The following is a 72,089-nucleotide window of genomic DNA, read 5'->3' as shown; positions in this document are numbered from 1 at the left end:
GTAGCTGGAGACAAGAGGTTCTTAACCTACAAATGTAGAAATATAAGGTTGGCAGAGGACTTATCAACAGAGACCTGGCAGGCCAGAAAACACTAGCATGATATATTCAGGGTACTAAATGAGAAAAAAATCCAGCCAAGAATACACTATCCAGCAAGACTGTCATTCGGAATGGAAGGAGAGATAAAGAGCTTCCAGGAAAAACAGAAACTAAAAGAATTTGTGATCACTAAACCAGCCCTGCAAGATATATTAAAGGGGATCCTTTAAGCAAAGAGAGAGCCCAAAAGTAACATAGACCAAAAAGAGAGACAATATACATAAACAGGGACTTTACAGGTAATACAATGGCAACAATTTATATCTTTCAATAGTTAGTCTGAATGTAAATAGGCTAAATGCTTTAATCAAAGACACAGGGTATTAGAGTGGATAAACAGTGAGACCCATCAATATACTGTCTGTAAGAGACTCATTTTAGACCCAAAGACACCTCCATATTGAGAGTGAGGGGATGGAGAACCATATATCATGCTAATGGACTTCAGAAGAAAACTGGGGTAGCAATCCTCATACATCCAAATTAGATTTTAAACCAAAGACTGTACTAAGACATGAAGAGGCACACTGTATCATACTTAAAGGGTCTATCCAGCAAGAATTTCTAACAATTATTAATATTTATGCTCCTAACTTAGGAGCAGCCAATTATATGAACCAATTAATAACCAAATTTAAGAAACATCTTGATAATAATTCAATAATAGTAGGGAACCTTAACACCCCACCCACAACAATGGACAGATATTCTAAGCAGAAGATTAACAAGGAAGCAAGGGCTTTGAATGGCACACTGGACCAGAGGGCTTCACAGATATATTCAGAGCATTTCATCCTAAAGCAACAGAATACATTCTTCTTGAGTGCCCATGGAACATTCTCCAGAATAGATCACATACTGGGTCACAAATCTGGTGTCAACTGGTACCAAAAAATTGGAATTATTCCCTGCATATATTCAGACCACAATGCTTTGAAACTTGAACTCAAACGCAAGAGGAAATTTGGAAGGAATTCAAACTCTTGTAGGTTAAAGAGCATAAGTGGGTCAAGTAGGAAATTAAAGAAGAATTTTAAAAATTCATGGAAACAATTGAAAATGAAAACACAACTGTTCAAAATCTTTGGAATGCAGCAAAGGCAGTCCTAAATGGGAAATATATAGCAATATAGACCTTTCTCAAGAAACAAGAAAAGTCTCAAATACACAAGCTAACCATACACATAAAGGAACGGGAGAAAAAACAGCAACTAAAGCCAAAACCAAGCAAGAGAAGAGAAATAATAAAGACTGGAGCAGAAATCATTGAATAATACAAGAAGAGCAGAAAAGATCAATGAAACTAGGAGCTGGTTGTTTCACAGAATTAAAAAAAAAATTGTCAAACTTGTCAGTGAGACTTATCAAACAGAAAAGAGAAAGGGCTCAAATAAATAGAATATGAATGAAAGAGGATAGATCACAACCAACACTGAAGAAGTACAAACAATTATAAGAACATATTATGAGCAACTATATACCAACAAATTAGACAATCTGGAAGCAATGGATGCATTCCCAGAAAATATATAAACTACCAAAACTGAACGAGGAAGAAATAGAAAACCTGAACAGACTCATAACCAGCAAGGGACTTGAAGCAGTAATCAAAAATCTCCCAACACACAAGAGTCCAGAGCCAGATGAATTCCCAGGGGAATTCTACTGACCATTTAGAGAAGAATTAATACCTATTCTTCTGAAGCTGTTTCAAAATATAGAAAGGGAAGGAAAACTTCCAAACTTGTTCTATGAGGCCAGCATTACCTTGATCCCTAAACCAACAAAGACGTAATCAAAAAGGAGAATTACAGACCAATATCCCTGATGAACATGGAGGCCAAAATTCTCACCAAAATTCTAGCCAATAGGATCCAACAGTACATTAAAAGGATTATTCACCACGACCAAGTAGGATTTATTCCTGGCCTACAAGGGTGGTTCAACATTCACAAATCAATCAATGTGATACATCACATTAATAAAAGACAGGTCAAGAATCATATGATCCTGTCAATTGATGTAGAAAAAGCATTTGACAAAGTACAGCATCCTTTCTTGATTAAAACTCTCCACAGTGTAGGCATAGAGGGAACATACCTCAATATCATAAAAGCAATATATGGAAAGCCCACAGCAAATATCATTCTCAATATGGAAAACTAAGAGCTTTCCCCTAGGGTCAGGAACACGACAGAGATGTCCACTCTCACCACTGTTGTTCAACATAGTACTGGAAGTCCTAGCCTCAGCAATCAGACAACACAAAGAAAGAAAAGCTTTCAAATTGGCAAAGAAGTCAAACTCTCACTCTTTGCAGATGACATGACACTCTATGTGGAAAACCCAAAGGACTCCACTCCAAAATTGCTAGAATCATACAGCAATTCAGCAATGTGGTACAATATAAAATCAATGCACATAAATCAGTTGCATTTCTACACACAAACAATGAAACAGAAGAAAGAGAAATTAAGGATTTATCCCATTCACAATTGCACTCAAAACTACTTGATACCTAGGAATAAACCTAACCAAAGAGTTATAGGATTTGTACTCCCAAAACTACAGAACACTTTTGAAAGAAATTGAGGAGACACAAATACATGGAAAAATATTCCATACTCATGGATTGGAAGAACAAATATTTTTAAAATGTGTATGCTACCCAGAGCAATCTACACATTCAATGCAATCCCTATCAAAATACCATCAACCTTTTCCACAGAGCTGGAACAAATAAACCTAAAATTTCTATGGAACCACAAAAGACCCTGAATAGCCAGAGAAATGTTGCAAAAGAAAGCCAATGCTGGCAGAATCACAGTGCCTGTCTTCAAACTATATTACAAAGCTGTGATCATCAAGACAGTATGGTATTGGCAAAAAAACATACACATAGATCAATGGAACCAGAATAGAGAACCCAGAAATGGACCCTCAATTCACTCTGTGGTCAACTAATATTTGAACAGTTGAATATGAAAGAATATCCAATGGAAAAAAAGATAGTCTCTTCAACAAATGGTTTTAGGAAAATTGGTCCCCACATATAGAAGAATGAAACTGGACCATTTTCTTACACCACACACACACACACACACACACACACACACACACACACACACACCTACCTCTAAACGGATGAAAGAAACACCTAAATGTGAGACAAATCCATCAAAATCCTGGAGCAGCCTCTTCGACCAGCTACAGAAGCCTCTTGCTAGACATGGGCAAGGAAAACAAAAGCAAAAATGAACTATTGGGACTTCATCAAGATAAAAAGCTTTTGCACAGTAAAGGAAACAGTTACCAAAATGAAAGGACAATCTACAGAATGGGAGAAGATATTTGCAAATGTCTTATCAGAAAAGGGCTGGTATCCAAGATCTATAAAGAACTTTTCAAACTCAACACCCAAAGAACGAATAATCCAGTCAAGAAATGGGCAGAAGACATGAACAGACATTTCTCCAAAGAAGATATACTAATGGCCAACAAGCACATGAAAAAAAGCTTATCATTTGGCATCAGAAAAATACAAATCAAAACCACAATGAGATACCACCTCACACCAGTCAGAATGGCTACAATTAGTAAGACAGGAAACAACAAATGTTGGTGAGGATTTGGAGAAAGGGGAACCCTCTTACACTCTTGGTGGGAATGTAAGCTGATATATCCACTCTGGAAAACAGTATGGAAGTTCCTCAAGAAGTTAAAAATAGAGCTACCCCATGACCCAGCAATTGCACTACTATGTATTTACCCCAAATATAGAAATTCGGTGGTTTGAATAGGCACCTGCACTCCAATGTTCATAGCAGCAATGTCCACAATAACTAAACTGTGGAGGGAGCCCAGATGACTTTTGACAGATGAATGAATAAAGAAATGTGGTATAGATATACAATGGAATATTACTCAGCTATTAATAAGGTTGAAATTTTACAATTTACACTGATGTGGATGGAACTAGAGGGTATTATGCTGAATGAAATAAGTCAATCAGAGGAAGACAATTATCATGTTTTCACCCATGTGGTGGAATTTAAGAAACAAAACTGAGGATCATAGGGGAAGGGAGAGAAAACTAAAATAAGATGAAATCAGAGTGGGAGACAAAACTTATGTGACTTTTAACTATAGGAAACAAACAGGGTTGCTGGAGGGGATGTGGGGGGCTTAGGGGAACTGGTTGATGACCATTAAGGAGGGTACATGATGTAATGAGCACTCGGTGTTATATTCAACTGATGAATTACTGACTCTACATCTGAAACTAATGATACACTATAAGTTAACTAATTGAATTTAAATAAAATAGTAAAGAGGGGGAAAAAAAGGAATTGAGGGAATGGAGAACCATCTGTCATGGTAATGGATGCCAAAAGAAAGCCAGAGTAGCCATACTTATATCAGACAGCCTAGATTTTAAAATAAAAACCATAAAAAGAGATGAAGAAGGGTATTATATCATAATTAAGGTTCTATCCATTAAGAAGATCTAACAATTATAAATATTTATGCCCCCAACATGCAAGCACCCAAATAGATAAATCAATTAATAATAAACATAAAGAAATGCATTGATAAAAATACAATAATAGTAGGGAATTTTAACACCCTTCTCATAGCAATGGACAGATCATCTAAGCAGATCAACAAAGAAAGTAGTGGCTTTGAATGACACACTGGACCAGATGCATTTCACAGATACATTCAGAGTGTTTCATCCTAAAAACAAGGAATACACAATCTTCTCCAGTGCGCATGGAACATTCTCCAGAATAGATTGCATACTGGGTCACAAATCTGGTTTCAATGGGTACAAAATGATTGAGATCATACCATGCATATTTTCAGACCACAAGACTATGAAACTTGAAGTCAACTACAAGAAAAAAATTGGAAAGGCCACAAATACATAGAGATTAAAGAACATCCTACTAAAGAATGAAAAGGGTTAACCAGGAATTAAAGAAGAAGAGGGGAGGAGTGTGGGGGGTGGGGGTAACAGGATGATGGGTATTGAGAAGGGCACGTGCTGTGATGAGCACTGGGTGTTATACTTAACTAATGAATCATTGAACACTGCATCAAGGACTAATTATGTACTATACAGTAGCTAACTGAACATAATAAAAAAAGAAATAAAAAAAAAAATGGAAGCAAATGAAAATGAAAAAGCTACAGTCCAAAACCTTTGGGTTTCAGCAAAGGGAATCCTAAGAAGGAAGTATATTGTAATACAGGCCTACCTCACAAAGCAAAAAAAGTCCCAAATACACACCCAACCTTACACCCAAAGGAACTAGAAAAGAAATAGCAAATAAACCTTATAGCCTGTGGAAGAAGGGAAATAATAAAGATTAGAGCAGAAATAAATGATATAGAAGCAAACAAACAAGCAAACAAACAAAAAACCCCCACAGTAGAACAGATCAATGAAACTGTTCTTTGACAGAATTAATAAAATTGGTAAACCCCTAGCCAAACTTACCAAAAAGAAAAGAATGAAAGAGCTCAAATAAATAAAATCATGAATGAAAAAAAAAATCCTAAAATTTGTATAGAACCACAAAGGCCTCAAATAGCCAAAACAATTCTGAAAAAGAATAGCAAAGTGTGAGGCACCACGATTTTTGACTTCAAGCTACATTACAAAGTTGTAGTCATCAAGACACTATGGTACTGTCACAAAAACAGACACATAGATCAATGGAACAGAATAGAAAACCTAGAAATGGACCCACAAGTATATGTCAACTAATCTTCAACAAAGTAGGAAAGAATATCCAATGGGAGAAAGACAGTGTCTTCAACAAATAGTCTTGGGAAAACTGGACAATAACTTGTACAGGAATGGAACTGGACCACTTATTTACACCATAATTTCAAAATGGATGAAAGATCTAAATATGGGACAGGAAACCATCAAGATCCTAGAGAAGAACAGGCAGCAACCTCTTTGACCTCACCGATAGCAATGTCTTACTAGACAAGTCACTGGAGGCAAGGGAAACAAAAGCAAAAATAACTATTGGGACTTCATCAAGTTAAAAAACTTGCACAGTGAAGGAATGAAGAGATTTTTTTTTTCCAAAGAAGACATCCAGATGGCTAACAGACACATGAAAAGATACTCAACATCACTCATCATCAGGGATATACAAATCAATTCCACAATGAGATATCACCTCATACCTGTCAGAATGGCTAAAATTAACTCAGGAAACAACAGATGTTGGCAAGGATGAGGAGAAAGGGGAACCCTCTTACACTGTTGGTGGGAATGCAAAATGGTGCAGCTACTCTGGAAAACAGTGTGAAGGTTCCTCAGAAAGTTAAAAATAGAACTACCTTATGATCCAGCAATTGCACTACTAAGTATTTACCTGAGATACAAAAATACAGATTTGAAGAGAAACATGCACCCCATGTTTATAGCAGCGTTATCAACAATAGCCAAACTATGGAGAGCCCACATGTCCATTGACTGATGAATGGATAAAGGAGAGGTGGTATATATAAATGCAATGGAATATTACTAAGCCATCAAAAAAATGAAATCTTGCCATTTGCAAAGACTTGGATGGAGCTAGAGTATGGTATGGTAAGCAAAATAAGTCAGTCAGAGAAAGACAAATATCATATTTTTTCACTCATATGTGGAATTTAGGAAACAAAACAGATGAATGTATGGAAAGGGGGAAAAAAAGAGAGAGAGAAGGAGGCAAACCATAAGAGACTCTTAATGATAGAGAACAAACTGAGGATTGATGGAGGGAGGTGGGTGAGGAATGGGATAAATGGGTGATAGGTATTAAGGAGGGAACTTGTGGGGCACCTGAGTGCCTCAGTTGGTTGGGCACTTGACTCTTGATTTCTGCTCAGGTCATGATCTCGGGGTCTGGGATTGAGCCCTGCATCAGGCTCCATGCTCAGTAGGGAGTCTGCTTGAGGATTCTCTCTCTCCCTTTGCCCCTATTCCTGCTCATACTCTCTGTCTCTGAAATAAATAAGTAAATAAATAAATAAATAATAAATCTTTAAAAGAAAATAGGACACTTGTTGTGATGATCACTGGGCATCATATGTAAGTGATGAATCACTAAATTCTACTCTTAAAACTAATATTATACTCTATGTTAACTAACTAGTATTTAAATAAAAATTTGGAAAAAAAAACGTAGAGGAGAACACAGGCAGTAAGGTTTCTAATATCGGCTATTGTGTCATTTTTCTAGATGTCTCCTGAAGCAAAGGAAATAAAATAAAAAAATAAACTACTGAGACTACATCAAAATAAAATCTTCTGCATTGTGAAGGAAACAATCAACAAAGCTAATCTACTGAATGGGAGAAGATATTTGCAAATGACATATCAAATGAAGTGTTAGTGTTCAAAATTTATAAAGAAACCAGGCATTCTTAACGTTCTGTAAAATAATTCTGTAATGTAATATAAGATGACCTAACCTTGTATCTCTCTTCTTGGAAGAAATAAGAAAGGAACTAGTGGGGAAAAAAGGTGCAACAATGATCCAAGGACTAGGAAAACCTGCCTCAGCTGTGACATCTGGAGATTCATGGAGTTACTGTGGTTATAACCAACATGGCTCTGAGATTATCTTTTCCTTTTTTAAAAATATTTATTTACTTAAATTCAATTAGCCAACTTATAGTACATAATTACTTTCAGAGGTATTGTTCATAATTTATCGGTTTGATATAACACCCAATACTAATCATATCACATGCTCTCCTTAATGCCCATCACCCAATTACCCCATCCTCCCACCCACTTCCCCTCAAGCAACCCTCAGTTTGTTTCCTATAGTTAAGAGTCTCTTATGGTTTTTCTCCCTCTCTGATGAGTTCCCATTCTGTTTTCCCTCATTTCCCCTACGATCCTCTGCCCCGTTTCTTTTGTTCCACATATGAGTGAAACCATATGATAATTGTCTTTCTCTGCTTTACTTATTTAGCTCAGCATAATACACTCCAGTTCCGTCCATCAATGTAAATGATAAGCATTCATCCTTTCTGATGGTTGACTAATACTCCATTGTATATATATACCACATCTTTATCCATTCATCTGTTGATGGACACATCAGCTCTTTCCACATTTTGGCTATGGTGGACATTGCTGCTATGAACATTGGGGTGCAGGTGTCCCTTCAGAACACTACCTTTGTATCTTTGGGGTAAATACCTAACAGTGCAATTACTGGGTCGTAAGGTAGCTCTATTTTTAACTTCTTGAGGAACCTCTTTACTGTTTTCCAGAGTAGCTGTACCAGCTTGCATTCCTACCAAGAGTGTAATAGGATTCCCCTTTCTCCACATCCTCACCAACATTTGTGTTTCCTGTCTTATTAATTGTGGCCATTCAGACTGGTGTGAGGTGGCATTTCATTGTGTTTTTGATTTGTATGTCATTGAGGCCAAGGGATGTGGAGCATTTTTTCATGTGTCAGTTGGCCATTGGTATGTCTTCTTTGGAAAATGGTCATGTCTTCTGCCCATGTCTTGACTGGATTATTTGTTTTTGGGGGGTCGATCTTTATAGATCTTGGATACTAGCCCTTTATCTGATAAGACATTTGCAAATATTTTCTCCCATTCTGTAGATTGTCTTTTGGTTTTGGCAACTGTTTCCTTTCCTGTGCAAAAGCTTTTTATCTTGATGAAATCCCAATAGTTCATTTTTGCCTTTGTTTCCCTTGCCTTTGGAGACATGACTAGAAAGAAGTTTCTCTGGCCAAGATTGAAGAGGTTGCTGCCTATGTTCTCCTCTAGGATTTTGATGGATTCCTGTCTGACATTGAGGTCTTCAGTCCATTTCATTTTATATTTGGGTACAGTGTAAGATAAAGGTCCAGTTTCATTCTTCTACATGTGGCAGACCAAATTTCCCATCACCATTTGTTGAAGAGACTGTCCTTTTAACATTGGATATTCTTTCCTGCTTTGTCAAAGATTAGTTCACCATAGAGTTGAGAGTTCTTTTCTGCATTCCCTATTCTGTTCCATTGATCCATGTGTCTGTTTTTGTGCCAATACCATACTGTCTTGATGATCACAGCTTTGTAATATAGCTTGAAGTCAGGCATTGTGATGTCACCATCTTTGGTTTTCTTTTGCAACATTCCTCTAGCTTATTCAGGGTCTTTTATGGTCCCATACAAATTTTAGGATTATTTGTTCCAGCTCTGTGGAAAAAGTCGATGGTATTTTGATAGGGATTGCACTGAATGTGTAAATTGCTCTGGGTAGCATAGACATTTTAATAATATTTGTTCTTCCAATCCATGAATATAAATGTTTTTCCATGTATTTGTGTCTTCCTCAATTTCTTTCAAAAGTGTTCTGTAGTTTTGGGAGTACAGATCCTCTACCTCTTTAGTTAGTTTTATTCCTAGTGGTTTTTGAGGCAATTGTGAATAGGACAGATCCTTAATTTCTCTTTCTTCTTTCTCATTGTTAGTGAATAGAAATGCAACTGATTTCTGTGCATTGATTTTATATCTTGCCACATTGATGAAATGCTGTATGAGTTCTAGCAATTTTGGAGTGGAGTCCTTTGGGTTTTCCACATAGAGTGTCATGTCATCTGCAAAGAGTGAGAGTTTGACTTCTTCTTTGCCAATTTGAAAACTTTTCTTTCTTTGTGTTGTCTGATTGTTGAGGCTAGGACTTCCAGTACTATGTTGAACAACAGTGGTGAGAGTGGACATCTCTGTCGTGTTCCTGACCTTAGGGGAAAGCTCTTAGTTTTCCATATTGAGAATGATATTTGCTGTGGGCTTTCCATATATTGCTTTTATGATATTGAGGTATGTTCCCTCTATGCCTACACTGTGGAGAGTTTTAATCAAGAAAGGATGCTGTACTTTGTCAAATGCTTTTTCTACATCAATTGACAGGATCATATGTTTCTTGTCCTGTCTTTTATTGATGTGATGTACCACATTGTTTGATTTGTGAATGTTGAACCCCCCTTGTAGGCCAGGAATAAATCCCACTTGGTCGTGGTGAATAATCCTTTTAATGTACTGTTGGATCCTATTGGCTAGAATCTTGGTGAGAATTTTGGCCTCCATGTTCATCAGGGATATTGGTCTGTAATTCTCCTTTTTGATTACGTCTTTGTTGGTTTAGGGATCAAGGTAATGCTGGCCTCATAGAACAAGTTTGGAAGTTTTCCTTCCCTTTCTATTTTTTGAAATAGCTTCAGAAGAATATGTATTAGTTCTTCCTTAAATGTTTCGTAGAATTCGCCTGGAAATTCATCTGGCTCTGTACTCTTGTGTGTTGGGAGATTTTTGATTACTGCTTTAATTTCCTTCCTGGTTATGGGTCTATTCAAGTTTTCTATTTCTTCCTGTTTCAGTTTTTGTAGGTATAAGTTTCCAGGAATGCATCCATTTCTTCCAGATAGTCTAATTTGTTGGCATATAGTTGCTCATAATATATTCTTAAGATTGTTTGTATATCCTTGGTTGTGGTCGTGATCTCTTTCATTCATGATTTTATTAATTTGGGTACTTTCTCTTTTCTTTTAGATAAGTCTGGCTAAGGGTTTATTGATCTTATTAATTCCTTCTAAAAACCAGCTTCTAGTCTCATTGATCTGTCCTACTGTTCTGCTGATTTGTATTTCATTCATTTCTGCTCTAATCTTTATTATTACTCTTCTCTTCCTTGAGTTTGGCTTTATTTCCTGTTCTTTCTCCTGCTCCTTCAGGTGTAAGATTAACTTGTGTATTTGAGACTTTTCTAATTTTTGAAAAAGGCTTGTATTACTATGTACTTCTCTCTTAGGACCACCTTTGCTGTGATCCCAAAGGTTTTGAACAGCTGTGTTTTCATTTTTATTTGTTTACATATTTTTAAAATTATTTAATTTCCTTCATTCATTTTTTTATGGATTTTATTTATTTATTTGACACAGAGAGATAGCGAGAGAGGGAGCAGAAGCAGGGGTAGTGGCAGGCAGAGGGAGAGGGAGAGGGAGAAGCAGACTTCCCGCTGAGCAGGGATCCTGACATGGGGCTCGATCCCAGGACACTGGGTTCATGACCTGAGCTGAAGGCAGACTCTTAACATACAGAGCCACCCGGCTGCCCCCCTTCATTCATTCTTTAGTCTCCATTCATTCTTTAGTCTCCAAGAGTTTGAGTTCCTTCCAAATCCTCTCTGTGATTGAGTTCAAGTTTAAAAGCATTGTCATCTGAAAATATGCAGGGAACAATTCTGATCTTTTTCTGTTGGTTGAGACCTGACAGCAACTTCTCTGCAATTTGTGACACAGTATGTGATCTATTCTAGAGAACATTCCATGTGCACTCGAGAAGAATATGTATTGTGTTGGTCTAGGATGGAATGCTCTGTATATATCTGTGAAGTCCATCTGGTCCAGTGTGTCATTCCCTTGTTTCCTTTTTAATCTTCTTCTTAGATGATCTGTCCATTACGGTGAGTGGGGTGTTAAAGTCCCCTAGTATTATTGTATTATCACTGTGTTTCTTTAATTTGATTATTAATTGGTTGATATAATTGGCTGCTCCCAAGTTAAGAGCACAAATATTTAGAATTGTTAGTTCTTGCTGGATAGACGCTTTAAGTGTGATATAATGTCCCTCTTCATCCCTTACTACCTTCTTTGGTTTAAAATCTAATTTGTCTAATATGAGGATTGCTACCCCAGTTTTCTTTGATATCCATTAGCATGATATATGGTTCTCTACCCCCTCACTTTCAATCTGTAAGTGGCTTTGGGTCCAAAATCAGTCTCTTATATAGCATATGTATGGGTCTTACTTTTTTTTTTATCCAATCTGATACAATGTGCCTTTTGTTTGGAGCATTTAGGCCATTTACATTTAGAGTAACTATTGAAAGATATGAATTTAGTGCCATTGTATTACCTGTAATGTCCCTGTTTCTGTATATTTTCTCTGTTCCATTCTATGTTACTTTTGGACTCTCTTCAGTTAGAGGATCCCCTTTAATAAATCTTGCATGGCTGATTTCATGGTCACATATTCTTTTAGCTTGTGCTTTTCCTGGAAGCTATTTATCTCTCCTTCCATTCTGAATGACAGGCTGGCTGGATAAAGTATTCTTGGCTGCATCTTTTTTTCTCATTTAGTATCCTGAATATATCATGCCAGCCCTTTCTGGCCAGTCAGATCTCTGTCGATAGATTTGCTGCCAATCTAATGTTCCTTCTCCCATAGGTTAAGAACCTCTTGTCTCCAGCTGCTTTCGGGATTTATTCTTTATCTCTGAAATTTGCAAGCTTCACTTTTATATGTCAGGGTGTTGATCTATTTGTATTGATTTTGAGAGGGGTCCTCTCTACTTCTTGGACTTGTTATCCTTTTTCCTTCCCCAGATTAGGGACGTTTTCAGCTATCATTTTCTCATATATTCCTTCTGGCCTTTTCTCTCTTTCTTCCCTCTGGTACCCCAGTGATTCTAATACAGTTTCCCTTTATGGTATCACTGATTTCTCAAAGTCTCCCCTCATGTTCCATTAGTTGTTTTTTTCCCCCTCTTTTCCTTAGCTTCCTTCCTTTCCTTTAACTTGTCTTCTATGTCACTTACTCTCTCTTCTGCCTTATTTACCCTAGCTGTTAGAACATCCCATTTAGACTGCATCTTAGTTAAAGCATTTTTAATTTCTGTCTGATTAGATTTTATTTCTGCAATAAGAGATTCTCTAGTGTCTTTTATGCTTTTTTTAAAGCCCAGCTAGTAACTTTATAATAATTATCCTGAATTCCAGCTCCAATAGTTTACTAATGTCCATATAAATTAGATCTGTGGCAGAGAGTATTCCTTCTGGTCCTTTCTTTTGTTGTGAATTCCTCCTTCTAATCATTTTCCCAGAAAAGAATGGATGTACAAGAGAGTAAAATAAAAAATATCAACCATGACCCAATCAAAATACCCAGTAGATAAATCCAAACAGGTTAGAATCCAAAATAGAAAGAAAAAGAAAAAAAAGGGGGGGAGGGGAGAATAAATCTCCCAGGTGGTCAAAACAGGGTGATCCAATTTGTCCTGGGTGTATTTTGGTCTCTTTGTTAGAAGACACTAAATCCCAAAATTGTAAAGAATGCAAAAGTTATAGAGGAGGAGCAACATGGCGGAGGAGTACAAGACCTAAATTTCATCTGGACCCAGGAATTCGGCTAGATAGGGATCAAACAATTATGACCTCAACAGGAGATCAAAGAAAAGAATAACAGCAACTCTCTGAACAGAAAAGCACCACTTTCTGGAAGGTAGGATGTGCAGAGAAGTGAATCTGAGGCGATATTTGGGAATATAGACAGCGGGGGAGGGGGCCTCCGTCAGCCACTACTGGCAAGTGATAGAGCAGCAGAGCACAAAATTGAAAATTTTAAAAGTGGGCTCTGCTGAGGGACATCGCTCCAGTGGCTAGGCAGGGGGTGGAACCCTCACTGGGATAGTGTGGTCACAAGATCCTCGGGGTCAGAGAAAGACCAGGGGTGCCTGAGTACAGCAGAGCTCCCAGGTATCAGAGCTGGGAAGCTGACTGCAGAGACAGAGCCAAGGAGTGGGCTCTCAGCTCCGGGTTGCCATAAAACGTGATCCGTGGTACAGTCAGGCCACTGCTCCTCCAGCAGGAACCCAACAAGTGGCAGATCCGGGAAACTCCCCTTCCTCCCCTGGGAGGAGTGTCGCAGGCACCGCAGGGATCTGCTGGGTTTGGGAACTCCAAATGGGGTCATGTGCCAGAGATACAGATGCTCGGTCACAAGCTGGGTGAGCACAGAGTGCAGCCAGAGATCGGGAAGATGGGAGTGATTGACTGCTTTTCTCTGGGGGCTCACTGAGGAGTGGGGCCCGAGTTCTCGGCTCCTCCATGGTGGAGATTGGGAGGACACCATTTTCACTCCCCTCCTCCAAAGATGTACAGAAAGCTTGCAGGGAACAAAAGCTCTGGAGAGCAAACCCGAGCAGATTACTTAGCCCGGACCCAGCAAGGGCAGGGCAATCCCGCCTCTCAGAAAGACATCTGAGAACCACGGCAACAGGCCCCTCCCCCAGAAGATCAGCTAGAACAGCCAGCCAAGACCAAGTGTACCGATCAATGAGAACCACAGAACTCCAGCTCTAGGGGAATACTGCACATAGAATTCATGGCTTTTTTCCCATGATTCTTTAGTCTTTCAAAGTTAATTTTTTTACACTTTTTCTTTTTTTTTTTTGATTTTCATTTTTCCCTCTTCCCACCAATATCATATCAAAACCTTTTTTTAAAAATCTTTTTTTTTTCATTTTTAGAGTCATATGCTATCCCTTTATAGTAGTTAACTTTGTTCTCTCTTTAAAATTATGGGATAGAGTTTCTTCTAACAAACCAAAACATACCCTAAATCTCTAGTGTATGGCTTTGTGCTACTCTCCTGTCTGATCACATTCTCTCCCTTTTTTTTTAATCCTCTTCTTTCTTTTTTCAACCAACTTCTTACCTTATCTATTCTTTTTAAAAAATCTTTTATAATTTTCATCTTTACAGTCATATTACAGCCCTTCAACGTCTTTACCCTTATTTTTGTACATATATAAGTATTTCTTTCTTTAAAATTTTGGGAGGCACTTTCTTCTAACAGACCAAAATATGCCCAAAATCTAGTGCGTGGCACTGATCTATGCACCAACCTGATCATATTTGATCATATTCTGGGTTTTTTTTCCTTTGTTTGTTTGTTTTTATCTTTTTCTTTTCTTTTTTTTCTTTTTTCTTTCTTTTCCTTTCTTTTCCCTTGGTTTCAGGTCTCTTCTGATTTGTTTAGTGTATATTTTTCTGAGGTCATTGTTAACCTGTTAGCCTATTGTTCCCTCATTCATCTATTCTCCTCCAGACAAAATGACAAGATGGAAAAAATCACCTCAAAAAAACAAAACAAAACAAAACAAAAAAACAATGAGAGACAGTACTGACTGCCAGGGACCTAATCAATACGGACATTAGTAAGATGTCAGAACTGGAGTTCAGGATGATGATTTTAAATATACTACCTGGGCTTGAAAAAAGCATGGAAGATATTAGAGAAACCCTTTCTGGAGAAATAAAAGAACGAAAATCTAACCACATCAAAATCAAAAAGGCTATTAATGAGGTGCAATGAAAAATGGAGGCTCTAACTGCTAGGATAAATGAGGCAGAAGAGAGAATTAGTGATATAGAAGACCAAATGAAGGAAAATAAAGAAGCTGAGAAAAAGAGAGATAAACAACTACTGGACCACGAGGGCAGAATTTGAGAGAAAAGTGATACCATAAGATGAAACAATATTAGAATAATTGGGGTTGAGAACAAGAAGAAAGAGAGAGAGAGGGGCAGAAGGTATACTGGAGCAAATTATAGCAGAGAACTTCCCTAATTTGGGGAAGGAAACAAGCATCAAAATCCAGGAGGCTCAGAGAGCACCCCTCAAAATCAATAAAAAGAGGTCAACACCCTGACACCTAATAGTAAAACTTACGAGGCTCAGAGACGAAGAGAAAATCCTGAAAGCAGCTCGGGAGAAGAGATCTGTAACCTACAATGGTAGAAACATTAGATTGGCAACAGACCTATCCACAGAGACCTGGCAGGCCAGAAAGGACTGGCATGATATCTTCAGAGCACTAAATGAGAAAAATATGCAACCAAGAATACTATATCCAGCTAGGCTGTCATTGAAAATAGAAGGAGAGATAAAAAGCTTCCAGGACAAACAAAAACTAAAGGAATTTGCAAACACGAAACCAGCCCTACAAGAAATATTGAAAGGGGTCCTCTAAACAAAGAGAGAGCCTAAAAGCAACATAGACCAGAAAGTAACACAGAAAATATACAATAACAGTCACCTTACAGGCAATACAATGGCACTAAATTCATATCTTTCAATAGTTACTCTGAATGTGAATGGGCTAAATGCCCCAATGAAAAGACACAGGCTATCAGACTGGATAAAAAAACAAGACCCATTGATATGCTGTCTGCAAGAGACTCATTTTAGACCCAAAGACACCCCCAGATTGAAAGTGAGGGGGTGGAAAACCATTTACCATGCTAATGGACACCAAAAGAAAGCTGAGGTGGCAATCCTTATATCAGACAAATTAGATTTTAAACCAAAGAGCATAATAAGAGATGAGGAAGGACACTGTATCCTACTTAAAAGGTCTATCCAACAAGAAGATCTAACAATGTAAATATCTATGCCCCTAACATAGCCAATTAATAACAAAAGCAAAGAAACACATCGACAACAATACAATAATAGTGGGGGACTTTAACACCTCCCTCACTGAAATGGACAGGTCATCTAAGCAAAAGATCAACAAAGAAATAAAGACTTTAAATGACACACTGGACTAAAAGGACTTCACAGATATATTCAGAACATTCCATCCCAAAGCAACAGAATACACATTCTTCTCTAGTGCCCATGGAACATTTTCCAGAATAGATCACATCCTAGGTCACAAATCAGGTCTCAACCGGTACCAAAAGATTGGGATCATTCCCTGCATATTTTCAGGCCATAATGCTTTGAGACTAGAACTCAATCACAAGAGGAAATTCGGAAAGAACTCAAATACATGGAGGCTAAAGAGCATCCAAGTAATGAATGAATGGGTCAACCAGGAAATTAAAGAAGAATTTAAAAAATTCATGGAAACCAATGAAAATGAAAACACAATTATTCAAAATCTTTGGGATGCAGCAAAGGCAGTCCTAAGAGGAAAGTATATAGCAATACAAACCTTTCTCAAGAAACAAGAAAGGTCTCAAATACACAACCTAACCCTACACCTAAAGGAGCTGGAGAAAGAACAGCAAATAAAGCCTAAACCCAGCAGCAGAAGAGAAATAATAAAGATCAGAGCAGAAATCAATGAAATAGAAACCAAAAGAACAGTAGAACAGATCAACAAAAGTAGGAGCTGGTTCTTTGAAAGAATTAATGAGATTGATAAACCCCTGGCCAGACTTATCTAAAAGAAAAGGGAAATGACCCAAATCAACAAAATCATGAATGAAAGAGGAGGGATCACAACCAACACCAAAGAATTACAAACAATTATAAGAACATATTATGAGCAACTCTATGCCAGCCAATTAGATAACCTGGAAGTAATGGATGCATTCCTAGAGATGTATCAACTACCAAAACTGAACCAGGAAGAAATAGAAAACCTGAACAGACCTATAACCACTAAGGAAATTGAAGCAGTAATCACAAATCTCCCAACAAACAAAAGCCCAGGGCCAAATGGCTTCCCAGGGGGATTCTACCAAACATTTAAAGAAGAATTAATACCTATTCTTCTGAAACTATTCCAAAAAATTAGAAATGGAAGGAAGACTTTCAAACTCGTTTTACGAGGCCACCATTACCTTGATTCCCAAACGAGTCAAAGACCCCATCGAAAAGGAGAATTACAGACCAATATCCTTGATGAACATGGATGCAAGAATTCTCACCGAAATACTAGCCAATAGTATACAACAGTACATTAAAAAGATTATTCACCACAGGCAAGTGGGATTTATCCCTGGGCTGCAAGGTTGGTTCAACATCCGCAAATCAATATATGTGATACAATACATTAATAAAAGAAAGAACAAAAACCATATGATCCTCTCAATAGATGCAGAAAAAGCATTTGACAAAGTACAGCATCCTTTCTTGATCAAAACTCTTCTGAGTATAAGGATAGAGGGTAGGTACATACCTTAATATCATAAAAGCTATCTATGAAAAACCCACAGCAAATATCCTCAATGGGGACAAACTGAGAGCTTCCCCCCTAAGGTCCGGAACACTGCAGGGATGTCCACTATCACCACTGCTATTCATCATAGTATTAGAAGTCCTAGACACAGCAATCAGACAACAAAAAGAAGTAAAAGGCATCTGAATCGGCAAGGAAGAAGTCAAACTCTCACTCTTTGCAGATGATATGATACTTTATGTGGAAAACCCAAAAGACACCACCCTAAAACTGCTAGAACTCATACAGCAATTCAGTAATGGGGCAGAATATGAAATCAATGCACAGAAATCAGTGGCATTCCTATACACCAACAACAAGACAGTAGAAAGAGAAATTAAAGAGTCAATCCCATTTACAATTGCACCCAAAACCATAAGATACCTAGCAATAAATCTAACCAAAGAGGCAAAGAATCTGTACTCAGAAAACTATAAAATACTCATGAAAGAAATTGAGGAAGGCACAAACAAATGGAAAAACGTTCCATGCTCATGGATTGGAAGAACAAGTATTGTGAAGATGTCAATGTTACCTAGAGCAATCTACACATTCAATGCAATCCCCATCAAAATACCATCCACTTTTTTCAAAGAAATGGACCAAATAATCCTAAAATTTATTTGGAACCAGAAAAGACAATGAATAGCCAGAGGAATGTTGAAAAAGAAAAGCAAAGCTGGTGGCATCACAATTCTGGACTTCAAGCTCTATTACAAAGCTGTCATCATCAAGACAGTATGGTACTGGCACAAAAACAGACACATAGATCAATGGAACAGAATAGAGAGCCCAGAAATGGACCCTCAACTCTATGGTCAACTAATCTTCAACAAAGCAGGAAAGAATGTCCAATGGCAAAAAGACAGTCTCTTCAACAAATGGTGTTGGGAAAATTGGACAACCACATGCAGAAGAATGAAACTGGACCATTTCCTTACACCACACACAAAAGTAGACTCCAAATGGTTGAAAGACCTCAATGTGAGACAGGAATCCATCAAAATCCTAAAGGAGAACACAGGCAGCAACATCTTCAGCCTCAGCCACAGCAACTTCTTCCTAGAAACATCACCAAAGGCAAGGGAAGGAAGGGCAAAAATGAACTATTGGGACTTCATCAAGATAAAAAGCTTTTGCACAGCAAAAGAAACAGTCAACAAAACCAAAAGACAACCGACAGAATGGGAGAAGATATTTGCAAATGACATATCAGATAAAGGGCTAGTATCCAAAATCTATGAAGAACTTCTTAAACTCAACACCCAAAGAACAAATGATCTAATCAAGAAATGGGCAGAAGACATGAACAGACATTTTTCCAAAGAAGACATCCAAATGGCCAACAGACACATGAAAAAGTGCTCAACATCGCTCGGCATCAGGGAAATCCAAATCAAAACCTCAATGAGATACCACCTCACACCAGTCAGAATGGCTAAAATTAACACGTCAGGAAATGACAGATGTTGGCGGAGATGCGGAGAAAGGGGAACCCTCCTACACTGTTGGTGGGAATGCAAGCTGGTGCAGCCACTCTGGAAAACAGTGTGAAGGTTCCTCAACAAGTTGAAAATAGAGGTACCCTACAACCCAGCAATTGCACTACTGGGTATTTACCCCAGAGATACAAATGTAGGGCTCCCAAGGGGTACGTGCACCCTGATGTTTATAGCATCAATGTTCACAATAGCCAAACTGTGGAAAGAGCCAAGATGTCCATCGACAGATGAATGGATAAAGAAGATGTGGTATCTATGTACAATGGAATATTATGCAGCCATCAAAAAGAATGAAATCTTGCCATTTGCAATGACGTGGATGGAACTGGAGGGTCTTATGCTGAGCAAAATATGTCAATCAGAGAAAGATATGTATCCTATGACCTCACTGATATGAGGAATACTTAATCTCAGGATACATACTGAGGGTTGCTGGAGGGGTGGGGGGTGGGAGGGATGGGGTGGCTGCGTGATAGACACTGGGGAGTGTATGTGCTATGGTGAGCGCTGTGAATTGTGTAAGATTGTTGAATCACAGACCTGTACCTTTGAATCAAATAATACATTATATGTTAAAAAAAAAAAAAAAAAAAAAAGATAGCAGGAAGGGAAAAATGAAGGGGGGGAAATCATAGAGGGAGATGAACCATGAGAGACTATGGATTCTGAGAAACAAACTGAGGGTTCTAGAGGGGAGAGGGGTGGGGGAACAGGTTAGCCTGGTGATGGGTATTAAAGAGGGTACGCACTGCATGGAGCACTGTGTGTTATATGCAAACAATAAATCATGCAACACTACATCAAAAAGTAATGATGTATGGTGATTAACATAACATAATAAAAAAAAGAATGCATAAGTTATATATATATATATATATATACTAGCCCTTTATAATTGACTACCATGAAAGGAAGCCAAAAATTTTTCTTTTAGCACTGGAGTTTTTCAGTCCCGTGTTCTTGTAAACTTGCCATTCGCCGGTTCTTTCAACTGCTCTTCTGGGGAGGGGCCTGCTGGGTTGATTCTCAGAAGTCTTTGCCTACACAAAGTTGCACCACCCCTTGCCAGTGGGCCGAGCTCAATGTAAACTGCTTCTAGTTGCTCTGTGTGTCGTTTGTTCCCTGAAGTCTTTCTGAGACCCTTTAGAGGATGAAAATAAAAATGTCTGCACCCTGATCTCCTGCCTCAGACCTGAAAGGTCACAGTCCCCTCTCTTTACTAAACCCTCAAGGATAAGCAGTCTTCACTTTTGTGTGTGCTGAAATCTGCAGTCTCCTGTGGTGCATGCTTGCACAAATCCTCCCAGAGGAAGGTGGTGGGTTGCTGCATTTCTGCCCTTTGCAAGAACCCCCCCACAGAGAGCTCTTGCCTGGTCGGGCATGCTCCCATGCTGCCCCTCCTGGGGGAATGCAGAGAGTTGCCACTTTTTCTATCCTTTGTAGGGCCGCCACAGAGAGAGTTGTTGCTGCGCCAACCCATGGTTCACGCTTTATGGCAAACTGAGTTGAGAGCCCCCTCCTAGGCTTGCTGACTCTACCAGTTTCCCCAGTCCAATGCTTGGGAATTCTGCCAGCTCAGGCACCCCCATTCTTTCTGTGACCCTGGGGATCCTGAGACCACACTTTCCAACCTAGGCTTCTGCTCTGCTTCACCATCTGACCACCCTTCAGACAGGGACGTCTCTCACTGGAGCAAATTGCTAAAGGTTCCGATTTTGAGCTCCAGGTCTATATCACTTTCCATAGCTGCCTTTTGGACGCTCCCTCCCCCCTCAGATTAACTTCTGATATATCCCCTCAGTTTCACTTTGCACCTCCTACCTTGCAAAAAGTGGTCACTTTTCTGTTTGTAGAATTCCAGCAATTCTTTTCTTACATCTCAGGTTGAATTCATAGGTGTTCAGAATGATTTGGTAGTTATATAGCTAAACTTAAGGGACCAGATAAAATGATATCCCCTATTGTCCCACTGTATTGTCTCCTTCCTGCTCAATAAAAACGATATCTTCTTTTCCTATCTCAGATCTTCACTGACACTACACCTGCCCAAACCCAGACATGGCACTTATGGTTTCTCAGAAACATATTACAATAGTGCAACTCAGGTTTTCTCCCTGACAAAATACCATATACTTGATTTTCAGGAAGTGATGAAAGCATTTTATGGGGACTGTAGGATCTCAAAGAAGAACTATTTCTGGGCATTAAGAGGGAAGGTATTGAGGAAGATTTTGAGAAAGGGAGATATATGAAGATCCTGCAGCTATTTTATTCCTTAGGTTATCCTTGTCAGTTGGGTGGTGAAGACAAAGCAGTATAGGTCTCCGTTTATAGTTTCATATCTTCTCTATCCAAGAACACAGAGTTCTCCATGTCACCTGTATAACCAGAGGTAAGAAAGGGATCCCTGGTGTCAGTTGTGCCTTGACATCCTGATATCTCTATAGGTGGGAATGGAGAATCTGCTCTTCTCCCTTTCTTCTCTCTACTCCCTTTCTTCTCTCTACTCCTTCTCCCTTTCTTCTCTCTACTCTTTCTCTCTACTCCTTCTCTGTTTTAATTTCCCATTCTTGCTGTAACAAATTAACACAAATTTAGTGGCTTAAATTTTATTACCCTACATATCTAAGCCATCCTCAGAGGTCTGAAATGCATTTTACTGGGAAATACAGGTGTAAGCCAGGCTGTGTTCCTTCTAGAGATTCTAGGGCAGAATTTCTTTCCTTGTCTTCTTAAACCTCTATAAAGTCTCTTCTGCCATTTAAGGTAACATATTTACATGTTTGTGTGATTGGTATGGAGACATCTTTTCAGAGGGACATCATTTAGCCCACCACAGTTAACTCTATGGCCCACAAAGATTCACATTATTCCATACACAAAATACATTTACTTCATCCCAAAGTTCCCAAAAGTCTCAACCCATCACAGGATCAATTTATGTCCAAAGTATTTTTGATCTTGGGGTAAAATTCCTCTCTATCTGTGGACCTCTGAAGCTAGAAAACAAGCTGTCTGCTCCCTAAATGTAATAATGGGCCAGACATAGTTATAAATATTCCAGACATAGTTATTTAAAAAAGTAGATAATTGAAATTAAAAAAAAAAAAGGTCACTTGTCCCAAGAGATTTGAAAATCTAACTGGGCAAATTGCATTAGGTTTCTAGACCTTGGAAAAATCCTTTATGGCTCATAACTATGGTCTCTGGACTCACAGATCTGTCCACAGAGTCATCCTTTCTGTTTTCTTGAGAGATAGCATGTTTTTGTGGCAGAGTAGTTTTTATCAGCCTGTTTCTTGTCTGTAAAATTTTGGGGATCTGACAGCTTTCTTTTATTCATCCTTTCTTTGTCCCTTTCAGTCCAAGCTGGCAGTATTTCTGCTGGTATAACAGTCTACAAAAATTTGTGGGTCTCCTATGTATTTCTTAGATACTCATTTCATTAGATATGAAGTTCCTCCTTCACAGATCTTTCCTGGATAATTCCACCTCTGCTTCTGACTTGTACTTATATGGCTGAGAAGATCCTTGAGTTGAATGCCTGAGCTCTTCAAATACCTCTCTGTGTGGTTGGATACTCGGATCCTTTGACTCTTCCCAGGCATTCTCAAGGAGTCATCCAGCCATGGCTTTCCCTCCAGAACATGCTTCCTAACAGTGAATGTCTTAATTTTAACATTTTGCAATCTGAATAACCTGAGAATTCTCCAAATCATCAAGCCCTTCTTGCTTAATAGTTCTTCTTGCTTAATAGTTCTTTCAATCTATCTCTTTCTTTTTATATTTTATTATAAACGGCAAGAAGAAACCAGGCATACTTTTAACACTTTGCTTGGGAATCTCCTTGACTACATATGCAAATTCATTGCTTACAAGTTGTGCTCTCCACATAACTGTAGAGCACAATAAAGCTAAACTTTCTGCCATTATATAACAAGGATTCTTTTCCCTTCTGCTTTCAATAACATGTTTCTCATTTTTTTCTGAGATCTCAACAGCAGTGCATTCTATGTTCAATTGTCTGTTTATGATGATCTGTGTATTCTACAAGTTGATATAGGTTTCCAGTACCATGCTCCTCACTTCATTCCAAGCTCTCAATAGCAGTGTATTTAAGATCCATATTTATACAATATGTTAAAGGCAATATAAACTTTTTACATTATGCTTCTCAAAATTTACCTACCCTTTACCCAATTCCAAAGCCATTTCCACATTTCCAGGTACTTATTACACCATAAACACCACTGTTACAGCAGATACCACTCAGTACCACTCCCTTTGCTGCTTTTACAAATTACCACTAACTTAGAAGTTTAATACAACACAAATTTATTCTCTTATTGTTCTGGGGGTCAGAAATCCGTAAATTTTGTTGTACTAAGACCAAAGTGTCAGCATCATTGTGATCTTTTTGGAGGCTCTAAAGGGAAATCTGTTGCCTTGCCTTTTCCAACATCTAAAGGTTGCTTTCATTGCTTAGCTGTTGGTGCCACCCTCCATCTTCAAAGGGAGTGGAATAGTATCTTCCAATCTGTCTTTATCACTCTGACCTTCCTGTTTCCCTCTTATAAGTAAAAAATGATTATTGAGTCACCTAAATAGTCCAAAATAATCTTCCTACCTCAAGATCCTTAAATTAATCACATATGCAAAGTCCATTTTAACCTGTAAGGTAACATATTCTCAGGGTATGGAGTTCATTATTCAGCCTACTCTATTAGGATTTTCTGTTTCTTCTGAATTTTCAAGAGATATTCAGACAGCATTTGTCTGAATCTATATGGACCCACCTAGGTATTTTAAACTATAATATAATTTAGGCATGGAAAGGCCAACCGATCAGGAGATGACTGCCTTTGAAAAGGTAGTTGGTTATACTCACATGTCCTGAGAGGAGAGGGCATGCTGCATCATGGGAGAAGCATAATGGTCAGTCAGGAGCCTGAAGGAGAGTAGGGAAAAAGCAGGAGCTTTTATTTTGGTTTTGATATGAAGAAACAGACAAAGCAAAGTAAGTAGGCTTGAAATTGGCTAGTGTGAAAAAACTTTAGCAGGTTCTAGGCATAGAGTCATCTTTTGTCTGGTACTTGGCCTTGGGCTGATTAGGGCAGGTGGATAGTGGCTCAGAATGTGAGCGCCTGATAAAGGAGCTGGTTGGGATGTAGACTCTGGATTGGTTGGTTTTCATTTGAAAAATCTCACTTTAGGGCAAGTTGTTTACTATCTCTAGGGATTGGCTAACCTTAGAAAAGGCAGTCCTAGGATAAGTAAAAACTTAGAAATACAAAAATATAAGGCATAGCTAACACATTAACACCAATAGAAACTGAAATCTAGCTAAGCCCAGCTTTCCTAGTATCTACCAGAATAACCACTTAGAGGGCTGGGGTTCAGGAAGATACACCAATAAGGAGCTTCCATCAACTGTACATCCTTCTCTTGGCACTTGGGGATAGGGAAGAAAGGCAGCCTCAAAAAGTATGTGACACTATGTGCCAGATATGGTGACTGATTACTTTGAATTTTAAGTATTTTGAGAAGTTAAACATAGAAATATTTTATTTTTAATCATTTGTGAATCTCATTTTCCATATAAATCATTTGAATCCCAACTTGGACACAAAGAATAAGTCTTTCTATTTGTCACGTCTAAATAATCACATTGAATGTAATCCCCAAAAAATTAGTAGGAAAAAGTAAGTCAATGTTCTTTTCTGAGAAATAGTAATATTCCAGGGCTAAGGAATGAACAAGCGCGCACACACACACACACACACACACATATACACACACTACACAATGTCTATAACTAGGACTTTGGTCATGGACCTCACTTGCTAAACCTGGGAGAAGCTCTCCTATTTTAAGATAAAGTTCTGGTGTTTTGTGGAATTTGGGAGCTGTCAAATGTGTTTACACTCAGAATTGAAAAGTCCCATTTGTAAGATATTTCATAACACAGACAAGTACATAAATAGCGATTTTGTTTAGATTGAAACTAAAAATGAGCATCAACTTTAAGGGAAATTTTCATCAAATGAAAGTAACTTTTTTTGGCATTTGGGGTGGTACAAGGGACAGATAGGATCTGTAGGATGTATGTTTATTTCCCAGCCCTGTATATCTCTGTATCTAGAGATTGCTAAATAGTTCATTAAGCCATTTGAGTATTGCTATAGAGTGCAAGGTTGGTGGGGGGGGTTTTGTTTTGTTTTCTGGTATTTTTTGTTGTTGTTGTAACAACAACCATTTCAGATACTGTTCCATAGATTTTATCTATTTCTGGGAAATTGTTTGGAAGCATGCAAGTTATGCATCCTCCTTAATCTTCTTCATCTCTTCCTACTCTCCTGCTTGTCTCTCTCTTTTCTTTTACAACTTGGGCTTATCTCTTTTCTTTACTGTCTCTCATCTCCTTTAATTCTTTTTTTTCTTATCCTCTGTTTCCTCTCCTCCTTTTTTCTTCCCTCTTGCCCTTATTCCCTAGTTTTTCTTTTTTTCCATTTTTTTCTCTATTACTTTTGTTTTCCATCAAGAAAAAAAAATGTGTGTGTTACTCAAATTTTTCAGATTACAGATCTGTGTTTGAGGCCAGAAAGAGAGCTAAGAAAATATTAAATTCTTCAAGGGTAAGAGAAAGTCAGAAACAGAAAAGCCAAAAGGTTTTGTTTTGTTTTGTTTGTTTTTCTATCACGACCTTCTGGAATTTTTTAGATTGGCAGATTCATTACATTTTGAATTAACTCTATCTGAAGGGTGCTGGGAAAGAGAAAAGTCCTCATTTACCCTCTTAGTTCTTTTTGATCAGCGAAATAATTAAAATGACTTTAGACAGATTAACAGAAGAAAACTACATTTAATTACCTGCTTATGGGGAATCCACATAAATATGAGATATTCTAATGACAGGCAAAATGAGGTATATGTCATCTTGAACTAAGGAGAAGGGGGACGGGGGTAAGTAAGGAAATTCACAGCAAGATGAAGAATAGTAAAGGCTGGCAAACAAATATTTGCTAGATTGTACAAAAACAATGGGACACAGAGAGGAATTTTAACAAACAGACTTTGCTAGGTTCTTCCCTCTCTACCACACTTAGCTCATATTATATTGTAGTTATCTATGGGGATAGCTCCCTTGCAGGAACAAATCTATCTAAATTCTTTTAGACAGTTAAGGGAAAAGTCAAAGGTTCTTCTGAGCCTTTTGGGCCTTGACTGTTTTTAGCTCCACATAATTCAAATGCCAAAGGGGACATCCTGGGGTGGCCTTCCCTGAACACCATTAAGGAACAAAAAATAAAATTATTTAGGTCATGTCTATTTCTTGTCAGAAAACAATTTCTCAGACAGCATTAGGGAAGAAAATGTGGCTAGTACTTCTGCTTGATTTCTAGATTGCCATTTAATCTCTGATGCTGTATGCTTATTCTCATTTAGGGAAACAGCAGTAATATAAAAAGCTACTTTTTTCCCCCTTTTATTTTATTGTATCATCTTATTACTTCGTTTTGAGCTTCCTTTGTCAAATTCATGGATAAACATCCAGCTTCTTTTTTTTAAAGATTTTATTTATTTATTTGAGAGAGAGTGCTTACACCTAGGGGAGAGGCAGAAGGAGAGGGAGAAGCAGGCACCCCGATGAACAGGGAGCCAGATGTAGGGCTCAATCCCAGGACCCTGAGATCATGACCGGAGCCGAAGGCAGACATTTAACCAATTGAGCCACCCAGGTGCCGCAGCATCCAGATTCTTTAACAGAGAACCTTATTTACACTTACTCCAATAAGAAGACACAGGGTCCTGTGCTTGCTTCTTCTTGATGTGGAATCAGTGTATTACACTCACAAGATGAGAGTGATTATCTCCAGCACTGAACACCTCAGCTATTTCCACAGGCCATTGATTCAAACATATTATGTTTATTCACTGAATTCATTTGTGTACTCCTTCTATAAAAATCAATAATTAACAATATTTCTGCTCATTTTGTTCCATATCAAATAGTCTTATTTGCATATAGACAAGTTTAGGTAGAGAAATGTATGCATGAATATGTTATGGCTCTAATTTTAATCTAAAGAAGTTTTCAATCTGATTATTATATGAGTGCAGTGGAATTGGAGAATCAGTAATAGGCTGCTTTCAACATATATCATCTCAGAACTAGAAGCTAGCACACCATATTTTTTCTGGTATGTAAGTTTGAATACACTAGAAAATTAAAACCAAAGGGAAAGAGAAGCACAGCAAGAATGCTCCACAAAGGGTCCCTGTACACAAAATAGGGGTCAACAGAATATCTCAGGAAGTAGAAAGTTTTAAATTTTTATAGCTATATAATTCAGAGTTATAAAATTACATGATTTCAAACCCTTTATATACAGACGAAAAAGCTGGGACTTAGAGAAGTCCAGTAATTTGTTCAAGGTCCTTTGGTGAGTCAGAGGCAGAACCATGAATGGAACCCAAATATCTTGATTCTTGATCCAAGTCTCTTGGTTGGTTATTTTACTATATACTAGATATTTTATTTATTCACTGATTGTAATATTTATGAGAACCTACTGTGAACCAGGTACTGTAATAAGGCACTTGGATTTTAGTGGTGAGAAAATCAGACACTGTTCTACACTTACGAAAAAAGTCAGGCAGAAGGTACACACTATTTAAAAAGTAACTAAAAACTTTATATCTATATCACATAAAGTTCAAGGAAGAACAGAATTATAATTCTGGAAGAGATATTAACAGAAGAGATATATATTGATTAGGGAAGGGTCAAGAAAAGTCTCAGAGAAATATATCCAATATGAGTTCTAAATGGTGAGAAGGGTTCAGCCAGGTGAATAATGGAAAATAGAGCATTTCTAGTACAGAGAATGACATGCATGAAGACCTTGAATCAGGAGACCATATGATACTATCAAAAAAAAAAAAAAAAAGGAAGTTTACAGTGACTGGAGGGCAGTGAGCTGTGGAAGTAATGATGTATGATAAGGCTGATGATTTAGGCAGAGATCATATTATCTGAGACCATGTATACAAGAGTAAGACATTCAGGACTAATACAAACTGCCAAAGAAAGCTACTGATGAATCTTAAGAAGAAGAAGAAATATATATTGTTTTATTATTATTTTAAAATTATGTATATTATATATATATGATATTATTAATATAACCTAATAAAGGTATTGTGTGTTGTGTATATATGTGATAGGGTGTGTGTGTGTTTCAAAGAGAAATAGGCCTATAGAAGTATAATTTATACCCATTAAAATACACAAATCTTTAACATACAGTCAAAATGGATTTTGACAAGACAGCACAGGCAAGAAAGTCAATGGTACTGTAATAGTGTTTAATGGTGAGTGGCAGATGGTAGCTACACTTGTGGTGAGCATAGCATAATGTATAGAGTTGACAAATCACTATTTTGTACACCTGAAACTAATGTAATATTGTGTGTCAACTGTACTTAGATGTAAAAAAAAAATGGATTTTCACACACATACCCCCCCCATACACATGTGGGCATACACATACAAATTAATAACAGTCAAATCAAGATACAGAATATTCCATTACCCCAGGAAGTTTCTTGTGCCATTTTCCAGTAAATCCTGCAACACTAGACACCACTATATATATTTACTTTTGAATGATTTTGCACATTTTTTCATTCAGTATTTTAAAACATCATCTGATTGTATTTGGCTTATCGTTTTAAATTTTATTATGTTATGTTACTCACCATACATTACATCATTAGTTTTGATGTAGTGTTCCATGATTCATTGTTTGCATATAACACCCAGTGCTCCATTCAATACGTACCCTCTTTAATACCCATCACCAGGCTAACCCATCCCCCTATCACCCTCCCCTCTAGAACCCTCAGTTTGTTTCTCAGAGTCCATAGTCTCTCATGGTTCATTTCCCCCTCCAATTTCCCCCCCTTCATTTTACCCTTCCTACTATCTTCTTCTTTTTTTTTAACATATGATGTATTATTTGTTTCAGAGGTACAGGTCTGTGATTCAACAGTCTGACACAATTCACAGCACTCACCATAGCACATACACTCCCCAGTGTTTATCACGCAGCTGCCCCATTCCTCCCACACCCCACCACTCCAGCAACCCTCAGTTTGTTTCCTGAGATTAAGAATTCCTCATATCAGTGAGGTCATATGATACTTGTCTTTCTCTGATTGACTTATTTCGTTCAGCATAATACCCTCCAGTTCCATCCACGTCGTTGCAAAGGGCAAGATCTCATTCCTTTTGATGGCTGCATAATATTCCATTGTATATAGGTATCGCATCTTCTTTATCCATTCATCTGTCATTGGACATCTTGGCTCTTTCCACAGTTTGGCTATTGTGGACATTGCTGCTATAAACATCGGGGTGCACGTACCCCTTCAGAGCCCTACATTTGTATCTTTGGGGTAAATACCCAGTAGTGCAATTGCTGGGTCATAGGGTACCTCTATTTTCAACTTTTTGAGGAACCTCCGTACTGTTTTCCAGAGTGGCTGCACCAGCTTGCATTCCCACCAACAGTGTAGGAGGGTTCCCCTTTCTCCGCATCCCTGCCAACATCTGTCATTTCCTGACGTGTTAATTTTAGCCATTCTGACTGGTGTGAGGTGGTATCTCATGGAGGTTTTCTTTTGGATTTCCCTGATACCGAGCGATGTTGAGCACTTTTTCATGTGTCTGTTGGCCATTTGGATGTCTTCTTTGGAAAAATGTCTGTTCATGTCTTCTGCCCATTTCTTGATTGGATCATTTGTTCTTTGGGTGTTGAGTTTGATAAGTTCTTTATAGATTTTGGATATTAGCCCTTTATCTGTCATTTGCAAATAAATTCTCCCATTCTGTCGGTTGTCTTTTGGTTTTGTTGACTATTTCTTTTGTTGTGCAAAAGCTTTTTATCTTTTGAAGTCCTAATAGTTCATTTTTGCCCTTGTTTCCCTTGCCTTTGGCGATGTTTCTAGGAAGTAGTTGCTGTGGCTGAGGTCGAAGAGGTTGCTGCCTGTCTTCTCCTTTAGGATTTTGATGGACTTCTGTCTCACATTTAGGTCTTTCAACATTTTGAGTCTATTTTTGTGTGTGGTGTAAGGAAATGGTGCAGGTTCATTCTTCTGCATGTGGCTGTCCAATTTTCCCAACACAATTTGTTGAAGAGACTGTCTTTTTTCCATTGGACATTCTTTCCTGCTATTCAACATAGTGCTAGAAGTCCTAGCCACAGCAATCAGACAACAAAAAGAAATAAAAGGCATCCAAATCGGCAAAGAAGAAGTCAAACTCTCACTCTTTGCAGATGATATGATACTTTATATGGAAAACCCAAAAGACTCCACCCCAAAACTGCTAGAACTCATACAGGAATTCAGTAAAGTAGCAGGATATAAAATCAATGCACAGAAATCAGTGGCATTCCTATACACCAACAACAAGACAGAAGAAAGAGAAATTAAGGAGTTGACCCCATTTATAATTATACCCCAAACATAAGATACCTAGGAATAAATCTAACCAAAGCGGAAAAGAATCTGTACTCAGAAAACTATAAAATACTAATGAAAGAAATTGAGGAAGACACAAAGAAATGGAAAAACGTTCCATGCTCATGGATTGGAAGAACACATATTGTGAAGATGTCAATGCTACCTAGAGCAATCTATACATTCAATGCAATCCCCATCAAAATACCATCCACTTTTTTCAAAGAAATGGAACAAATAATCCTAAAATTTGTATGGAACCAGAAAAGACCCCGAATAGCCAGAGAAATGTTGAAAAAGAAAAAGCAAAGCTGGCAGCATCACCATTTCGGACTTCAAGCTCTATTACAAAGCTGTCATCATCAAGACAGTATGGTACTGGCACAAAAACACACACATAGATCAATGGAACAAAATAGAGGGCCCAGAAATGGACCCTCAACTCTATGGTCAACTAATTTTGGCTTATCATTTTAATGGTTAAGTGTCAAACTTGACAATGTCATATATGTCTTTCACATTTTTGTTCTTCTGAATGTAAAGTGTTTTTTTCAGCCTTTTAAATTAATTTTCTATTTATTTGATTATCAGTAATTTGTCACTGTGTATTTAGATGCTCATTTATTTATCCTGCTTGGAATGTCATAAGATTCTTTGACATGTGGGCTAATTGTTACCATTTTGGGGGAAAAATGGCCAGTATCTCTTCACATACTTCTTCTGACCCATTTCTTCCAATTATACAAATGTTAGAATGTTTCATGTTCTCCTACAGGTCTCTAATAATATATTGTGTTCTTTTCTTTTTTTTTTTTTTCACTTTTGTGCATCAGTTTTGGTATATTCTATTGCCCTGTCTGAATTTATGATACTTTCTTCTGCTGTGTTCATTATGCTGTAAAATATTTTCTTTTTTTCATTTTGGATATTGAACTTTTTGTTCTGTAATTTCTACTTGGTTCTTTTTGAGAACCTCAGTTTATCTGATGTTTCCCATTGATTCACCCATTTTTTTTTCTATATTATCTACTAAGTGATTTAATAGACATACTATTTACTTTAAAATCTTTGTTTACTAACATATCTGAGTCATCTGTGGATTTAAATCTGTTTTTCTTGACTATGTTCACATTCTTTTATGCTTCTTTGAATTTCTTGTCTTTTTTATTGTTAGTAGGGCACCTTTATTTTCTTGAAAAGAGACTAAACTTGGTAATATTTATTTATTTGTTTTCCTTAGAGAAAGCACACCTTTTTTTCTGCCAAGCAACTAGTGTGAGGAGATGATATTTTATTCTCTATCCCAAATGGAGCTATTATGGGGTGTTCTTATCAAAATTATATTACTTCTAGTTTCAAATGTTGTTATGTAGGTCTCTTCAACCTTTAGCCCAGTCACTACTTCTCATGTTGTTGCAGAGAACCTGATTTCTTTGTTTTTATCAATATGTGGATGAGAAAGGATCGGATTACAGCTTTAGTTTGGTTTCAGTTTTCTTCTATTTTAACTCCAGTAAAGCTCTTGAACTAGAGACTTGTTGAGGTCCCTCTCTGCTTTTACACATTGGCTGTACTTCAGGTAATTCAGCAAAATTCCCATAGATAAGAATTGTCAAGTTGTAAATTCTATGTGTTTGTGTGCAATTTTCCTGATTCTAATTTGTTATACCAATGCTTAGAGTTTATAAAAGGTTTTTTTTTTTTTTTTTTTTTTTTGGTATCTCTTTAAGCCAGTAGTCTTCTTGCCCATGGAGAAGTTGCTCTTCTCTTTGCACATATGTAGATTATGTCCTGCCTCTAGGTATAAAAACAGTCACTACTTGTTACTCAGATATGAAGGTTTTGTCTGTCTCTGGAATTTAGGTTATTTAGATTTTATTTTTTTAATGTCAAGTATTACATTGACATTAATGTCAAGTATTAATGTCATTAGTATTACATTATTCAAAGCATGAATTTGAATAATACTAGACAACAAAAGCAAAAATAACAAAAACAAAAATAAACAAGTGGAACTATATGAAACTAAAAAGCTTCTACACAGCAAAGGGAAGCATCAACAAAATGAAAAGGCAACCTATTGTATCACAGAAAATATTTCCAAATCATATATCTGATAAAAAGATAATTTCATAATATATAAACTGTTTATATGTTTTAAATAATACTATGGTGTTTGAATAATACTATGGTGTTTAGTGTATCTGGTGTTTTCCTATTATCAGTACAGAGAGATGATCTTTAGTAACTTCTCTAAACAAAAATCACCCTATATTTTATGCAGATAATGAATTAAAGTAAAGATAAGGAGTGGAGTTAGAGAAAGCAGTTAGAAGGCCTTTGAAATATCTAGGTAAGAAATGATTCTGGGTTTGACTAGGATTATAAAAGTGAAAATGAAGAGATATTAAGAAATTCAAGAAATATTTTGGACATAGTATTGACAGGATTTAATAATAGGACTCAAGGTGAAGGATAATAGGAAAGGGAGGTGCCAAAAATATTTCCATTTCTGACTCTATCAAGTCATTAGATGATGAATCCCTCTTCTGACAGAATGAACATTGAGGAAAAATATGAACAGAGGAAAAGGGTAGAGTCCAAGAGTTCAAGTTGGAAGCTCTTCTGTCTGGATATCATTGGGATATCCAACTTTAGCTATCAAGTAAACAGTCTCGTTTGGAAGAAATGTCTGGACTTATAGTATAAATTGTTTATATATTATGAAATTATCTTTTTATCAGATATATGATTTGGAAATATTTTCTGTGATACAATAGGTTGCCTTTTCATTTTGTTGATGCTTTCCTTTGCTGTGTAGAAGCTTTTTAGTTTCATATAGTTCCACTTGTTTATTTTTGTTTTTGTTATTTTTGCTTTTGTTGTCTGATTCAAAAAATCATAAAAAGACTGATGTTAAGAAGCTTACTGCGTATGTTTTCTTCTAGAATTTTATGGTTTCAGTCTTTATGGTTCAAGTATTTAACCCATTTAAGTTAATTATTCTGTGTATTGTAGGATAATGGTCCATGATAATTCATTTACATGTTAATATCCAATTTTTCCAATGCCATTTATTAAAGAGAGTTTTGTTTCCCCATTATATATTTTTGGATCCTTTGTTGTAAATTAATTGGCCACACATGCATAGGTTTATTTCTGCACTCTCTATTCTGTTCCATGATGGATGTTTTTATGCTGATGTCATGTTGTTTTCATTACTGTAATTTTGCAATACAGTTTGAAGTCAGGGAATTTGAGGTCTCCAACTTTGCTTTACATTTTCAGGATAGTTTTGATATCTTTTATGGTTCCATACCAATTTTAGGATAGTTGCTTCTAATTCTGTGAAAAAAAAATTAGAAATTACTTTGGGTAGTTTGACATTTTAAAAACATTAACTTTTCAAATCCATCAGCATGAAATATCTTTATATTTACTTGTGTTTTCTTCAATTTCTTTAATATCTTACAGTCAATATACAGTACTTTCCCTTTCATACTTAAGTTTATTCTTAGGATTTTATTCTTTTTGATCTAATTGTAAACAGATTATTTTCTTAATTTCATTTTATGATAGTTTATTTGTGTATAAAGACACAACAGATTTTTGTGTATTGATTTTGTATCCTGTAAATTTACTGAATTAGTTTATTCTGTTTTTTTTTAATATAGAGTCTTTAGGGTTTGCTACATATTATATCATTGGCAAAGAGTGACAGTTTTACTTCTTCCTTTCCAATTTTTATTTCTTTTTCTTGCCTAATTTCTTTGGCTGGGACTTCCAATATGTTGAATAAAAGTAGCAAGAGTGGGCATCTTTGTTTTGTCCCTGATCTCAGAGGAAAAGCTTTTACTCTTTCTGCATTAAGTATGATGTTAGCTGTGGGCTTGCATATATGGCTTTTATTATGTAGAGTTTTGCCCTCTCTACACCCACTTTGTTGGGAGTTTTTGTAATAAATGAATGTTGAATTTTGTCAAATTCTTGTTCTGCTATTGAGATAATCATATGATTTTTATCCTTCAAGTTATTAATGTCATGTATTACATTGACTTGTGAGTATTAAACCATTCTTGCATCCCAGAAATAAATCCCACTCAATCATGGCATGATCTTTTTAATGCATTGTTGAATTTGGTGTGTTAATATTTTGTTGAGGTGTTTTGCATCTATGTTCATCAGGGATATTAACCTGTAATTTGCTTTTTTTTCTTTCTTGTGGCATTCTTTTCTGGTTTTGGTATCAGAGTAATGCTGGCCTCAGTAAATAAGTTTGGAAGAGTTTTCTCTTCTATTTTTTTTTGGAAAAATTTGAGAATGATTTGTATTAGTTCTTATTTGAATATTTGTTAGAATTCACCAATGAAAGTGTCTGATCCTGGACTTTTGCTTTTTGAAGAGTTTTTTGATTACTGTTTCAATCTCTTCAGTAGTAATCAGTCTGTTCAGATTTTCTATTTCACCATAATTCAGTCATGGTAGGCTGTATTTTTCTAGAAATTTATCCATTTCTTCTAGGTTATCCAATTTGTTGGTGTATAATTGTTTATAATAGTTTCTTATGATCTCTTGTATTTCCATGGTGTTAATTTTAGCATGTCGTCCATCTCTGACTTTACTTGAGTTTTCTCTTTTTGTTGGTGAGTCTAGTTAAAAGTTCGTCAATTTTGTTTATATTTTCAAGTTTTACTGATCTTTCTATTGCCTATTTAGTCCTTATTGTATTTTTGCTCTAAGTTTTGTTATTTCCTTCCACCTACCAGTTTTTATTTTTTTTGTTCTTCTTTCTCTAGTTCTTTGATATGTAAATTTAAGTTGTTTGTTACTTTTTTTGTTTCTTGAAGTAGGTATTTATTACTATGAATTTCCACTTAGAACTGCTTTGCACCACGGCATAAATTTCAGTATGTTACATTCCCATTTTCATTTGTCTCATGGTATTTTTTTTTTTTTTTAAGATTTTATTTATTTATTTGACAGAGAGATAGAGAACACAAGTAGGCAGAGGGAGAGGGAGAAGCAGGCTCCCGCAGAGCGGGGAGCCCGATGCGGGACTCGATCCCAGGACCCTGGGATCATGACCTGAGCCGAAGGCAGCCGCTTAACCGACTGAGCCACCCAGGCGCCCTGTCTCATGGTATTTTTTAATTTATTTTTTGATTTCTTTACTGACCCATTAGTTTTTTAGTAACATGATGTTTAATTTCCACCTATTTGTAAATTTTCAGTTTTCTTCATGTAACTAAATTTTAATTTTATACCATTGCAGCTAAAAAAGAAGCTTAGTATGATTTCTATCTTCTTGAATTTATTGAGACTTGTTTTTTGGACTGGCATATGGTTTATCTTGGAAAATGCTTCATGTGCACTCGAGAAGAATGCATATCCTATTGCTCTTGATGAAACATTATGCAAATATTTCTTAAGTCCATCTGGTCTAAGGCTGATCATTTAAGGCTGATGTTTCCTTATTGATATTCTGTCTGAATAATCTATCCATTGATGTAAGTGGGATTTTAAATTTCCCTACTATTATTGTATTGCTATCTATTCTCCCTTTTGGTTGTCAATATTTGTTTTATATATTTAGGTGTGCCTATGCTAGGTGCATAAGTATTTACAAATATTGTATCTTCTTGTTGATTTGACCCATTATTATTATGTAATGACCTTCTTTGTCCCTTATTACAGTCTTTGTTTTAAAGTCTATTTTGTTGGGGAACCTGGGTGGCTCAGTCGGTTGGGTGTCTGCTTTTGGCTCAGGTCATGAACAAGTCCCGCATCAGGCTCCCTGCTCAGTGGAGAGCCTGCTTCTAGCTCTTCCTCTGCTGTTCCCCTTGCTTGTGTGCTCTCTCTCTCTTTCAAATGAATAAATATAATCTTTAAAAAAATAAATAAAAAATAAAAGTATATTTTGTCTTATATTAAGTACGGCTACTTCAGCTTTCTTTTAGTTTCCATTTGCATGGGATAACTTTTTCAATCTCTTTGGTTTCAATCTGTGTATATCTTTACATCTGAAATATGTCTCTTATAAGTGGCTTATAGATGGGTCTTTTTAAATCCATTCAGTGACTCTCTCCTTTGATAGGAAAATTTAGTCCATTTAGATTTTAAATAATTATTGATAAGTAAATATTTACTATCATTTTATTCCTTGTTTTTCATTTTTGTAGTTTCTTTTTTTATTTAAATTCAATTAGCTGATGTATAATACATCATTAGTTTTTGATATAACATTCAGTGATTCATTAGTTGTGTATCACACCCAGTGCTCATCACATCACATGCCTTCCTTAATGCCCATCACCCAATTACCTCATCCCCCTACCCACCTCCCTTTCCACAACTTTCAGTCTGTTTCCTGGAGTCAAGAGTTTCATATGGTTTGTCTCCCTCTCTGATTTCTTCCCCTTCAATTTCCCTCCCTTCTCCTATTGTCCTCTGCATTATTCCTTATGTTACATATGAGTGAAACCATATGATAATTGTCTTTCTCTGCTTGACTTATTTCACTTAGCATAACACCCTCTAGTTCCTCCATGTCCATGTAAATGGTAGATATTCATCTTTTCTGATGGCTGAGTAATATTCCATTGTATATATGAACCACATCTTCTTTATCCACTTGTCTGTTGAAGAACATCTCGGTTCCTTCCACAGTTTGGCTATTGTGGACATTGCTGCTATGAACACTGGGGTGCAGGTGCCCTTTCTTTTCACTACATCTGTATCTTTGGGGTAAATATCCAGTAGTGCAATTACTGGGTCATAGGGTAGCTCTATTTGTAATGTCCCAAGGAACTTCCATACAGTTTTCCAGAGTGGCTTTATCAGCTTGCATTCCCACCAACAGTGTAAGAGGGTTCCCCTTTCTCCACATCCTTGCCAACATTTGTTATTCCCTGTCTTGTTAATTTCAGCCATTCTAACTGGTGTGAGTTTACCTCATTGTGGTTTTGATTTGTATTTCCCCAATGGCTAGTGATGTTGAACATTTTTACATGTGTCTGTTAGCCATTTGTATGTCTTCTTTGGAGATGTGTCTGTTCATGTCTTCTGCACTTTTCTTGACTGGATTATTTGTTTTTTGGGTATTGAAATTGATAAGTTCTTTATAGATCTTAAGATCTACCAGCCCTTTAGCTGTAATGTCATTTGCAAATATCTTCTCCCATTCCATCGGTTGCCTTTTAGTTTTGTTGATTGTTTCCTTTCCTGTGCAGAAGATTTTATCTTGATGAAGTCCCAATAGTTCATTTTTTTCTGTTTCCCTTGCCTTTAGAGACATGTCTTGCAAGAAGTTACTGTGTCCAAGGTCGAAGAGGGTGCTGCCTGTGTTTTCCCCTAGGATTTTGATGGTTTCCTGACTCACATTTAGGTCTTTTATCCATTTTGAGTTTATCTTTGTGTATGGTGTAAGAGAATAGTCCAGTTTCATTCTTCTGCATGTGGCTGTCCAATTTTCCCAGCACCATTTATTGAAGAGACTGTATTTTTTTTTGCATTGGATATGCTTTCCTGCTTCATTGAAGATTAATTGACCATAGAGTTGAGGTTCCATTTCTGGGGTCTCTATTCTGTTCATTGATCTATGCATTTTTGTAGTTTCTATTCTTATTTTTTTTCTTCTCTTGTTCTCTTCCTTTGTGGTTTCATGAGTTTTAGTGACATGCTTATATTCCTTTCTCTTTCTTTGTTGTGTTTTTACTGTACATTTTTGCTCTGAGGTTACCATGAGTTTTACATAGTACAACTTATATCTATAATAAATCATTTTTAAAAATTGTTAACAACTTAAGTTTAATCCCATTGCAAAGACAACAGTGTTACTCCCTCACCACGTTTCTGATGTCACATTTACATATTTTTATCTTGTGTATTTCTTAATTATTGTAATCAGTTATTTTTACTACTTTTTTTAAACCTTTATGCTTACTGTCTTTATAATTGCTTATTCTATATTTACTATGTATTTAATATTCTAATATGATTTCTTCCTTCATATGTGTTCCTGTTACTAATTAGTTCCTTTTTTTTTTAGCTTAAAAAAGTTCCTTTAACAGTTTTATAGCTTTTGCTTATCCAAAACTCTCTTTATCTCTTTTTCATTTCTGAATGATAAATTTGCCAGGTATATTGATTTTTTTTCTTTTAGTACTTTGATTACATTGTGCCATTCTCTTCTAGCATGTAAAATTTCTCCTGAAAAATCTGCTTATAATTGTATAGGTATTCCCTTATATGTAACAATGGTTTTTCTATTGCTGCCATGAATACCCTCTTCTCTATAACTTTCGACATTTTAAATATAATACATCTTGGTGGAGTTCTTTTTTGGGTTCCACTTATTCGGAATTCTCTGGCTTTTCTGGATCTGGATGCCTGTTTCCCTAACAAGGTTTGGGAAATTTTCAGCCATTATTTCTTCAAATAAGATTTCTGTCCCTTTCTCTTTCTCTTCTCCTTATGGGAGCCCTATGATACAATGTTAGTCCACTTGATGTTGTCTTTTTTTTATTAATTGAAACATTTATTTATATCAATATGGATTCATGTATATTTATTTTTTAATTAATCCCAGTGTAGTTAACATACAGTGTTATATTAATTTTAGTTATACAATATAGAGATTCAACAATTCCATAATTACTCAATGCTCATCAAGATAAGTGTACTCTTGGGGCACCTGAGTGGCTCAGTCAGTTAAGTGTCCAACTCTTGATTTTAGCTCTTGTTTGTTTCTCAAAACTTTGTGCTTGTCCAAGCAGAATATTTTTTAATATTTCCCAGTATTTGAGAATGTGCTAAGATCTGTCAGTACTGTCCCAAAGGGGAGGATATCAGCACCTAGTTTCAAGATGAATCCAGATCCTCAGTCATAAGCTTTTAGAAATATGCAAATATGTACAGTCCAATGTATCACAAGCATAAGTTCCCCTGGCCACCAGAGCCAGGTGATCTGAAGGTGTTCCCTGAGGGACAGTCACAAAAATCAGGGCTCCAGATGAGTGTATAAGCTCTTTTTTAGGTGATACCAGTGAGCTGGAGCAAGGCAGAGAGAGTATCATGATGGCATCCACATTCTCTGTTCCTTCAGAGCTGCTCCACAAACCACTGAATATGTATCATACCTGAATCAGGCCTCTCAAGCCAAAGTTCCAGGACAAGCAAAGGGGACTCCTTTACATAAAGACTGTGGGATATGTCTCAGTTTGCTTTTTCTGCAGTGCCCTGAGGTTAGAAGCCTGCCAAGAACCATCTCTCCAATTGACATAGTCCCACAGGACCCAGAAAAGCAAACCCACCTGGCCACCAGAGCCAGTCCAGCAAGTGGTTTCTCCTGGGAGGCAGCCATACACACACACACACACACACACACACACACACACACACACACACACAACAAATGCACCAAATACTTGTAAAATTCCTGTCCTCTTCAGGAGATACTGATGCTCTGGAGCATGGCAGAGGGTTGAGCAGGAAGGTAGTGCCTGCTTTCTGATGTCTCTGGAAAGGATTACCATTAGCCACTAGGTGCATATTTAATTGGAAGCCTGCCCCTCAGGCTCAATCATAATGGTTAACTAATAGGACTTCTTCATAGAAATACTGAGCTCCTGGGTCTGTTTTTGCCTCTTTCCCTGGGTGTGGTGTCTAAGAACTCTTTCTCCATTGGTTATAGTCCTGTGGGAACCATGGAAGTAAGCCCCATTTGCTACCAAATCCAGGCACTGTAGAGGTGCCCCCTGGCAACAGTTGCAAAAGTTGGGGCACTAGACAGGGATATGAATATTTTTTTCTGGTTGACACCAATTATTACATGGGACCAGGGAGCAATCCCATGATTGGGATTGATCCCAGGAACACAAGCTTCCCTGGCCTCCAGAGCCAGGCAATCAAGAGGTGTCCCTTAGGTGGCAGCCCAAGAAATTTGGGCACCAGATACATGTAAAAGCTCTCTTCCAGGAGATATTGGTCCATTGAAGCATGGCAAAGAAAGAACATGAAGATGATGCTTGCCATTTTCTGTCCCTGGAGAGTGTTCCAGCATGTTCCTAGATGTGTATGTTAAATTACGTGCCTTCCCCTTAGGTTGATGTTTTAATATAAGCAGGTGAGCCTCCTTTGTTTTCAGTCTGGGCACAATCAGCTGCCTCTGAGTTGAGCATTGCAGCATCTGAGTCCCAGTGCATGAGAATTTTAATAGCAGTTTCTGAGATTACTACAGTGTTGTGGGTCTGGGGACATGATCTTCGTTGGTTTTCAATGCTGGATGTATGGGGCACTTGTCTCTTGAGTGTATGATTTAAAAGTTGGGCTGCCTGATGTGGAGGTTGAATCCTCTGCTCCTCAGAGAGAAGCTCCTTGCTTTGAGTTCCTTCTCAGTTGTAGGTCTCCATGCCAGGGGGTGGGATTTATGGCAATAATGTCCCAGCCTCTCCTATCTGCTTTGATGTGGTTTTCCTCCTTTTTTGCCCAACGTGTAGTCACCACTCAGCCAGTGTTTAGTTTTATTTTTAAGATAAAATTATTCCACGTGTAGCTGTATACTCATTGTGTCTGTGGGAGGAGGTGAGTTCATGTTCTTCCTACATCATCATCTTGAACTTGAACTCCTTTTAACATTTGATTTGCTCAAATCAGGAAATAGAAAATCCACATCCATTGTGTTTGGTTTATTATGTCTCTTGCTCTGTCTCTCTCTCTCTCTTTTTCCTCTGTTTTAAGTTTGGTATTTTTTCTCATTTACTTTTTTATTGTAACTTATTTGTTGAAGAAACTGAGTCATTAATTCCACATTCTGTATATCATTGTGTATCATGGTAGTGTTTGGCACATTTCTATATACCTTGGCTTTTGTAAAATTTTCTAAAAGCACCTATTAGTTAGATCTAAAGGTTTGATCAGATTCAGGTTTTATTTTTGGCAAGAATAATTCATGAGAGATAATGTATAATTCTATCAGGAGAAACAGGGTCCGCTATCACTTTTTTATGATAAGTTCAGGCATCATGATTCTTTTAAAAATTTCCAGTTAATATTACCTCTAATGGCTTTAGTAGCCAAATAAATAAAAGTTTTCATTAGGGTTTAAAAGTGATGACATTTCAATTCTGTCAAAAAACTGTATTCTTTAATTTCCAAATATAACATTTCTTATGTTTTGTTTATTGATTTCTAGCATACTTGCATTGTATGCATCATAATCTATGATTTTTTAATTTGTTTTTTTAGCAAGGCATAATTCATACAGAATTAAAGCACACTTTTAAGTATATAAGCTTGTAAGTTTTGGCAAATTAATCCATCATCCAACCACTATAACTTCTACTAAGATGGAATACAGTTATATCAGACCCAAAACTTTTTATGCCCCTTTATAGTTAACTCATCCCTCCACTTCCAGCCCCTGTCAACCACCAATTTTTTTCAGACTCTCAAGTTTGGCTTTTCTACATTGTCATATAATGAAAACATATAGTATGCAGCCTCTTGAATCTGCCTTCTTTCATTTAGTGTAACACATTTGAGATTCATCTATGTGTTGTGTTTCAGCAGTTTATTCCTCTGTTGCCAAGTAATATTACATTGTATGGATGTACCACAATTGGCTAATTCACTTACCAGTTGAAGGATATATTTTAATATTTTTTTCATTTGATACCATGCATAAATGAATAAAACTACAATAAACATCTGTGTATATGTTTTTGCATAAAAAATTGTATTCAGTCAAATAAATATATTGGATTAGCACTGCTGGTTTGTATGCTAAGTGTAAATTTAATTTTAAAAGAAACCACCAAACTAAAAAATGAAACAAGATCAAACAAGAAAGGGAGACAAACCATAAGAGACTCTTAATCATAGGAAACAAATAGGTTGCTGGAAGGGAGGGGGTGGAGAGATGGGGTAACTGGGTGATGGACGTTGGGGAGGGTATGTGTTGTAATGAGCACTGGGTATTATAAAAGACTGATGAATCACAGACCTGTACCCTGAAACAAATAATACACTATATGTTAATTAATTTAATTTAAATTTAAATAAAAACAAAACACCAAACTATTTTCCAAAGAGGCTGCACCATTTTTGCATTTCTATCAGCAATGTCGCAGAGTCCCATCTGGTCTACATGCTTCGAGCAACTTGATATGGTTAGAATTGTTTATTTATTATCTGTCTTCTATCTATCTTCTATCTATAAAAGCTATCTATCTAATCTATTTATTTTAAATATTCTATTGAATGTATGGTGGTATCTCACTGTGGTTTTAAGTTGTATTTACTTAATGACTAATGATGTATTTTTTAATGTGCTTATTTGACATTCAGTTGTCATTTTTCATTAAGTGTCTTTCCAAATCTTTTGCCCATTTTTATGAATATTTTTATTATTAAATTTTAAGTCTTCTAGATACAAGTTCTTTACCAGATATGTGTTTTCTTTTCTTTTTTTTATTATTATGTTATGTTAATCACCATACATTACATCATTAGTTTTTGATGTAGTGTTCCATGATTCATTGTTTGCATATAACACCCAGTGCTCCATGCAGAACGTGCCCTCTTTAATACCCATCACCAGGCTAACCCATCCTCCCAGCCCACTCCCTTCTAGAACCTTCAGTTTGTTTTTCAGAGTCCATCGTCTCTCATGGTTTACCTCCCGCTCCGATTTCTGCCCCCTTCATTCTTCCCTTCCAGATATTTCTTCTTCTTCTTCTTTTTTTTTTTTTTTAACATATAATGTATTATTTGTTTCAGAGGTACAGGTCTGTGATTCAACAGTCTTACAAAATTCACAGCGCTCATCATAGCACATACTCCCCCAATTTCTATGACCCAACCATCCCATCCCTCCCACACCCCACCATGACAGCAACCCTCAGTTTGTTTCCTGAGATTAAGTATTCCTCATATCAGTGAGGTCATAGGATACATGTCTTTCTCTGATTCACTTATTTCGCTCAGCATAATACCCTCCAGTTCCATCCACAACATTGCAACTGGCAAGATTTCATTCCTTTTGATGGCTGCATAATATTCCACTGTATATATATATACCACATCTTCTGTATCCATTCATCTGTTGATGGACATCTTGGCTCTTTCCATAGTTTGGCTATTGTGGACATGCTGCTATAAACATCGGGGTGCATGTACCCCTTCAGATCCCTACATTTGTATCTTTGGGATAAATACCCAGTAGTGCAATTCCTGGGTCATAGGGTACCTCCTTTTTTTGAGGAATTTTTGAGGAACCCCCATACTGTTCTCCAGAGTGACTGCACCAGCTTGCATTCCCACCAACAGTGTAGGAGGGTTCCCCTTTCTCCACATCCCCGCCAACATCTGTCATTTGCTGACTTGTTAATTTTAGCCATTCTGACTAGTGTGAGGTGATATCTCATTGAGGTTTTGATTTGGATTTCCCTGATGCTGAGCAATGTTGAGTACTTTTTCATGTATCTGTTGGCCATTTGGATGTCTTCTTTGGAAAAATGTCTGTTCATGTCTTCTGCCCATTTCTTCATTGGATCATTTGTTCTTTGGGTGTTGAGTTTAAGAAGTTCTTTATAGATTTGGATACTAGCCCTTTATCTGATATGTCATTTGCAAATATCTTCTCCCATTCTCTCGGTTGTCTTTTGGTTTTGTTGACTGTTTCCTTTGCTGTGCAAAAGCTTTTTATCTTGACGACATCCCAATAGTTCATTTTTGCCCTTGCTTCCCTTGCCTTTGGCGATGTTTCTAGGAAGAAGCTGCTGAGGCTGAGGTCAAAGAGGTTGCTGCAAAATTCCTTTAGAATTTTGATGGACTCCTGTCTCACATTGAGGTCTTACAACCATTTTGAGTCTATTTTTGTGTGTGGTATAAGGAAATGGTCCAGATTCATTCTTCTTCATGTGGCTGTCCAATTTTCCCAACACCCTTTGTTGAAGAGACTGTCTTTTTTCCATTGGACATTCTTTCCTGCTTTGTCGAAAATTAGTTCACCATAGAATTGAGGGTGCATTTGTGGGCTGTCTATTCTGTTCCATTGATCTATGTGTCTGTTTTTGTGCCAGTACCATACTGTCTTGATGATGACCGCTTTGTAATAGAGCTGGAAGTCCGGAATGGTGATGCCACCAGCTTTGCTTTTCTTTTTCAACATTCCTCTGGATATTCGAGGTCTTCTCTGGTTCCATACAAATTTTAGGATTATTTGTTCCATTTCTTTGAAAAAAGTGGATGGTATTTTGATGGGGATTGCATTGAATGTGTAGATTGCTCAGGTAGCACTGACATCTTCACAATATTTGTTCTTCCAATCCATGAGCATGGAACATTTTTCCATTTCTTTGTGTCTTCCTCAATTTCTTTCATGAGTATTTTATAGTTTTCTGAGTACAGATTCTTTGCCTCTTTGGTTAGATTTATTCCTAGGTATCTTATGGTTTGGGGTATAATTATAAATGGGATCAACTCCTTAATTTCTCTTTCTTCTGACTTGTTGTTGGTGTATAGGAATGCCACTGATTTCTGTGCATTGATTTTATATCCTGCCACTTGACTGAATTCCTGTATGAGTTCTAGCAGTTTTGGGGTGGAGTCTTTTGGGTTTTCCACATAAAGTATCATATCATCTGCGAAGAGTGAGAGTTTGACTTCTTCTTTGCCGATTTGGATGCCTTTTATTTCTTTTTGTTGTCTGATTGCTGGGTCTAGGACTTCTAATACTATGATGAACAGCAGTGGTGATAGTGGACATCCCTGCCATGTTCCTGACCTTAGTGGGAAAGCTCTCAGTTTTTCCCCATTGAGACTGATATTCACTGTGGGTTTTTCATAGATGGCTTTTATGATATTGAGGTATGTACCCTCTATCCCTATACTCTGAAGAGTTTTGATCAAGAGAGGATGTTGTACTTTGTCAAATGCTTTTTCTGCATCTATTGAGAAGATCATACAGTTCTTGTTCTTTCTTTTATTAATGTATTGTATCACATTGATTGATTTGCGGATGTTGAACCAACTTTAGAGCCCAGGGATAAGTCCCACTTGGCCATGGTGAATAATCCTTTTAATGTACCGTTGGATCCTATTGGCCAGTATTTTGGTGAGAATTTTTGCATCCATGTTCATCAAGGATATTGGTCTGTAATTCTCCTTTGGATGGGGTCTCTGTCTGGTTTGGGGAATCAAGGTAATGCTGGCCTCATAAAATGACTTTGAAAGTTTTCCTTCCATTTCTATTTTTTGGAACAGTTTCAGAAGAATAGGTATTAATTCTTTAAATGTGTGGTAGAATTCCCCTGGGAAGCCATCTGGCCCTGGGCTTTTGTTTGTTGCGAGATTTGTGATTACTGCTTCAATTTCCTTAGTGGTTATAGGTCTGTTCAGGTTTTCTATTTCTTCCTGGTTCAGTTTTGGTAGTTGATACATCTCTAGGAAAGCAGCTATTTCTTCCAGATTATCTAATTTGCTGGCATAGAGTTACTCAGAATATGTTCTTATAATTGTTTGTATTACTTTCGTGTTGGTTGTGATCTTTCCTCTTTCATTCATGATTTTGTTGATTTGGGTCATTTCTCTTTTCTTTTAGATAAGTCTGGCCAGGGGTTTATCAATCTCATTAATTCTTTCAAAGAACCAGCTCCTACTTTTGTTGATCTTTTCTACTCTTCTTTTGGTTTCTATTTCATTGATTTCTGCTCTGATCTTTATTATTTCTTTTCTCCTGCTGGGTTTAGGCTTTGTTTGTTGGTCTTTCTCCAGCTCCTTTAGGTGTAGGGTAAGGTTGTGTATTTGAGACCTTTCTTGTTTCTTGAGAAAGGCTTGTATTGCTATATACTTTCCTCTTAGGACTGCCTTTGCTGCATCCCAAAGATTTTGAACAGTTGTGTTTTCATTTTCATTGGTTTCCATGAACTTTTTAAATTCTTTAATTTCCTGTTTGACCCATTCATTCTTTAGTAGGATGCTCTTTAGCCTCCATGTATTTGAGTTCTTTCCGACTTTCCTCTTTTGATTGACTTCTAGTTTCAAAGCATTGTGGTCTGAAAATAGGCAGGGAAAGATCCCAATCTTTTGGTACCTGTTGAGACCTGATTTGTGACCTAGGATGTGATCTACTCTGGAGAATGTTCCATGGGCACTAGAGAAGAATGTTTATTCTGTTCCTTTGGGATGGAACGTTCTGAATACATCTATGAAGTCCATTTGGTCCAGTGTGTCATTTAAAGTCTTTATTTTCTTGTTGATCTTTTGCTTAGATGCTGTGTCCATTTCAGTGAGGGGGGTGTTAAAGTCCCCCACTATTGTTATATTGCTGTCGATGTGTTTCTTTGCTTTTGTTATTAATTGGCTTGTATAATTGGCTGCTCCCATGTTAGGGGCATAGATATTTACAATTGTTAGATCTTCTTGTTGGATAGACCCTTCAAGTAGGATATAGTGTCCTTCCTCATCTCTTATTACAGACTTTGGTTTAAAAATCTAATTTCTCTGATTTAAGGATTGCCACCCCAGCTTTCTTTTGCTGTCCATTAGCATGGTAAATGGTTTTCCACCCCCTCACTTTCAATCTGGGGGTGTCTTTGGGTCTAAAACGAGTCTCTTGAAGACAGCATATTGATGGGTCTTGTGTTTTTAGGCAATCTGATAGCCTGTGTCGTTTGATTGCGGCATTTGGCCCATTTACATTCTGGGTAACTATTGAAAGATAGGAATTTAGTGCCATTGTATTGCCTGTAAGGTGACTGTTGCTGTATATTGTCTGTGTTCCTTTCTGGTCTATGTTACTTTTAGGCTCTCTCTTTGCTTTCTTTGCTGAAAGGACCCCTTTCAATATTTGTTGTAGGGCTGGTTTCGTGTTTGCAAATTCCTTTAGTTTTTGTTTGTCCTGGAAGCTTTTTATCTCTCCTTCTATTTTCAATGACAGCCTAGCTGGATATAGTATTCTTCGCTGCATATTTTTCTCATTTAGTGCTCTGAATATATCCTGCCAGTCCTTTCTGGCCTGCCAGGTCTCCATGGATAGGTCTGTTGCCAGTCTAATGTTTCTACCATTGTAGTCTACAGATCTCTTCTCCCGAGCTGCTTTCAGGATTTTCTCTTTGTCTCTGAGACTCATAAGTTTTACTATTAGATGTCAGGGTGTTGACCTATTTTTATTGATTTTGAGAGGGGTTCTCTGTGCCTCCTGGATTTTGATGCCTGTTTCCTTCCCCAAATTAGGGAAGTTCTCTGCTATAATTTGCTCCAATATACCTTCTGCCCTTCTCTTTCTTTCTTCTTCTTCTGGGATCCCAATTATTCTAATGTTGGTTCATCTTATGGTATTGCTTATCTCTTGAATTCTGCCCTCGTGAGCCAGTAGTTGTTTATCTCTCTTTTTCTCAGCTTCTTTATTTTCCTTCATTTGGTCTTCTATATCACTGATTCTCTCTTCTGCCTCCTTTATCCTAGCAGTTAGAGCCTCCATTTTTCATTGCACCTCATTAATAGCCTTTTTGATTTCGACTTGGTTAGATTTTAGTTCTTTTATTTCTCCAGAAAGCGTTTCTCTAATGTCTTCCATTCTTTTTTCAAGCCCAGCTAGTATCTTTAAAATCATCATTCTGAACTCTAGTTCTGACATCTTAATAATGTCCATATTGATTAGGTCCCTGGCAGTCAGTGCTGCCTCTTGTTCTTTTTGTGGAGGTGATTTTTTTCCATCTTGTCATTTTGTCCAGAGGAGACTAGATGAATGAGAAATCAAAATGGTAACAGGGTAACAATGTCCCCAGAAAATATACACTAAACAAATCAGAAAAGACCTGAAACTGGGGGAAAAGAAAGGGTAAGAAAGAAAAAAGAAAAAGAAAAAACAAACAAAAACAAAACAAAAAAAAACAGGATATGATCAAATATGATCAGGCTGGTGCATAGATCAGTGCCACACACTAGATTTTGGGCATATTTTGGTCTGTTAGAAGAAAGTGCCTCCCAAAATTTTAAAGAAAGAAAAACTTATATATGTACAAAAATAAGGGTTAATATGATGAAGGGATGTAATATGACTGTAAAGATGAAAATTATAAAAGAATTTAAAAAAGGAATTGATAAGATAAGAAGTTGGTTGAAAAAAGAAAGAAGAGGATTAAAAAAAAAATGGGAGAGAATGTGATCAGGCAGGGGACTAGAACAAAGCCATACACTAGAGATTTAGGGTATATTTTGATCTGTTAGAAGAAACTGTATCTAAAAATTTTAAAGAGAGAACAACTTATATATATATGCCAAAAATAAGGGTAACTACTATTAAGGGATAGAATTTGACTCTAAAAATGAAAAATAAGAAATATTTTTTTAAAAAGGGATTGATAAGATGTTGGTTTAAAAAGGGAAAAAGAAAAATTAAAAAAAAAAAAGTTAAAAAAAATTTAACTTTGAAAGACTAAAGAATCATGGGAAAAAAGCCATGAATTCTATGTGCAGTATTCCCCTAGCGCTGGCATTCTGCTGTTCTCATTAATTGGTAAACTTGGTCTTGGCTGGCTGTTCTTGCTGATCTTCTGGGGAGAGGCCTGCTGCCGTGGTTCCCAAATGTCTTTGCCAGAGCCAGAATTGCCCCACCCTTGCCGGGTCCGGGCTAAGTAATCTGCTGGGGTTTGCTCTCGGGAGCTTTTGTTCCCTGCAAGCTTTCCGTACAGATTTGGAGGACGAGAGTGAAAATGGCGGTCTCCCAATCTCCACCCAGAGGAGCCGAGAGCTCGGGGCCCCACTCCTCAGTGCGCCCCCAGAGAAAAGCAGTCAGTCACTCCCGTCTCCCCAGTCTCTGGCTGCACTCCGTGCTCACCTGGCTTGTGACCGAGCATTTCTATCTCTGGCACCCAACTAAGTGTGGCATCTCCAAACCCAGCAGATCCCTGTGGTGCGCTCCTGCACTGCTCCTCCCGGGGGGAGGAAGGGAGTCTCCCCAGATCTGCTGCTTGTTGGGTCCCTGCTGGAGGAACAGTGGTCTGACTGTGCCACGGATCACGGTTTATGGCAACCCTGAGCTGAAAGCCCACGCCTCAGCTCCGTCTCTGCAGCCAGCTTCCCTGCTCCAATATCTGGGATTTCTGCCGCACTCAGACATCCTGGCCTTTCTGTGACCCCGAGGTCCTGAGACCACACTGTCCCAGAGAGGTTTCCACCCCCCGCTTAGCCACTGGAGCAACGTCCCTCAGCGGAGCAGACTTCTAAAAGTTCCGATTTTGTGCCCCGCTGCTCTATCACTTGCCAGAATTGGCCGACGGAGGCCCCCTCCCCCGCCGTCTATCCTCCCGAATATCACCTTGGATTCACTTCTCCGCATGTCTTACCTTCCAGAAAGTGGTCGCTTTTCCGTTCAGAGTTGTTGCTATTCTTTTCTTTGATCTCCTGTTGAGTTCATAGGTGTTCAGAATGGTTTGATCCCTATCCAGCTGAATTCCTGGGACCAGAGGAAATCCAGGTCTCCTACTCCTCTGCCATCTTGCTCCGCCAATCCAGATATGTGTTTTAAAATATTTTCTAATATACAGTCTGATATGTTATAAAAAATGTAATTCTGAAAATATACAAGAATTAAATTTTAATGCAAATACTTGATACCTATAATACTGTCACTGGTTGTTGTGATTATTTTATGAATTGTTAGGGGTCAATAAGTCTGCAAAGTATTCTAAACATTTTCAATTTCTGCCATTTCGAAATGGAACTCACAAACTTCTATTAACATGCATGAATGGAGAAAATGTGATGTATTCACAATTACTCAGCCACAAAAAGGAATGAAGTATTAAAATATGCTACAACACAGGGACGCCTGGGTGGCTCAGTCGTTAAGCGTCTGCCTTCGGCTCAGGTCATGATCCCGGGGTCCTGGGATCAAGTCCCACATCGGGCTCCCTGCTCCACGGGAAGCCTGCTTCTCCCTCTCCCACTCCCCCTGCTTGTGTTCTCTCTCTCGCTGTCTCTCTATCTCTGTCAAATAAATAAATAAAATCTTAAAAAATATTCTAAGTAAAAAAAAAAGTCAAAAAAATTACATTATTCCATGTATATGAAATATTCAGAATAGGTAAATCTATACAGAGAAAAAAGTATTAGTGATTGTCAAGGGCTGAGGGAGGAACTTCCTGTTTAACAGATACAGGAATTTCTTTTTGAGATGTTGAAAATATTTTGGAACTTGATAGAGGTAATGTTTGCACAGTATTGCAAATCAGTGCTAAATGTCACTGAATTGTACACTTTAAAATTGTTAATTTTATGTTATGTTAATTTTACCTGAATAAAAATATAATAATTAGTTTAATTAATTTCATTAAGCAAAAATTGTGAGCATTTAGTCTAACATGTTGTCCACCTGACTTAATGAACTAAATCCCATTGTTAAAGTACACTATATTTCCCCTTTCTCCTCTGGAATTTGTCCTGATTATATGACCTAAGAGTCTTTCAACCTCAAAGATTATGAGTGGAAAAGAAATATAACATTAAGACTGTAAATGCCTCTATCTCTCTCTAACAATATTGAGGCCTGTACATGACATTGGTGTTATATAAGTCCTAAAATTAAGGCCCAGTATTAGGTTGTTCCTTGACATCTGGTGAAACCAGCAGGGTCTTGAACGGCTTAAGTACAATTTCTCCTCCACACTCTGCTCATGTGGATAAGGTTCCTTAGCTAAGCAATCCTCCCTGTCAAGGAACCAGGTGCAGTGCCTGCTCATCCCTGCCAATCCACACTTATTTGTACAAGCCAGTAACATCCTCCCATAAGAACCAGATGAAACCCCACTCTCTTGATAATATAAAACTTGTCTCCCACAACCCTCAATTCTGTTCTGAAGAGCAACACCCCTGTGGTCTTGTGTGGCATATGGTGTCTTTCTCCCTGAGTATATGCAACTAATAAACTGCTGACAATCTCATCTTTCCAGTGTCAGGTGACATGTTTTTGGTCAACCCCATAGCCCTAGAGTGAGAATCCCTCCTTTGCTTCATGAATAACAGGTAAGTAAAATAACTGGTATCAAAAACAAGATGGCCCAATCAAAACCAAGGACACCTGGTCAGCTTTAACTAGCTGCTCCTGGATAACTAATTGATGCCATGATATGGTGAAGTCTGCCTAAGGGGAACCACCATTTGCCTGTATGCAGGGGCTTGGGCCCCTGTGACATTTTGTTGTCTTTGTTGGACTTTCCATCTCTTTCCACACTAAAATATTCTCATCCCTAAGAAAAGATTTGTTGTTAATTAAGTATATTGTGGTGTGCTGTGCCCTTGGGTTTGGCCTGTATTTGGCAAGTAGTCTCTGAAGTTCCCACCTATAAAGGTGGTAATAACACAGTATGCTAATCAGTCAGTGCTTGAGTCCCACTTACCAAGGTGGGGCTTGAGCTCTATGGTCACTGTTTCTAGCCTAATGTTATCACTGGCTGCATGGGACAGCTATTTGTAATTGTGCACCCCCAGAATGGGCCCAGGGATGCTCTTTTGTAAAGTTTGTGGAAAGGAAAGAAACCACCACACAGGTTGCCCAACAGGAGTTGTTGTTCAGGCAAGGAGAGCAATCTTTCCCATTTCCCCTGTGGCTGCTTCCCTTGTTCCTATCATTTGCACTTTCCTGACCCCCAAAAGTATTCAGGTGCATATCCATGGGGATCCATCGCCCAAGCATTGGTGGGAAAGAAAAGAAAAGAAAAAGCAAAGCAAAGCAAATCAAAGCAAAGCAAAGACAAGACAAGACAAGACAAGAAGAGGAAAAAGCATTTGGCATCAGCCCCTCCCAAAACATCAGAAGAAATAACATATCTGTTCTTCCAATGCGAAACCCCTAGCCAGTACTCATGGGCTCTACTTAATGTTGCTGCTTACCACCCTGCCACAGGGCTAATCTGTAATTACAAGGCTTGATGATTCCCACCCAGTGGGGTAAAATAACCTTAGTGGTTGTGGAACCTAGCCCTGGAAGCTTGACTGGATGTCCCTGGAGGAGGGGGTGGCTGCCTGAGAGGTGGGCTCCCAAACCTTACCCCCTCCCACAAAAGACTCTAGAGTCTGTACAAATTTTCAAAAAAACAGGCATTTTCATTAGCGCCCCTGAGACTCCTTCATTTTGGAAGCTTTAGAAACCTTTTCTAATTTTTCCTGGAGACTTTGGATTACTCATGATGACAATGAGGCACCCATGGACTTCTAACACAAAAATTTCCCTCCCTCGGTGCTACACTATATTCCATTAGAGTGTGATTGCTGGCCACAAACTGGGCTCTCCTAGAAATAGAGACTCTCGTATACCCTGTGGCCCTCTCTATCCAGCTGCCATCATGCCTTGGGTCATGGAAGCAGCACCCTACAGAATCAGCACAGCTATTAGGGCCTCCTTGCTACAGGATGGAACCAAACCTGGGCCCACTGGCATATCCCACTTACAGAAGGGGATGCCCCCTCTGTCTTTAGTCCCTTGCTAGATGCCATGGTGCTGGAAGAGGTTACCTCTCCCCCAAATCCTTTGGTTATTTAGGGAGAATTTGGGATTAAGTAAGTAAACAATAACTGGAGGTTATATACTTACTGATGGTGCTGTCACTGTCATGCTGGAGCTCAATGGAATGTTGCTGCTTTCCGTCTTTTGACCAGGTGTCCCTGACAAAGTACTGGACCCAACATTTAGTATAAGATACCAAACTTCAAGCAGCCAACTTACCACTGGATTCCCTAGCCGAAAATTGACCCTATCTATACTTTTTTTTTTACAAACTTTTGATCCATTGACAAAGAATAGCCTGTTTTCTGTTAAAGAGCACTGTGAATCTCTTGCATCACAGATACCCAGAATATAAATCAAGGTAATAGATATCTCTACAAATGCTAAGGCTACTATACAAGTCCTTGCCAGGGTATTCCTTATCCCCATTAGAGTTCCAGATATTACTGATAGTGACCAAAGTATTCATTTCATTTCTCAAAAGACACAATGCTGAGTTCTTGAAGAAGTTATTCAATGAAATTTCTACCTTCCTTACAGACTCCAAACAGTTGGCTTAATTGAGACATAGAGGATTCCTCAAAGAATTCTTTAATAAAGTTACAAAATAGCAAATGGCTTTCTTGCTGGATGTCACTAAATGCCACAGGCATTGATTAGTCTCAATTCACATTCACAACTCCTGGGGACAGGCACCCCCTACCCCAATGCCACATTGTTTCCTCAATTACTTTTATTGGCCATTAAAACAAAAACACCTCTAAAGTTCATGTTTTTGACAGTTACCTCTCATGTGGTTGTGGCCTCTCTCTCGGTCTAGTTCCTCCTTCAATTTCTATTGAGACTCTTCTACTCTCTGAAAGTCTCACTAGCCACCAAGGTTTATTTATGTATTTATTTTTTAATTAAGAGATTCCTGGAGATAGAGGAGTCTTTTTTTTTTTTTTTTTGACAGAGATCACAAGTAGGCAGAGCAGCCTCAGGCAAAGGCAGAGGGAGAGGCAGGCCCCCCGCTGAGCAAGTGGTCTGATGTGGGACTTGATCCCAGGACCCTGGGATCATGACCTGAGCTGAGGGCAGACACTTAACCAACTGAGCCACCGAGGTACCCCAGCCACCAAGGTTTAAATTGATATTAAGGCATCAAAGCTCAATTGTAGAGGAAGTCCTGAAATTTACTTTCAATATATGTACTTTCTTGACCTCTGAAACGCAGAAGGCTTTCAGTGGCCTAATCCTGTTTCCTTCCTTATTGTGCTCATACAGATAAGGTCCTCTAGCTAAATAACCTTGCTTTTGAAGGATACCAGAAACAATTTCTGCCTAACCCAGAGCAGTAAGCTCCATTGCCCTGCCAGCCCCCACAATTATTCAAACAAGCTCATCACATCCCCTTACAGGAATTAATGGGGACCCTACATTCTTAATACTACAGAGCCTTCCTCCCACAGCTCCTGATATTCACTCTGTACAGCCTTCTGTGGCCCTGCATGGTATGTGGTGTCTTCCTCCCCCAGGCTGTGAGCATATGTGACTAATAAATAGCTGTCAATCTCAGCTGTCCACTGTCAAGTGTCATGTACTTGGTCATCCCCATAACTATAACTGGGAATTCCTCCCTCATCAATGAGGAGAATTGGAGGTGGTTAAAACTCTTGGGTAAGTAATTTTACCTCTTTGACCTCCAATGTCCTTATATTAATATAATGTTCTTTAACTCAATTTGTGGATTTTATCCAGAAATATGCATCACAATGATCTGCACATTCGTTTAAAGTCAGTAGTGTACTGTCCTAAGACCAATAATTCTAATTTTTTAAAAATTTAAATGTTTTTATTCACATGTATGGTGAATACTGTCTCCTAATAAAAAAACCAATGACATTGTCTTTCAATCTGTCAAACTTACTAAAAAATTCATGTGTTTCTTTTCTATATCATGTGTTGACATAATACAGGATGCAGGATGTAAAAATCAATTTAATAGACATTATTAAATAATGGCTGCATTACGAGGACCAGTTCCAAACTCAAACACAGGACCAATAATTCTAATTTGACGACTCTGGAGTGGGCTGGGACACACATATGCAGAATCTTGGATAAATGGTTAAAATTATAGATGAACATTAAATGTGGGCACATGGATATTTCACGTCCACCAATGGGTTTAACAGAAAATGTGTTTGCACTGATTTCTGGTAACAACTTGCTCTCTGTGAATCTTTAAATACCCAACTCCAAATCTTCCAGCTCCTGGCGAAGAGCTTTCTTTTTTTGAATTTTCTCCAACTGATTTTTTTCTAGCTGTTTTCCAGCTGCTGCTTGTTCTTTCGTTGTTCAATTGCTTTCAGTTTCTTCTTTAGGTTCTTGATTTTTTTGTCAATTTCAGGGTCTCCAGAGGTTGACTGCGAGATAGTATTTCATGGTGTGCTCTGTGGGGCAGGAGTTAAGTGCCAAATCCAGACTCTTCTCATTTCTTGCTTCCTATTTTGCAGCTTTCTTAGCCTCATGCTTCCTTTGATTTTTAAGGGCTGTTTTTGATAATGGCTTATCATTTCCTGCTTGTGGTTTCATATTTTGAGGTGGTTCCTCCTCATGCAGTTTGGAATTGGTGATTGGCTTATTTCTTAAAGCTGGGGGTCTATAAGCTGTTGCAACTTTAGGTTCTTCACTGGGTACATCACTTGGAAATGCTTGGTAAGTTATTGTTTTTACTGGAAATAATCCGTCTAAAAATGGCTGCTAAGAAACCTGCCATAATTCTCCATTTGACGGCACATCATACTTGTGTAAGACAGAGCCCATTATTAACACGTAACCTGGTAGCACACATGGCTGTTGAAATATGCTCACTGTCAGGGCACCAAGCAAAATAGGTAGAATCAGAGGCCACTGGTTTAGAAATAAGTTTGTAGTTTTTAACATCCCACACTTCCATTTGTCCCCTCAGATTTCCAAATCCAGCTGGTACTAATATATGTCCGTGTGGGCTATAGTAGGCTGCATTACGAGGACCAGTTCCAAACTCAAACACAGGACCAATAATTCTAATTTGACGACTCTGGAGTGGGCTGGGACAGCTGTAAGGTTATAAAGTCTCCACCAGTGATTTGGATGGTTGATAATCATTGGCATAGTTCAATGCTCTAAACATATAATGTGTATACGAATTACCTGGCAATCTTCTTTAAGTGTAGATTCTGATTCAGCAGACATGGAGTTGGGTTTACATTTTACATTTCTGACAACCTCCTAGTGGATGCTCCTGATGCTCACCATAACTACAAGGATGTAGATCAGTGATTTTCAGCCTTTGTTGCATTTCAGAATCATTTGGGCAGTGTTGAAAAATTTCAATGCCCAGGACACACCCAAGAATAATTCATCAGAGCCTATGAACATAGTCTCATGTATCAGAATTTTTTAACGTCCCTAGGTAATTTTGATGGCATGGAAAGTTGAGAAGTAATGGTCTAGAACAGGGTTTCTGGATCTTTTTTTTTTTCCATTATTACCCACCTCCATGCAAAAAAAGGAAAATAGGAATTTATTTTCCTAATTACTCCTATGCTTTTCCTCCATGAAATTTTATTACCGCAGATATTTTATGTATCTCTTTGTGTACTGTGGCCATTTGGAAGGACACAATTCACTATAATATCTAAGTTTTATTCCCCCACCCCCAAGTCCCTTTTCCCCTCTTGTGGACAATATTGTCCCTATTGAAAATGCATAAACTAAAATTCTAATTTTTGAAGCCATTTCAACTTTCTGGTACTGTCTTTGATCACAACTGACTAAAGTCCCAAGATACAAGCAAAACAATCTGTATGATATGTATGAAGCTGAGATTTTATTTTCAATATTGCTGCATCTGATGATAAGGGATTCTGGGCTACCCTATGTAATGTATTGTCAACAGGTCATTTTGTATGTGCCTGGCATTGAGAGCTCAATTCTCTGTTAGAAACTCTCTGTTTTTGTTTTGGGGAAGGTTCTTCTCTCATTGCACAATGCTTTGGTGGTGTTATAACTCAAGAATCTCCTGCTCTGCTCAATTAGTGACCATGTGACTCATGCTGGCCAATCAGATATTCTTTCCCTAAAATTTGAACTTTGAGTTCAATGACACAAAGAATGGAAATAGTTAAGTTATGTGACACCCAAAAAAAGACAACCATTGGTTTCTAAATTTCTGATACCTGTAACCCGTATGGTTATTGTCCTTTCTGAGGTAAGTTCTCCAGATTTTCTTTTTGTAATCTCCTCCATATCCTTCCAAAAGTTTACTTTTGACTTGTTAGTGAAAGCATTGTTGGTCACCTACAACCAAATAACCTTAATTGACATCTCTATAAGTAATATATAACTTTATATAATTATGCTCAACCTACATTTTAGTCTTTTGTTTATAGTAAAAGAGGAATGGAGTCCACCCTATCTACCCTGACTCCCATCTCTACTCCACTCTGACTTGCACTCCAGGGCCTTGGAATATATCTTTTATCCACCCCATCTCATATAAAGGCCTGACTCTGTGTATATGAACACTTAGACCAGATATTTGACTGAAAGGTTAAGTGACTCTCACACATAAGAACAAAACAACTCCTGTGCAAGCTGAATCAGACTTTCTAGAATAACTCATCATAGTCAAAATTTGAAGCAGGCAGATTATTTGAATAGTATCTTTCTTCTTCCCTTTCCTCCAGTTCTTTGCTAACTTCTTCTGCTCTCTACCTCCAGCTTCCTCAGCCCTCCCCCTCTAGGAACTCATATGCTAGGCTGGTCTCAATACCCTTCACTGGGAGGGATTTGCAAATCTTGTTTCACTATTCTTCTCTCTGCTCTCTAAGATAGCAGATAGTCAATTTGAGTGATTGGTTCAAGCTTGGACATCAAAAGCCAGTACATACCTTACAACTTTCAGAGGCTCCAAGTGCTGTGTCAGAGTAGTGATTCTAATACTGAGATTCAAACCTGGCTAGTATCATCAATCTCTAGGCAAATCTCAAGTCTCCTTTTCTCCCATGCTGCCATACATACACATGATTATTCATCAGGGATGAAACAGAATTGAGAATAGGAAACAAAAGTATAGGTCAATGACTGCTCAAATAGACCAAATATAGAGCTTTTAGAGGATGCAGTTTACAACCTAGGTAGAAGCAGCCCCTTTTTCTTTCTTATCAATCCATAAATCTAGACTGAGAAGTGCATGGGAAACAGCCATTTTTTTTTCCCTCTCTTTGGACACTAATTTTTTTTAAGACAGACCTGTATCTACTTCTCCAGCCTTTGGCAGTTTAGCACTGAACATTGGGGATCAAGTTGGCCTCTTTCTCTGTGGTACTACTCCCTCTGGCTTTGAAGGAATTCTCTGATCTGTCCACTGTTGGTAAGATCTGAGGTTTGACTTTGGGTGAAAGAGAAATCATAGGCTCTCTAGCCTTTGGCTCTAAGTTCTAAGCTGCCTTTATCTAGTCACAAAGAATTTCCCACAGAGTCAAATAAAGATTGATGAAATTATGATTGGGAATTAGAGCAAAAGCCATAAAAACAAAAAGTGTTATGTTTCCCTTTGCTATTGTTACTTATGCATGCATCTTCCTTTGAAGAGCTTGGGGAAGGACAGACCTGTAAAGCAGGAAGGAATTTGTGTATTCTTGTATCTACTGACCAAACCGGCATCATAATAGCACTCCTATATCATAAAAACTCCTTAAAATTATCAATAGATGATGTTTGGGGGAGGGGATTCCTAATGGAAAACTCATACCCCATGGTCTCACACAGGGACTGAGCTGGTAGATACAGGAGCAGACAGACTCAGAGAAGTCACCTTGAAACCTGAAGTAAGGCAACCCAAAAATAAGTTTTCTAGGGCCACCGAGGTGTAGCTTCTGGGGTTGTATCTTATATTTTCAAGGTAAATAAAACAAAATACAGATAAAATATATTTTCATAGCTCACATTGGCTGGACTTTTAATATACCGTTCAGGGGATTATAATTCTCCTCTAATAAAAAGGTGTCCAAACCCTTACAAGAACATTAATGTCATGAAGACAGCTGGAGAAGACAAGAGGGAATAATCATAAGACAGAACAAGAGACCAGGCAGGGCAGGGGTATGATAAGGATGCAGCTCAGCCTTTGTGGGGGTGGATGCTGGCAAAATGGCAGCCATGGAGATCTGAGCCCTTACTGGGCATGTCTTCTGCCACTGCAGCGAAAGGAAGGCTAACAGGTTTGTGCATTCCACTGCCTCTGCTCTCTGGTCAGCAGTTTAAAATTTACTATCTAGGAGGCAGATAGTAACAAGCAAGAGTCCTGTGTCCCTCTAGAAGTGGCTGCAGGCTTCAAAGAGCATTCCCAAAAGATGGATTTTTCTCCAGAAGCCAAATGTTCTTCATATTAGCTTGGTATCCTAGGTCTAGCATCCTAGGGCACACTAGGTGGGCAGGAGGAAAGATGAGAAGAGAAGGAAATACTGCTAATCTTTGCATTGCCAAAAGTATAGGTGAAGAGGGAAAATCAAGACATGTGGGTGAATTTTGGAAATTTAAACTAGGGAACAAGTTATCTCTCAAACCCTTACTACATTATGAGTGGTAGAACTTTAAAGAAAACAAGCTACTTTCATTATTTACAAAAATAAAACACAATCTAAAGCATCAAAGACCCCCCAAAGATATAATTGTCATTATTTTTAATTCAATGGATTCTTTTATCTTTTCTTATAATTTGAGGAGGGGAAAGAGAAAGTTAGATGTATGCACTTAAGCTAAACTGACCTCTCTCATTCTCAGAAGTTTGCTCACATTTGAGGTCATGAATATGAGAGGGTATTTCACTAGAATTCTGGTTTATGCAAGAAGGGATCTGAAATTAGATATATTTTTGGTTAGAATTGCTTCCTCTTTGTTCTTCAAATGTATCTTATTTGACCCAATAGTACATGTACTGTTTCTATGGGAATGTTTCCCTTCCAGGGCCCACCTTGGGAGATCTGGCTTTGATTTTGATAAGGTATGTTATGCTCCCAAGCAGCAGCCTTGGTGGTCATTACAAGGTGGAGGAACCTCTGCTGTTGTGGGTGAGCTCTCTTAAGTTGCAACTCTCAGGAAAAGAGGGAAAAGTCTGTCTATAGGTATTCCGTCTGGGGTAGCAGGGATGCATGATGTGCTGCAGGTGATGACCCCAGTGGCAGCAAGCATTTAGAGAAAAGGCTGCTCTGCTCAAGGTGACTTAGCCAAGGGCACCTCCATCAAACTCTTCACCAGGGCAATTGTGGAAAAATGTCATCCCTTATCACGCAAGCCTTATATGAGCAGGGAGGGACAGCAGAAAAGGGGTAAAAACAAACCCTAAGATGGGCTCCCTGGGTGGGGCAGGATCTGGGTAAGGGCTATAGAAAGCACTATATGTACCATTTTAATCAGTAGCTAAAGCCAAGTATCTATTTGGTTAAAGGATCTACCGGTTAAAAGATAAAATATTTAGGGGCGCCTGTGTGGCTCCGTCCGTTAAGCATCTGCCTTAGGCCCAGGTCACGATCCCGGGGTCCTGGGATCGAGTCCCACATCTGGCTCCTTGCTCAGCAGGGAGTCTGCTTCTCGACTCCCACTCCCCCTGCTTGTGATCCCTCTCTCTCCCATACACGAATAAATAAATAAAATCTTTTAAAAAAGATAAAATATTTATATGTTATTAATGATAATATTAAATATATATATATATCTGTGTGTGTATGGTTAAAATAATTATATGCATATGTGTATGTGTGTGCACACATACACATATGTACACATGCTACACACAGGTATGTATACGTAGATCTATATCAACACTTCTCAAAATAGAACAAAAGTTTTATTAACAAGTATTATTAGAAAATAAATGGGGGAAGCATGTCTGTGGTGAAAGAAATTTGGAAAATGCAGACCAGCAGGTGTCCATCACAGGAATCCTCAGAGATACTGACATGAACCATGTATCTCAAACATATTTGACCATAGAAATCTTATCCCCAGGGCATCTATTAGGAAAGTTGGTAAGTTGGGAGTGTTAAAATGATTGTTTCTGGGTAAAGGGATTATGTATAATATGCATTTCTTTTTTTTTTTTTTCGTATCTGACTTAATGTATTTTCTACAATGAATATATACTGCTTTTGTAATGAGGAGGAAAAAAAAAAAATCTTTAACAAAATGCAAACCTGTCTTGTCTCAGATCAGGCCTGAGGGGAAGGACTGAGCTTGAAGGCAGGGACAGGAGTTATCCCCTGGGGGGGAAAAAAAAGGGGCAGAGGCTGGGCCTGTGCAGTACCAGAATAGGAGCACAGCTGTAGTAAGGCTGCCTCCTCTCCCCCCACCCCTTCCTCTTTCCTACAGGTTTTTGAATACCTAGTTCATATCTGGGTTTTAGCAATAAGAGCACCAGATGAAGTGAGCATGAAGGATACTGCTCTGAAGTTAGGGTTGGATGGAAAGTGGCTACAGAGGGGCTATAGGCTGAAACTGAGCTGGGTGTGGCCATCAACACTAGACAATAGATATTTATTTCTCTGTGAAGAGAGACACAGCTGTGTCTGAGTTTGAAGGAGTGAGGATGCATCCTTTGGTCAGAGAAGAAGAGGTACAGGGGTCTGGCGAAGGGCCGCTGCAGAGCCTGTGGAATATCAGGTACCCCTCATCTCAGAGTCACTGACCTCACCTTCACATCTAGGCAGGACTAGAGCGCTGATCGTTCCAACATTGGAAGGCCTCCCTAAGCTTACTCATCCTGTTGACTCAAGGGGTCACTGCACAGAAACAGTTGCAGAAGGGTTAAGACTAGCCACTTTTATTTTAAAATTTTATTATGTTTGAACACCTCAGGAAGCTCTCCTGTTCTCTAAATGAAGGACTGTTATGTTGATTGAGATTCTCTCTCCCAATTGCATCTCCCCCAACTGCTGCTTCAGGTTCATGTTGGCTCTGCCACCTTTTCTCCCCCTGATGACCACCTGTCAGCTCAGCTCCCACACTGGAGGCACCTCCTCAGTTGCATTTCCATCCCTTGTATAATGTCAGTCAAAGTGGGTTCCCTGGTTAGGGGATAGTGAGATGTCAAACAGGACCTGACCCAGGACCCCAGGAGAGAAGGTGGGTAGGATGAGAGGAGAAATCAACAGGGTTTGTTTACTTAATTATTCAAGTCTCTGCAGCTTCCCTGGCTGATCTAGGAAGAGCTCCCACAAGCTTCACTGCTAATGTTAGAAGAGGTGAGGGTGGGGAAGGGGGAGGGAAATGAATTAACAAGAGGAAAGGAAGCAATGTTATTTTCAGAGGCTGGTTTTATTAAAGTAAGTTATTGTGTTGCTTCATTATTCCAGGGAGTTTATTCATGCCTCCATGGGATTTCTTGAAATGTTAGAGGTTTGTTTAGACAGCAGATCTGTATTTTAATAGGGCTTTCAAGAATTATTTGCATGAGGCTCTGATAAAGAAGATGGATAAAGGCAAGTGGGAGTGATCTTACAGTAGGTACATCACCTGTTGATTGAAAGGTGCAAATTAATAGCCACATCAGCCTGGAGGGGATGGCCAGCTTGCTGATGTAGTGTCCTGTCCTCTGCCTGGCTTATTCACACTGAAATTCAATAGCGTGAATGAAAGCTGAGGGGTCATTTTTGTCCAGCTCTAGTTCTCCCTCAGTGCTGCCCATGCATCTGGCTTTGATTGCACCATAAACACATGCATACAAACACATAAACACACGTACGTATGCATGTGTATGATTCTCAGAAACTTCACATTGGAGCAGGAAGACAGGAAGAAAGATGATTTGCCAGGCAATTGCCAGGTGATTGCCAGGATTAATGCAATTATAGAAAAGTTGCAATTGCAAAGGTAGTATAGAGAGATTCTGTATACCCTTTACCCAAATTCCTCAACATTACTGTGTTATAATTGCCCAAACTAAGAAATTGAATTAGTACAATATTAACTTCATTCATATTTTGCTCATATTTCCAATAATGTTTTTAACGCTTCCTTACTTTCTGACATTACCTGATAACTTTAGGGTCATCCTGCATTTTTCATGTCCCTTCCTTACAATCGCCATTTCTCCAAGGACCCTTTTCTTTTACTGTAAAATGATATTTAGAAACAAAAATCTGGATGGTGGATATACTCACTGTTACTAGGGTGTCACTGTTCTTAGACCTTCTCAGTGGACAGAGATACAAAATACACATATACATCCTAACCAGGTATTCACAGATATCAATAAGTCATGCTAAAATAGTTCTATAACCTAAAAACCCCCGTGTGACCTATTGCAGTGAATCACTCTGCTCCCTCAATCCCTGGCAACCACTGATCTGTTTTTTTTATTCTTATAGTTCCACCTTCTCCAGAATGACATATAAAGGAAATCATACAATATGTAGCCTTTGTGGTTTGGCTTATTCCATTTAGCAAAATGCAGCTAAGCGTCCTCTGTGTTGTTGCATGAATAAACTATTCCTTTCTTTTTACTGCTAAGTAGTATTCCACATGATGAATGGACTAGAACTGGTTTATCTGCTTATGTTTTGAAGGACATCATGATTGTTTTCCGTTTTTAGCATTTGTGAGTAAAGTTGCTATAGACATTCATATGTAGGTTTTTGTGTGGATGTAGTTTTTCAATGCACTTGGACAAATAGCCAGTATTAAGATTGCTGGTATGTTGATGTGTACATTTAATATTATAAGAAATTGCCAAACTGTATTTCAAAGTGGCTGTAGTATTTTAAACTCCCACTAGTAACAAATGAGGTATTGTCATTTTTTTTTCTTCAAACAATTATAATAGGTCTGTTGTGGTAGCTCATGTCTCTTGTAACAAATTATGTGGAACATCTTTTCTTATGCTTATTTTCTATCTGCATATCTTCTTTGGTGAAGTGTCCATTCAGTTCTTTTATTTATTTTAAAAAATGGAGTTGTTTGCTTATTTTATTGTTGAATTTCAGGTGTTATTTATAAATTCTAAATAAAAGTCTTTGATCAGATATGTGCTTTGCAAAGTAACTTCTCCTGCCGACACAGCGGGTGATTTTCATTCTCTTAACAGACAAATAATTTTCAATTTTGATAAAGTCTAATTTTTAGTTTATTTTATGGACAATGTTTTCGGTATCATTGGATTTGCATTTAAACAATGAAGTCACTTTATTCCTGTTTTTATCATTTCATATATTGTTACTTGAGCACCAAGAATAATGCCAAAAATACCTAGCAAATAATTATTCATACACTGAATGAACATACAAATTAAAAGAGAAATGAATAACCATTCTTGGTGAGAAATTTTTAGACGGAGGAAAAACTTTCTGAGAAGAAATCACTCTGCTGCCCTCACTCCCCACGGACCTCTCCCCCATCAGACTGGGGTTGAAATACAGCTTCTTTACTCTTTCATGCTGAGTGGAACTTATCTGAATGGAGAAAAAATATCATAATAGGAGCCGCCTGAGCTGCCATGGTGTCTTACCAAATGAAGCCCTGAGAATGAGAAAGAAGGCAACAGCTGTTTGCCAGCCTCGCAGAAGAAGGAGCAGGGGCAGGAGGGACCTATTTCACAGTAATTTACAAAACCTAGCTGAAAAGAACCACCACGAGCTGCTTCCTTGAAGAAACAGTAGTCACTAGTAACGACAGTATTTTTTTTTTAAAGATTTTATTTATTTATTTGGCAGAGAGAGAGAGAGAGAGAGCACAAGCAGGGAGAGCAGCAGAGGGTGAGGGGTAAGCAGATTCCTCGCTGAGCAGGGAGCCTGATGCGGGGCTCAATCCCAGGACCCTGAGATCATGACCTGAGCCGAAGGTAGACACTTACCCAAATGAGCCACCCAGGTGCCCCTAATGATATTAGTTTCGTCTGGAACCTTGAAACAATTTGAGTTAAGTAGTAATTGTGATTACAAGATCTGTCAAGGCAAAATAAAGCCATAATATCATATAAAGTTGAAGTTGCTATGGATTTTGGACAATGAGTGCCAGAGAACAGATTATAGGTATTTATGAATTGTTCCTTGAGTGATATTAAAAATATAAGTTCTCCTCAAAGCTTCCCTTTATTATTTATCCATGCAAAAAACATTTTCAAATATTTATAATGTGACTAGTTCACATTGAAACATGAGAGTGATTTTTATTGAGTGCTGTTAAAAATGTATAAATTAACTTTCTTATTTGTTTTCTTTCAGAAAGGAAAGCAATTCATTTGTGTTACGCTTGAAGAAAATCATAAATGGAAACTTGATAAATTGGCTAGAAAATGCAAACTTTTCTGGCAGTTCCTTAGCTCTGTTCTCTCTCAAAAGAGCGACTGTCCTTTCCCTGGAGATATCTGGATTAGTCAGCAGCATCAATCATCATCATTGTCATTATTATTAAATGACTGTTATTACAGAGTTACTGTGTACTGTCTCGGGTGTATGAAAGACATGGTGACAGACCATATAAGGTTTATAATTGTTAATAGAAAAAGAATATACAACAAGGACTCCTGAGCTTGTTCATACACACATAGACACACAGCAACAGACTCCTGCATAGACATAGTGACATTTTGCCAGAAAAAACATTCTCAATGGGCTCAGGACTTTATTATTTTCTTCTTTCTTTTTGGATGTGAAGAGGAGTGCTGGGAGTGTTGCTGATAAGACATTAGGACTGGATGGTATGGAGAAAAGAAGGGAGAAGAAGAATGCTAGGGGATGCTGGGCAGCGTGGAGCATGGCACTCAGCTGGTGGAGATTTTTCTAGGAAAGGCGTGGGAAGATATATTTTTCAGATCTTCTGTTGGCATTTGCTCACCTGCCTTCACTGTTCTTCCTCACCAGGCCTTTCCCATTTTGTTTCCCTCTCTTTCTTCTGTATGATTAGTGTAGACAAGCTCAATGTTTGTTTTCTGTCCCCTAAGAATTCTACTTGTTTTACTACTTCAATGGAGTGCTCTAAACCTAAGAAGATAGGAACAGAATCTTTAGAAGACACAGAGACTTGACCTTACGAAAGAAGGAAGAGCCCTCATTCCCTTCTCTCCTCATCTCCAATTAGAGCTAAGAATGGGCCTATTCTGTGGACTACACCTCCCAAAGGGGATCAAAGGAGGCTCACAGACAGGGTACATTTATCCTGGAAAACATGTGTCACACGTCCATTCAGTCCTCTCACTCTTATCCCTTCTGAAGCTGCTCTGTTCAAGGAAACCCTGAGCAGTAGTAAGAATAGGGTAGGACAACCTAGAGAAGACAGAATAGAAGAAGGTCGTAGAACTCGGGTCAAAGACCACCCACATCCTCACAAAGTCATTTTAGATACAGTTGTAGCAAATAGTTGCCTGCACAGCAACAGAGTCCAACCTAAATGCAGACCCATTCTTTGTTTTTTTGCTTGAGGATCTTCTCTAAAACTTTCTCCTTATGCCTGACCTACATACAACCAGGTGCTGCCCAGAAGCTCAAAGGGTATTATTCAAAACATGTAGGAAAGTCCATGGACCAATGTCAGGATGAACAGTTTGGGTAGTAATCTGTACACTTCTCAGAGGTGGAATTGAACCCTTGAAACTCTGCAGCAACTTTGATAATGTACCCTTTATTAGCCTTTATTCTCTCCTACCTCACTCTCTCTGTTTCCTTACTTCAACTTCCTAGCACCCCAAATAAACCATTATCACACAAATTTTTATCTCAGGTGCTGTTTTTAGGATCACTCAAACTAAGACACCAGGGATATTGGTGTTTCTCTCTCACAAGTTATTCTACCAATAGGGCATAAGCCCACTCTTCAAATACCATCTCTACATTTTTTTTAAAGATTTTTATTTATTTATTTGAGAGAGAGAGAGAGAGTGCAATTGGGGAGGAGGGTCAGAGGGAGAGGGAGAAGCAGACTCCCCACTGAGCAGGGAGCCTGATGCCGGCTCGATCCCAGGAACCTGAGATCATGACTTGAACCAAAGGCAGACGCTTAACCGACTGAGCCATCCAGACTCCCCTACCATCTCTACTTTTATAGTTTATGCCAGTAACCATATTTCTATTGCCATGAAATCCAATCTGTGATTCCTAGTCATCTCATGATGCACTTGAATCATTTCATTTCTTATCAATTAGATTACAAATTACAAATCTCTCGACTCTGTATTGTGTACTCTGCCATAGCACGCATAGAAGTTTTGAGTTCTGCCACTAAATAATTCTATGACCTTGATTGTGTTTATCAACTTCTCTAAGCCTCAGAATCTTTACTAAAATTGGATATTATAAGTAGATTTCAGAATCATTTTGAAGATTAAATAACACTGTATACTCCTGATACCTATATTCTAACCTCTAAATGTTTTTCCCACTAAAAGAAGGCATAGCTCCTTGGAGAAATTGTCAATTCCAGGTGTGAAAATGTACAAGATAATCCTAGGAAGCATTTTTGTCTCATAAAATAAGATGTCATGTGAGAAAGAAACAGCAGTCTACCATTAACAGGGCTCCCATTGGCCTAAAATGAGACCATTTGAGAATCAAAAAGAAAATTAACTGCCACAGATTGAAACAATAAAATATATACAAATTCATGAGTTCATAAAATAATTTTTTAAAAATATTATTTCATGCTAGAGGTAGCTAGTGCACCAACTCATTACTCTGAATGTTGATCAACCAATATAAATAATTATGTATCTTCACTATTTTGCCTTTTTTGAATAAACTGTATTGTAGCATGTCCAAATACTTTATGAGGAAAATTATTCTTTTTTTTTCCAAAAAAAAAGGAGCAAAAGAAAGTGACTGATTTTTAAAAATCAAAATTTTCTCAACCATTAATTAAATAATGGATATACACAGTGATCATCAGTATATGCCAAGATCATTAAGCAGAAATTCAATGGAGGATTTGATAATAAAAAATACCCTATAGAATAGATTGCCTATAATAGAAATTAAACTGACACTACTTAAGCCACTGATCAATCTTGAATTACTAAATGTGGAATAACTAGATTGTACATGACTTACGATATAATGCAATAGGAAGTGTTCAGTGCCAACTATAAAGTATTTTTGTCTTTGAAATAAAACCTAAATCTAACCAAGGTTCTAGATCTAATTACTAGTTTACAAGGCCAGTGTGACAATCACAATGAAGCAATCAGCCAAGTTCATAACATGGGACAATTTATAGGGAAAATACCCTAGTCAATAACTTCAAAAATGTAGAGTGGGATGTTACAAAATAAAAGATATTTAAGTAACATAATAAAACGCAGTGTGGACTGAAGATTCCTTTTCAAACCAACCCACTATAAGAAGATATTATTGAGGCGGAGGTGTTACTAGTTTACAATCACAATGAAACAATTGGCCAAATTCATAACATGGGACAATTTATAGGGAAAATACCCTAGTCAATAACTTCAAAAATGTAGAGTGGGATGTTACAAAACAAAAGATAGTTAAGTAACATAATAAAACGCAGTGTGGACTGAGGATTCCTATTCAAACCAACCCACTATAAGAAGATATTATTGAGGCAGAGGTGGAAAGATGGCAGAGGAGTAGGGGACCCTATTCCAACTGGTCCTCTGAATTGAGCTGGATATCTACCAGACCACTCTGAGCACCCACAAAATCAGCCTGAGATGTAAGAAGATAGATCTGGATCTCTACAAACAGAATATTGCAGGTGGTTGGTTTCAAAGTATGAAGTGGGGAGTCATGATTCCCCAGGCAGATATCAGAAGATAAACAGAAGGGGGAGGGAGCCGTCGGAATCCTGCACTGCTAGAGCACAAAAGCTTCCTGCACTGGGGACGGGGCACAGACTCGCAGACCGGTAGCAATGGGAAAAGGACTTTAGGGTAGCCCCACTGGACTGAAACTCGGAGCGGCAGGGCCGCGCGAGCGAACTGGGGGCGGCTGGCGGTTGTAGAAGCACGAAGCCCAGAGACATTCCCTGACCTGGAGGTGAGCAATGGCAGTGCTGCTGAGGGGCGCACAACCCAGGACGCTGCAGTTTATAGCAGCACAGACAGAAATGGAGACAGTGTGGCCTGGAGAGCTCACTGAAGAACAAACTGCGATCTCTCTGTTAGAGGCAGAGGGTTGGAAATGGTCTCTTCTGCTCTGATTCTTGGAAGAGACTTGGAAAGCCGCCAGAGAAAGCCTCCAGAGAATAAAAGCCCCCAAAAACTGTTGTCACTGAGCCCATCCCCCTGCACAGGGGGCAGGACAACTCTGCCCAAACAGGTTTGCCTGAGCAACAGTGCAACGGGCCCTCCCTCAAAAGACAGGCTGGGAGAACAAGAGGCAGACAACCCTAGGGTCCCTACAAAACAAGTGCATCTTGCTTGGGTTGTGGTCAATAATCTGGACTCTATACATTCCCTCAACCACCCGTCAACAGAATGACTAGGAAGAGGAACCCCCAAAATAGGAAAGACTCAGAGATTGTGACTTCTGCCACAGATTTACAAATGGATACAGATATAACCAATATGTCAGAAATGAACTTCAGGGTAACAGTTATGAAGACAACAGCTAGAATGGAGAAATCGATTAATGGCAACATAGAGTCTCTAAGGGCAGAAATGAAAGCTGAACTGGCAGAACATAAAAATGCTATCAATGATGGGGATTAACATAACAATAAAAAAAATTAAAAAAAAAATAAAATAAACTTGAAAACATCTTAAAAAAAAAAAATGCTATCAATGAGATCCAATCTAATCTAGATACTCTAACAGCTAAGGTAAACAAGGCAGAAGAATGAATTAGTGATCTATAAGACAAACTGACAGGAAGGAACAGGAGGAGGTCTGGAACAAACAGCTTAAAATCCATGAAAACAGAATTAGAGAAACAAATGACAACATGAAACATTCCAGTGTCAGAATTATTGGGATCCCTGAGGGGGTGGAGAGAGAGAGAGGATTAGAAGATGTATTTGAGCAAATCGTAGCTGAGAACTTCCTTAATCTGGGGAATGAAACAAACATTCGTGTCCTAGAGGCAGAGAGGACCCCTCCCAAGATCAAGGAAAACAGACCAATGCCCTGGCATGTAATAGTAAAACTCACAAATCTTAGAACCAAGGAAACCATCTTAAGGACAGTTAGAGGGAAGAGATTCCTTATGTACAGAGGGAGGAACATCAGAATAACATCAGACCTACCCACAAGCCAGAAAGGGCTGGCAAGACATATTCAGGGTACTAAATGAGAAGAACATGCAGCCAAGAATACTTTATCCGGCAAGGCTGTCATTTAGAATGGATGGAGAGACACAGAGCTTCCAGGACTGGCAGAAACTGCAAGAATATGTGACCACTAAGCCAGCCCTGAAAGAAATATTAAGGGAGGTTCTATAAAAGGAGAAAGACTCCAAGAAGCATATGGAACAGAAATTTACAGAGACAATCTATAGGAACAAGGACTTCACAGGCAACATGATGACAATAAATTCATATCTTTCAATAATCACTCTCAATGTGAAGGGCCTAAATGCTCCCATAAAATGGCACAGGGTTGCAGATTGGATAAAAAGACAGGACCCATCCATATGCTGTTTACAAGAGACTCATTTTGAACCTAAAGATACATCCAGACTGAAAGTGAAGGGATGGAGATCCATCTATCATGCCAACGGACCTCAAAAGAAAGTGGGGGTAGCAATTCTTATATCAGACAAATTAGATTTTAAGCTGAAGACTGTATTTAGAGACACAGAATGACCTGAATGAGGGATGTTGGAAGGAAATAATAGGTAAAAAAAACTAACCATCAGTTTGATGTTAGTTTAAATTTTGATCTTTTCCTCCAATCACCTTGTTACTATTTACCTCTCAGAATAGCTCCATGAATTCTTTCCAGGTTTTTATAGCTACACTAATTGGAGAGGCAGAGTGAAGTGATCTTACCCCATCTCTCATAACTGGACTACCTGTCTTTCCTACTGAAAGGCCAGAGACCAAGTCTTTGATGCATGTTCAAAATGTTACAAATGTGCCATATTAGCAGTCATATTTTTCTTTTCTTGTTTTGCTAAACCACCTGAAAGTAACTTGTATACATCTTGATATTTCACCATAAGTATTTTAGCAACTATCTTCTAAAAATAAGAATATTCTTACTAAATTCAGTGACCCAACTCAACATTTAATTTTGTAATTATCTAATATATGATTTATATTCAAATTTCACATTCACATTGTTTTAAAATATAACTGTAATATTATTACCATACTTTAAAAAACGGTATCTTAAATAATATTTTTTAAATAAATTCAATTTTACATGCTTATTTCTTCAAATCAAGGTATCATCTCACACCTGTCAGAATGGCTAAAATCAAAACACAAGAAACAACAAGTGTTGGTGAGGATATGGAGAAAAAGGAATCCTTGTGAACCATTAGTGGGAATGCAAACTTGTACAGCCACTGTGGAAAATAATACGGAGTTTCCTCAAAAAGTTCAAAATAGAACTATCCTACAACCCAGTAATCTCACTACTGGGTATTTACCTAAAAAATACAAAAACACTAATTCTAAGTGACTCATGCACTCTTATGTTTATTGCAGCATTATTTACAAT

The 72,089-nt window shown here is 38.0% G+C and overlaps 1 pseudogene; it reads right to left on the bottom strand.

Moving 5' to 3' along the window:
• Window positions 1–55,661: 55,661 nt before the first annotated feature.
• On the bottom strand, window positions 55,662–56,671 carry LOC116645801 (annotated as a pseudogene).
• Between the last annotated feature and the right edge of the window lie 15,418 nt (window positions 56,672–72,089).

Source organism: Phoca vitulina, unplaced genomic scaffold (genome assembly GCF_004348235.1).
Source record: "Phoca vitulina isolate PV1807 unplaced genomic scaffold, GSC_HSeal_1.0 scaffold34, whole genome shotgun sequence".
Classification (NCBI taxonomy): Eukaryota; Metazoa; Chordata; class Mammalia; order Carnivora; family Phocidae; genus Phoca; species Phoca vitulina.
The sequence above is the reverse complement of the archived record's forward strand: the minus strand, read 5'-3'. Positions and strand labels throughout refer to the sequence as shown.